At 32.4% G+C, this 72,089-nt stretch overlaps 3 protein-coding genes across 3 annotated transcripts; 1 reads left to right on the top strand and 2 right to left on the bottom strand.

Moving 5' to 3' along the window:
- Positions 1-14,681: 14,681 nt before the first annotated feature.
- On the bottom strand, positions 14,682-15,056 carry LOC131626264 (uncharacterized). Its single transcript, XM_058897095.1, has one exon. The coding sequence runs from the start codon at positions 15,054-15,056 to the stop codon at positions 14,682-14,684; it is 375 nt and encodes a 124-aa protein (XP_058753078.1).
- Positions 15,057-28,997: 13,941 nt separating this feature from the next.
- On the top strand, positions 28,998-34,316 carry LOC131626262 (uncharacterized). Its single transcript, XM_058897094.1, has one exon. It carries the CDS (start codon positions 28,998-29,000, stop codon positions 34,314-34,316), a length of 5,319 nt encoding a protein of 1,772 aa, XP_058753077.1.
- Positions 34,317-39,149: 4,833 nt separating this feature from the next.
- LOC131626261 (CBL-interacting serine/threonine-protein kinase 14-like) lies at positions 39,150-40,938 on the bottom strand. Its single transcript, XM_058897093.1, has one exon. The coding sequence runs from the start codon at positions 40,588-40,590 to the stop codon at positions 39,292-39,294; it is 1,299 nt and encodes a 432-aa protein (XP_058753076.1). The 5' UTR covers positions 40,591-40,938; the 3' UTR covers positions 39,150-39,291.
- Positions 40,939-72,089: the final 31,151 nt, after the last annotated feature.

The raw sequence follows: 72,089 nt of genomic DNA, 5'->3' as shown, positions 1-72,089 counted from the left end.
CTATGGAATTAAAACTATATTGAATGAGTTTTTTAAATGAGGTAAGTAAAATGAAACTGCTATATTAAATTAATTTTAATGATGAATATTAATGGTGGATTGAGGAATATAGTGAATTTATGTTATACTACTATAAAATACGTGGAGCATTAAAATTGCAATAAACTCTTTTCATTTAATTTGCTATACCAACTTCAAATAATCAAAAAATTAAAAGAATTAGGGATTTGCAATGAGTTTTATCATGAAAAATTAGTCATAATATTTTCAAAATATACATTAAAAATAATTACATGTTTAAAATAACTAACAATAATAAAAAATACAAAATATTTATATTTTATAAATATGAGAAAATATCACTATGTAATTATTATTTATATTTTATTTATTTAGAAATCAAGAGGTCATATTTATTGAGAAAAAAATATAAATTCTTTAAAAGAGTCAATATATACATGTGCTTATGCATATAACAATAATTAAAATTAAGAGAATTAGAATTTTGCCAAGAGTTGTTATCATAACCAATTAATTTTTTCATCACATTAATATTTTAATGTACATTAGATATATAGAGAGTTAAAGAGAGGGATAAAAAATAGAGAGATTTACTATGGTATTACAATATTAAATTATTATTTAAATATATATTTTATTACAATTTTTAACTTATATTTTAGAAACGATAAATACATATATTAAAATTTTATTTAGATTTTTTTATTTCTTCTTGATTATAAATTATTTAAATAAAATATTTATTTATATACTTTTTTATTAATTAATGTATATTAAAATTGTATTCATATTTTTTTATTTTCCACTATTGCAAAATAGATAAATAATTGTAATTTTTATAAATCATATTATTTATAATCGTGGTAGCTGAATATTATATTATATTATTACTAGTAGAAGACTCGTGCGTCCGTACGGGTAATTGAAATCTTAAGATGAATAATGTATTACAAACACATAAAAAGAAGTTTAGAAATTCGAATGAGAAATGTTAAATTAAGATTCATAAAACATAATATAGATGTAATGAAGCTATATATAATAGCTATTTTAAAAATAAAAAAAAGAAGTTGAAAATGCTATAGGCAAAAAAGTGTCTTCAAAAGAACTTCGATTGTATATGACATCTTAAATTGGAGTGTACCAAAGAAATCTTAAAAGAATAGAAAATAAAGAATTAGAAAAATTAATATTGAATGAAATTGTTATTGAGAAATTAAACATGGAGTAATAGATGTATGAAATAGTTCAAAGCAAAAACAATGTTTGGATTATTCAAAGGGTTAAAATTGTAGGCAACAATGTATATTTATTGGGATAAGCAAATATGAATATAGTGTGAATGAGAAAATATACCTTTATGATTTCATGGTTAATACTCAGAAGTGTTTGCTTAAAATAAAAAAGATATTATGGTAATAGCAACCTATAAAAGTAGTGAGTTTCAATGATAATTCACATAAGGTATTATAGTGGTAGTGACCCATAAAAATAGTGAATGTCCAAATAAAAATGAATTAATGTCCTAAAAAAGATATTATGGTGGTAGTGACCCGTGCAGATGCACGGGTAGACATTAGTAAGTTTAAACATTAGTTAGAAATCTAATGAGTAGTTTTTTAGTCTATTATATTATATGATACGGTTTCTTATATTAAGAAAATATTGAAACCTTAAAATATTGAAACCTTATAGATAGTTAAAGTACAAAATTGAAACTTTTTTATATTAAACAAACTATTGAATATAATGACATTAAACCATAATCTTGATGCATTTCTTATTCAAACCAAGACATTAAACCAAAATGAATTATGGTGTACACGAATACAACTACAAGAACTTATTCTTCTTAGAACTTGAATTGTCAATGGTGAAAACAACTTTCTCAGGTTTAACAATTTTGTAGCTGTTGTAGAGATCTGGTTCTTCGCATGAAATAACTTTTCTCTACCTTCCTTCTAAACTTGTAATAAACTATGGACCATAGTTTATGTCATCCAATTACTCTTATCTCCTAAGAGATTAAACAATTCTGCAAGTTCCCAATAACATATTTCAATGCATTATAATCAAAATAATGGAAATAAACAAAAGTGGAATCCATAAGCTCAAGTTCTCATCACTATATTAGTACACATACAATCCCTATTTAATGAAGACTCATTTGCCTTTTCTCATTGCCCCTTTTTCAAGTTAACTGCTGATCATTATACATATCCTCTTATAAACAAAATAAGAAATAATAAAACATACTTAACCAAACAATTTACTTAAGTACCCAGTTTCAAAACTCCTAGGGTAAATGGTACTAACAGCCCCACCAACTCAAATTTATTAAATACAGTGAAATGAAATCCAGAGTTAGAATTTGAATTCAAGAGAAAAATGAAAAATTAATGAAGATCCAGTTCAAATTTCACTCAAAAAAGAAAAATTAATGATAACTCATTTCAAACTGCAATAATAAACCAACCATGGAACCACTGAAAAATGGTAGTTTGTGACCTCTGAAAGTATGATGATTACAGACAAATTTATAAACAAATACCTTGGATAAAATAAATGTATGGATAGTAAAATAATAGCAGCTTTGCAAGAAAAGTGGAGGCAACAATGTCGAACACATTTGTCTTTTTATGCACAAATCAAGAAATCAGTTAATGAATATTTTTGTTAATTTCATCGTTGCATCTCAGCAATAGCAGTATAGAAGTGCAAATGACTTCACATGAATAGGATGAAAATCATAGATTTAGAGGGCATAAAATATCCAAAGGGCACAGAAATGACAACTGATATTAACTGATAAAATATCCACAAAAGTACTTGTTTCTTGTCTCAAATATGAAATTGCACTCATATTAGTTGTTGACACAAATGACAAAGACTGAATATTATTTGAATTATTAAAAGATAGCATACTTGCAACAACAACAACAAGAATATTTAAAACATCACCAATTTTCCTGAGCTTTTTTACACTCTGCTTATATAATTTGAATGGCTTGAGAGTTGCATCTTCTGCCAAGAGCTGCATCAAATAAAACAAATCACAAAAATGATATGAATATACTCAGACAAATTATGCATCTTAAGTGAAGCTCTTATTTGAATTCACAAAATTTCAAGAAAAGGAAATAGGTCCAAAATGCAAAAGAAAAGAGCTTAGAAGGAATTCTTTAAACAAAATCATCATTCCTTTTTCCCCTCTTATATAAACTCCCAAACCCGGTATAGAATGTAATGAGTTTAACACAAGCACATTCACAATAATGGCTACAACTTTCTGTAATGAGATTGCAAGCATTTCTTCTGCACTCAGCTGCAAGTTCTTCCATCACACCCTACTTCACCAACTCCTTTATCTTTTTTTCCAATCTAAATTGTATTTATAAATCTAAACCCTTTACCTCTCTCAGGTTACTCTTTAAATACCCCCGTTGATGAATACTTGTGTGCTCCATAAGCATACTCAAGACCATAATCTGAAAAACAAAGGTTTAAAAATAAAAAATATATATAAAATTCCACAAACTCATTACAAATCAACCATGACTGAAACAAACAAACAAACAACAAAAAACATTTAAAATTACTGGATTACTGAAAGATTCAAAGCAGAAAGACAAACAAAAGACCTGAAATAAATAAAATGACATTTGTAAGCAATTGTCAAGGGAATGTAACCTTAGTCAATTCATCATATCTTCCAATTGAGACCTGCAAATAACAATTTCTTTTTGAACCTCCTGAAATTAAGATAGATTTATCATTAGCCTAACACCAACACATAACATCATTTTTATAATATACTATGCTTGCTTATAAACATATACCTTGAGTTTTGTGTCTGCAATCATCGCGTTGCAATGCAACATGATTAAATTTTTTCGGAAACAAAAAAACAGTTACTTTACTTATGCGAAATACTAAACAACCATTAATAGACAAGAGCTATAGGAAATACCCAGGAGCATGACATATTTGATAGGTTTCGGCTTTCAACCTGCGAAGAAGCTTTTAAATATGCTGCACAAATAGTCAAATTTTGTAATTACAAACCAATATTCCCAACAACATTTGTAAATCAATGTTGACTTTGAATTAAAACAATACCATATGGTGTAACAAAGTCTAAGAGAACAAACAACTCACCTCATGATTATGCATCCTTCATAGTTGAACCATAACAAAAGTTGTCACAAATCAAACGTAGCACCAACATTATGATAAAATATAAAATATATCAACTATAAAGCATTGTAAGAGCATGAACATGCAGCTCTTACTTACCTTCCACGTTCACTCTCTGGAGGATTTATATATCGATCGAGAATTTCTTCAACGCTAACAATAAGAAGCGTACCATAACCCTGTTAACAATAATTTTAGTCTAAAGTTAGTCAATTATAGGACACAGAAGGACAATTTTTTTGGAAATTATAAATTTCTAAAGAATTTTTTATATACACCAATGGCTCTGCAGCTTCCATAAATCAAAAAGCAAAACTCAGTCATTCCATTCAAATAGTCTTATCCAAACAGTCTTCAACATTGCCAAATTTCTACAAATGAAAACAATTCAATAATTAGATCCAAAACATAACACACAATACTAATACCTAAAAGCTAGACAATTCAATAATTATCATCATCATCACCACCTCTTTCATGTGATAAAAACAACCTATACAATTTCCTAAAAGCTTCTGATGGGGAAAGGAGAAGATATATTGCCTTGTGAACAATATCAAACATAGCTTCTATGAAAATTTCCAGGGCTAAACGAATATCCTGACAAACATAAAAAGAAAATACCAAGAAAATTTCCAGCTTCTGTGAAAGTTTTCATTGTTTGCTTCAACTACAACTTCAATCTCCTCATTTCAATTTCCACTTCATCCTATAATTTCAACACACACATTTAAAATGCAGAGCTTGTTAATAGAAAAAAGAATCTAAGACCTTGTGAAAGTAAGAAACTTACTATTTTCTAAAACAACATTATCTGTAGCAAAAGCATGGATCTGTAACAATCAGTAAAGAGCATAAATAACCAACAATAATAAGCGGAAATAAAAATGTCTCAGTAGAAAGAAAAAAAGCCATGAAATCGAAATCATAAGAACCAGAAGAACCGAAGAAACCCTAACCTTAACAAACTCGGCATCCCACGCCTTGAGTTCATCTCCACATGGTTTTTCATCAGAACTCTCTTCCTTCAACGTGTAGCAAAAGCATGGATCTGTAATAATCAGTAAAGAGCAAAAATCAACAACAATAATAAGCAGAAATAAAAAATGTCTCAATAGAAAGAAAAAAGCCATGAAATCAAAATCACAAGAACCAGAAGAATTGAAGAAACCCTAACCTTAACAAACTCAGCATCCCACGCCTTGAATTTCGATGTCGGCACATTTAGGGTTTGAATCGGAGAAGGGGAGAAAGAGAGATGAGGGAGAAAGGGGATGACAACCAATTTTGTCTCCATTCATCGTTGATGAGAACTGATTTTCTCTCTATTCATCGTTGAAGGAAGAGAGAAAGCAGGTAAGAGGAGAAAGAAAGAGAGAGAACGACAGGGAGAGAGGGCAAGAAGTGTGGGAAATGAAAAAGATTTTTGGGTTTTGAAAGGTTTGAGGGAGAAATCCAATGGTTAATAGGTATATGAAAAGTATATGAAAAGAGAGTGTCATTTGGAGGAATGGAAGAATTTTATTGGTGGGAATAAAACTTTGATTTAGCAAATTACAATAAAGGGCTTTTGTAAGGGTAATTAATTTTTTCATTAAGGGTAATTTAGGGTGTTTGGTGGTATGTTTTATTCTTAGTTAGGTAGTTGACTATTATTGTTATTATTTTATTTTTTATTATTAGATGAATATTATATTATAATTTATTATTTATATTATTATTGTTAATAGTGATGGATGAATATTATATTATTATTATTAATATTATTTTAATTATTTTAATTAGAATCATAATTATTATGTTTATTATTATTATTATTATTATTATTATTATTTTAATTATTATTATTATTTTTATTATTATTATTATTTTGTTTATTATTATTATTGTTATTTTTTATTATTATTTATTTTTAATGTAGGGACAAATTATTATGTTATTATTATTATTATTTATTTTTAATATAGGGTCAATTTAATAAATAACACATTAGGGTTTTTGTTAAGAATAGCTATCATGGTGACACGTGGCTAAGGAATAGCAATCATGATGACACGTGGCTGGAGTTGTCATCATGACAACCTTCCATTTATATATACTAGAATACCGACCCGTGCTTCGCACGGGTATGTTAGAAATAATTATTTAATAATAGTTGATATTTATTTGTTATTTGCATAAAAATTATTTTATAGACCATATAGATTATATTTGCAATTATACTATTAATTATTTAGAATATACAAATTAGAAGAAAGAAAAATTAAATAACTAAAGAATATTATTAAATATTTCTTTGTAAACTACATTTGATGTTGTATCTATATCTTCAATTCATCATTAGTCACCAATATCTTCATCCTTTTTTTGAAGTAACCCGTGATATGGCAACATATAGTTGTCCATGAGAGAAAATTGGTTGTGGTAGATATACTCTAACATGTTTGAGTGACTGTCCTTAACTTTTAATGATAGTCATTGCAAATGAAACAGCTAAATGAAATTGGCGTCGTTGGAATTTAAAAGGAATTCTCTTATCAGAAGGAGTCAATGATAACCTTGGTATATAAACTTTTTGACCGATATTGCTTCCTGAAATGACCTTTGCTTCAACGACGTATTTTCCCATTTTTGTAATTATTAATCGTGTTTCATTACACAAACCTAAAGACTGTTCAATATTTCTCAATAACATTACTGGTACTCCAACTTTTAATCTTAACTTGTGATTTGGAAGTCTAGAAGAAATAATTGTGTTTAAAAATTCTGGAGTGTGTATATCATTTGGGATGTCAACATCTGAGTTTTTATAATACGAAGAATCAAAACTCAAATATATTATTTCTTTTCCACTTACTAAATCCAGCATGTAATCATTGATTGAGTCAACAATTGTATTCTTAGGAGCTAATATAGCCCTATCTTGAAAAAATGTCTCGTCACTCATATTTTACAAAAGATTTGGATATGTGTTTTGAACAATAGCGGCAAGTGGATCACCAAAACTTGGAATTAGAAAATTGTTTGGTATATTGATTGTGATATCTTCATCATTATGGATAAATTAATTTTATAATTTTAATAAATTAGTTTATTAATGATTTAAAACAATATAATTATTTATTAAAATTTTGGCAAATTGATAAATGATTAAAATGGAAGTTTGAACTTTATGCTTAAAATGGAATGCATTAATTTTTCAAATGGAATTATTAATTTAACGTGTTTATTTTATAAAAAATGTATATAAAAATTATTGTCATTTTAATGCATTGATTTTATAAAAATGATTATGATTTATTAAAAGTAGTAATTTATCTTCTAAATTTTTATTTTGAAAATTAAATATCACTTTGAAAAATAATATAAAATAAGTAAAAAATGTGAGTCTTTCAAATAATTATAAAAATGTGAGTCTTTTAAATAAAAAATATTTATTTAAAATATTTTTTAACAAAATATTAATATAGAAATTACTATTTAAAATTTAAGAAAAAAGTAAATAAATAATAAATATATTAAATAATTATTAAAAGATTAATTAGTTATTATCGTGGAGTTTTGATGTATAAAATTTATTTTTTTCATAAAATATAATCAATAAAATAGGTTGGACTCCCATATATAAAAATTCTCTATATAAATATTTGTAATGTAATTTCATCACAAATTCTCTCTATTAATTGATGTGACACAAAATGTTATAATGGATGAATAATAATGGCATCGATGAATATATCATAACTGTCATTTAAATATCATTTTTAATAATCGTAATTAATTTTATTTTATCATTGGTATTAAATTGAAATAACTAAAACTTTATATGTGTATAATTGTAAATTAATTAAAATAAAAAAAATTTATGTTAATTTTTATTATTATTAATTAATAAAAGTTTTGTGATGAACAAATGTGTCATGTTTTGCACTTATTACATATATTAAAAAGACGTAAAAACACATTAAATTAAAAAGACATTGAATCATTCAGATTCTTTAGTTTTCAAACATTGAAATTTTGGGTCTTCAGTGATTGATGTGTTGTCACCCTCAAGATCAATTGTGTCTAATGATTCCAAACTTCGATCATTTCTCTTTCCAAGTACCACCACTTCATCTTCGGTCTGTAAATTACCACTTTCAATAATCTCCTAAATTAAATTTTAAAAATAAGGGTGTTAATATCTATTGTTAGATAAAATAAAAATATGCAAATGATAATTGATATTTGTTATAATTATACCACTGGATTCTCATCAGCAAATCTAGTTACTTCTTCAACATGTTCAGCTTTCTCTTCATCATTAGTCATCTTTGATAAATCATAATTTAATTAGTTATAAATAATTATTGATAAATTAAATTACATAATTTTGTATTCATACCTTAATCCCATGAAGGGATATGAATTGTTTGATTATATCAGTGTCTTCGGTAAAATTTTAGACAGTATAGCTACGCCAATTTTGAAATAAGTTTTCATCACTAACTTCAACTTTAAATAATATTTGTTTGTCCAGGAATGTATCCAGGTCTGATGGATAGGCATTAGCATTACTCCCATGTAGGCACATCAATGACATAAAAGATTGTTTCATTTGTAGTGAATTCATATATATATATATATATATATATATATATATATATATATATATATATATATATATATATATATATATATATATATATATATATTCCAATTAACCAACTTGACCCATAGAATCAAGTAGATCTTGTACATTTTTGCCCAACACTTGAGACACAATGCAATCAAACAAAATAAAAGTTGTTGATCCGGTCTTATCTATGAAAAATAAATTTACCTCAACTTATAGTCGTTAATAGCAGGTATATCAGCATTCAACAACATTTTTGTTCCAAAAAATGAGTTAGACACACCCATTGTGCCTATGTTAAAATAAGAATATCAGTTATTAATTATTCATTTATATATAAAGTTGAAATGTAATAAATAGTAAATATATATTTGTAGTCGAACCATAATATTTCTTCAACTTGCAGATTTGAAGTATGATGATGACACTATGTGAAGAGTCATGTTTTTCCAAAAATTGTTCCATCATTTCAGCAAATTCACTCCACAAAGTACAATGAATTCTATTGTTACTGCATTATATATGAATGGAATTATATTATTTTACAGGGTTATAATACATAATAAAAAAAAATAATTAGTTATTCTCCATATAAAAAACTCACTCTAAATCTTCAAGTATAATATCCATAACTTTTTCCCATTTTTTTCGATTTCTTTGATATTGTTTTTCTCTACGACATGACCCATAATATCTAATAAACAAATTTTAAAAAAATTAATATAAATTATAATTTAAAGATATGAAAATATTATATCACACAAACCATAATAAATCTCACCGAGTAACTTATCCTCTTTTGTTGAAAATAGGATATTAAGAAATGACATAAATTCAAAATGATGAATAGGTATCTCCGGAGCATTCACTTTGAATAAGTTTGTAGATCCCATAAAATTGAGCTTATACTTATGGTTTGTTGTTCTGAATTAAACATCATTCAGATCAACCAAAAAAATTTCAAAAACATACGTAGAACCTTTTAAAATTTTATCCTTAAATTGTGGCATGAGATTTTTTCGAATTGTTGCATGAATTTTTCCACACTATTGATAAATAAAAGGAAAAATAAACATGTTAGTATCTATATATATATATATATATATATATATATATATAGGGATAGGATCAAATGACACCAAGGTGTCAAAGTTTAATTTGACACCAAATCTCAACCATTAAAAGAATTGATCTAACGGTGATACTAAATAGCCTATTTTTTAGGAGAAAAATATGCTATGTATTTTTTTATTATTTTTTATTTCATTTAGTATCACCGTTAGATCAATTCTTTTAACGGTTGAGATTTTGGTGTCAAATTAAACTTTGACACCTTGGTGTCATTTGATTCTATCTCATATATATATATATATATATATATATATATATATATATATATATATATATATATATATATATATTTATATATATATATATATATATATATATATATATATATATATATAATTAAAGAATTTTTTAGATCATATAGAGTAATTCAAATAATACCTTCTCATCCAATAAAAGTATATGGAGACTTCCATTCTCTGTTGAATTTATGCGATCCAGTATAATCCAAAGATGAATTACTCTAACCTTCCAATTAATTTCAATTTTGCCACCACAAATTTGAGCTACAGGAGTTATCATGGAAGGGATATCTACAAACAAAAAACATAAATTTAATCAGGTAAAAAATTACAAAATATAGTAAAGTGACTATATTTTTAATACTAACTATTGGTGATCATTTTGAGTAATTCAGAGAGATACGCATGTGATAAGATGATGAAAATAAGATAATAAAATATATGTATATATATGGATCAATATAGTTGAGAGTTACAAAATATTATTAAATACTAAAATATTATAATTATTATTATCATTAGATGTATAATTTTCGGTGACAGAGAGAATAGTAATTGGAATATATTTGAGAGTTACAAAGCATTAAATATTATTGAAGAATTCAAATTAATGTCATTATGGTGCATAAACTAAAAAGTTTTTAGAAATATTTTATATTTTATCATAATATTGTAGTCATATTTTTTTTTAATTGATTTCATGTATTAATATTTGGTCAATCGGTTGCAATACCTAAATAAAAATATTATTCAAATTATTTAAAACACAAAAAATTAGAAAATTAGTGTAGTCATAATAAAAAAAAAAATTGAAAACAGTAACGATCTTCCTGCAAGCAAGTTTTTCACTATTTTTTGTTCATACACTATTTTCTCATACATTTTTATTCAATCAGATTTCTACTTTGAAAGTTGATTTTGGGTACACAAAGGGCTGTTCGGAAGATATCACCAACGTGTTGAAACAACTCAGGGGTATGTTTGATGTTTTTCTATAATCATTTTTCTTAGTAGCTGATTTTTTTTATGGTTTAGTATTTTTTTTTTAATATTTAATTTCATTGAAGTGTGAATTTTTTGAAATCAGGAGTGAAATCTATTTTCATTGATCCAAATCAAGGGAAGGGAATAGTTGTTGGTACTGTGAATCCTATGAAACTAATTAAACTTCTTCAGAAGCTGGGAAAAAAGGCACAACTTTGGTTTTTTGACAAAGAACAAAGAATAAGAAAGAATGTTCTCATATTTTATCATAATATTGTAGTCATATTTTTTTAATTGATTTTATGTATTAATATAAACGATTTTTTAATTGATTTCATTAATTTTATATATTATTATTGTTATTATTTTATTAATATTATTATTGTTATTATTAGTATTTTATTATTATTATTATTATTATTATTATTATTATTATATTTGTATAATTAAGGTTTTATTCTCATGATGACATGTGATTTAGATTGTTTTAAGGATGACATGTGACTAGGGTTGTCATCCTGACTTCTTTACATTTATAGTAAGTAGATAAAGATTATAAATTAAACGTTATAAATTTTCCTCAAATGAATAATAAATGAATAATAGAAGTTTTAGAAAGTTAGAGGAGTGTTATTTGAACATCCAATATATGACATTATATCTGACACCATAGATTAATTGTATACAAATGTTTCAACTTTAAATTATGCTATTTATACACTATTTTTTATACATTGTATCATACACCATTAATATTAACAAAGGAAAATATCATTGCACAGAAATCAAGACAGAAAAAATTATTTAAAATGAAAAATTTATGTATTGTGTGTATAGACATATGGTATAGGTGTACAAAAAAGATGTAAGCTTATCATTTCCCTTCAACTTTTTCATTTTATACACTTACACGAATTTCAATAATACACTAATACATCTAAAAATTACACTTATCATTTTTTACACCTAAATTTAAGTGTCAAAATATTATTTTCTAAAATTTTTTAGGTTGTTATACTATTCTAAAAATTAAATATTTAGTAATAATAATTACTCTTTTATCATTCTAAACAAAATTATTTTTAAAAAAAATATTAAATATTTTTCTATAATTTTTTAAAATTTTATTTTCGGAAGCCTTCTTCCCTCCTCCCCTCAAAACTTGCAAACATAGCCTAAATGTTATGTCTTAAAAAGTGTCGCATAATATTTTTAATAATATGATAAGTAAGATAATGAATTATATAGTTTATGATTCTATTTTAATATATTATATTATAATAGATATTTATTTACTATTGATTAAAATTTATTAATCATTTAAGTTTAATTATTTGGTTTTAAAAATTCACTCACATGTACTACCATGTTTGTACTTGTTTTGGTTATATCGGAAAGAGAAATCTTAGAAGAAAGTACAGATTATTGATATTGATACAAGTTTAACTTTTATTTTGATGGATGAAACTCAAGCTTAACATTTTTAATATTTAAAGAAGTTTCCATTTCACTTTTTACTTCAATTTAATTTTTATTGGAGCACAAGGTTGAAGAAAAAGATGAAAAGATGATGATAGAAGAGAGGGAAAATAGAGAAATTGTAAGTAACTTTTACTCAAATTGAAAAACACTTACAATAAATAATTCTACTTTATCATTACAAAGCAAAAATGCAATATATAATAAATTTATATTGGGCCATCTAGCTAAAGCCCAACACACGACTTAAAACAAACTAATAGCAAACACTAAATGTGTAATTACACTTTAACACCATCCCTTAATTCACATTCAGAGTTAAAATCAACAACACTAATTCCATTTCTTAAATTGATGAAGTGTTCAGTCTTGACAACTTTAGTCAACACATCTATAAGTTGCCTTCGGATTCTACAGTGCACAACTTCTGACACTCCATTCTGAACTTGATTCCTCAGATAGTGAAACCTTAGGTTAATGTGCGTGCTTCTCCCATGCAGCACTCGATTCTTGGCAAGGCTTGTAACTGACTTTGTTATTTATCATCAACTTCACATGCTTGCTCACCTTAATCTTCAGATCCTACAGCAAATTCATCAGGCAAATAGCTTGACACACAAACAAAACACCTGCAATGTACTCAGCTTCATAAGTTGATAAGAAAACTATAGGTTGCTTTTTGGAGCACCAAGAAATGAGACTTCCTAGATATCTGAAAAAATATGCATAAGTACTTATTCTGTCAGCTCTATCACCACACCAGTTACAGTCGAAGTAGCTCATTATATCTGACTCACATTCAGCACCAGAAGGGAAATCAACTCCAACCTCATAGTCCTCTTAATATACCTCAGAATCTTAAATGCAGCTTGATAATGTGACTACTTTGCTTTGTTCATAAACCTACTAACCATTTCAATTGCATAGCAAATTTCAAGTATAGTATTACAGAGATATCTCAGCGAGCCAACCAATTGTTTAAAAGTTGTAGCATCTACATCATCACCCTCAGCACCACGATCCAACTTGTGATTCGTCTTAACAGTTGTGATTGCAGACTTGCAATTTGTTAACTCAAATCTCTTCATAAGCTCAAGTTTATACTTCAGGTGATGCAAAATGATACCCTTCTCAGAGTACAAAATCTCCATACCTAGAAAATATCAGCATTTTCCAAATCAGTCATCTCAAACTCATTCATTAGCACCTTCTTGAACTTGACTATCTCAACAGAACAACATCCAATCAGCAATATGTCATCAACATAGAGACATACCAAAATCACATTACCTTCAGAAGTATGTTAAACATAAACACCTTATTTCATCTCACATTTTTGAACCCCTGCTTCTTGAAAAACGAATCAGTCTTCAAATTCCAAGCTCTAGGAGCTTGCTTCAATCCATACAAGGCTTTATGCAACTTGTACATCATCCCTTCCTGATTCTTTTTCAAAAATCGAGAAGGTTGTGACACATAGATTTTTTATTATAAAGGACCCTTCAAAAATACAAATTTAACATCCAGATTTATCATAGGTAAATTATTATTAGCAGTTGTAGCAATCACCAACCTGATTATTTCATGTCTAGCTACAGCTACAAACACCTCAAACTAATCTATCCTAGGTTTTTGAAGAAAACCTCTAGCTACTAACCTTGATTTGTGTTTGCCAATTGATCCATCTGGCTTCAACTTCACCTTGAAAAGCCATTTGACGTTGATGGTTTTCTTCTCCTTTGGAAGCTCAGTCAACTCCCAAGTCTTGTTTATTTTTATAGCCTCAAGTTCTTCTTTCATGGCCTTTAGCTAGACTTTCTTCTTGATTGCTTATTTTGTATTCACAAGTTTATAGTCTACTAACATGGCGCACTGAATGACTTCTTCTTCAGAGTCTATTTCAGTATTGCGTAATATGTCAAACTCTGCCAACCTTCTGGGTATTTGTCTCATTCTTTGTTGTCTCTAAACTTGTTCTGAGTCTTCTATAGAACCTAGAATAGTATTAGCTTCTAGCCCTCCTCCAGAAACACTACCTTCAGATATTTGACCACCAGATTCTGGATCATCAGAGTCTGGATCACTTTCAGAGTCTCCGTTAGAGTCACCTCAGACTCAGATTCATCTTCAGATATTTGACCACCAGATTCTAGATCATCATCAGAACCTAGATCAGAATTAGATTCACCTTCAACATCATAATCATCATCTGATTCTGACTCATCTTCAAATTCTCCTTCAAAATCAGACTCGACTTCAACTTCAGAGTCATCTTTTGACTCTGAATCATCTTCAAAACCTACTTTAGAATCAGACTCGACTTCAGCTTCATAGTCATCTTCTGGTTCTGAATCATATTCAAAGTCTCCTTCTGAATTAGAAATCATCAATCACATAGGTTCATCATTAGATTCATAAGCCATCAATAGCATATATTCCTCATCAGAATCTCCTCTTGCTATATTTTCTTCTTCTAACTTCCTTTCCTTGTTTGACCAAAATTTCTTAGCAAAATGGCCAAACCTATTACAATAGTAACACTTAACCATTCTCTTGTCAAACTTCTCATTCCTCTTATGACGTTTCTTCTCATCAGAGTATGAGACTTCTGACTTCTGAGATCCACCATGTCTTTTCCTGGCTTTTAATCAAGATTTCTTCTAGTTCTTCTTGACAAAAGAACCTTTCAGAGCCTCCTCTACCTCTCTTTCAGAGGTTCTCTTAGTCAGACGCAACTCTTGTGCTTATAGACTTCTTAGAAGCTATTAAATTCTCATGGTGCTCAAATTATTAGAATGTTCAATAGCTACAACAATGTAATCAAACAGAGGAGTAAGTGATTTCTATACCTTCTCAATAACCACTTGTTCTGAGAGCGTTTTTTCATAAGCTTTCATCTCATTAGTGATCACGATCACTCTGGTGATGTACTCAGATACCTTTTCATTGTTCTTTATGTTGAGATTTTGATACTGCTTACATAGAGACTGAAGCTTCACCTTCTTTACTAATGTGTCATCGCCATAGCACCATACCAGTGTGTCCCACGCAGCCTTCATCATCATCATCGAATCAGAGATCTTCTCAAACACATTCACATCCACACACTGATGGATGTAGAACAACACTTTCTAATCCTTCTTCCTTGTTTCTCGGTGCATGTTTCTTTGCGCTTCCGCTGCATCTGTACTAACCAGCATGTAACCGTTGTTGATGAACTCGAACACATCTTGAGCTCTAAACAACACACACATTTGAATCATCCACCAATTCCAATTCTTTCTATAAAACACTGGAAGTTTCATATTCCAACTACTGTTTCAACCGTTCATCTTTGATATTGGGCGGGAAATCACTTAGATCTCACAAAACACTTGTATTTCCCGATCCCTTGAAATAAAGAAATGTGATTCTGATACGATTTTGATCTTCAATTCACTATGAATTGAATGAATCTAAAATCAAAACAATCACACACCTCACGTACACTCGTGTTTCCCTTTCCGTGGATCCGAACCAACTCTAGATACCAATTGTTGGAGAACAAGGTTGAAGATGAATATGAAGAAGATGATGATGGAAAAAAGAGAAAACAGAGACACTGTAACTAAGTTTTACTCAAATTGGAAAACAGTTACATTGAATGATTCTACTCTACAATTACAAAGCAAAATGCAATATATACTAAATCCATATTGGGTCAACTAACTAAAGCCCAACACATGGTCTAAAATAAACTAATAATTGACACTAACTATGCAATTACACTTCAATTCTTTTTACTCTTCTAAATTTTTCAAATGAAGTTTTTCATTTTTTTGTCAAAAAACTTTTTTTTTCTTCAAATTTTGCATTTCCTAAATTTCACCTCAGTTTATTTTCGATCATTTTCAATTATTTGACATATTAATAATAATGTTCATCATTTAACCAAGTTTGTAAAATGCTTTCGAATTACTTTCAAATCACTACCCACATCTTCAACTAATTATCTATACCTTATTTAGGATGCACGGACTATAAAGATTATAGATGATAATTATGTTGATGGTTTTGACAGTTGTAAAAATATTTTTTATAGGAGAATAATATTTAAGAATGGATAATCGTCTTTAATAACTAATGCATTACACAAAACTATATGTTGTGATAATGACAACGTTCAATTCAAATTAAATAATTTGATATGTAGAGAAAAAGAACAATGATAATCAATCAAATGACATATAGAAATAAAAATAATAGTATGAGAGAACACAAAAAAAATTATCCAGTTCGATTAAATGATCTATGTTTGGGTGATAGAGTAGCTCTCCAATTCACTATGCTCCAAAAGTTGTTACAAGAAATTACAAATGAGTTATAAGAAAATAACCTTCTAAGTTATCAAGAATAAACCTTATTTTCTACTCAAGTGTTTCTCAAACTATCCAACTCTCAATATAAGAATCACATAAACCCAAGGTGTTTAAAGTGTTTACCAATCCCTATGATAACCCCAAAAGACTGCCACATCCCTAAAATATAACTCTACGTGTAACACCCTTCTAAATCCCGCGGCAATTTAAATAAATAATCAGAGTAAAAACATAAACACTAGGGTGCCACAATTATTTAAAACAAATAAACCAACTATGGTCAAAGTCATGCTTCATTAGGAAACGATTTACCAAAACATAATCATGTTTATCACAGCGGAATAAGAAACATCGTCAATACAACTAAATGGAATTATAATCCAACACCAAATAAAATAGAGTAATCTCATAAAAATCTATAACTATCGTCCCCAGTGTTACAAGATCAGAGCATGACCGACACGACCCAACATAAACGGATAAACTCTACGAGTCATCCTCACCGAGCACTAATGTCGCTACTCCTCAATCTGAAAATGACAACGTGTAAGGGTGAGTCTCATTCTCAATTAGTAAATATTATGCAATTCATAAGCAACAAGCATCATAATATACCGTTCACCCGATCATACATATTCAGATTCACAACTATTATTCATCAATACGTGCAATAATAGATTACACCACATAACACAAAATTCATCCAATCATGATATAACAGAATGCATATGACACAACTGACACTATGCATGTGGTACCAATAAACCGTGGAATTAATCCACCTGACCGATCTACGCCTCATCGAGATACGACCCACCGACACAATTTCTGCACAATGGGAAATATTTCCACCATCGATCCAAACATCACCGAGATCCATCATCGAATGCATATGAATGAATGGACACACATATCATACTTAAAACATCACCGATCATGATGAATAACTCATCTCAACACCACATCACCAAATAAGTATGTACATATTTCCAACATCATTCAAATATCCACGCATTCATCACAATTATAATAATAATCGCAGCCAATTTATCACCACATCAATTACATTGTCACACACATTTCATATACACACAATATTCAATTCTCATCAAGTAATTAAATCGAGTTTTAAAGAAATAAAGTCGGCCACTGCCCATATTCATCATTCATCATATAAAACATTTAATTACTTTCACAACGCCCAAAACGGCACATAAAAAGAGTACACGGATCAAAAGATACGCTATTTAAAAGTTTAGAAAAATTCCCGCACAGCAAGGTTTGCTTAGCGGACCACTAGCGACACGAGGCAGAAGCGAACTTCCTTCTGACCTCCGCTCAGCGGACTTCTAGAGATGTTAGACAGAAGCTAACCAGTTTGGGTCCTCCGCTTAGTGGACCCCCCTCCGCTTAGCGGACCTGCGATTTTACCAATTCCCTGGTCTACAACAGACCCTGCGATTCCACCTATTCTCAGTTCAAAATCGAGTTTAAACAGCATATACAGGCATACAATCATCATACATTCAATCATACACCACCAAACATCATTTAAACTCATTATTAACCAATAGATCATACAAATTGCATCAATTCAATCCAAACTATAACACCCTAACCTAACAATCCCAATATCTAATTGAACCAAACCATACATCAATATACCTATCACTTAAGATCACATAAGAGATACTAAAAGGAAGAGTCCCCCCTTACCTCGATGGATATTCTTGAATCGATCCTTGAACTTTGGGATTTTCCTCCTTTCCTTTGCTCTTCTCACTTCTACGATAAACTCTTTTTCTCCCAAACCTTCTCTTGCTCCTTTCTTTTCTATTTTCCTCAATAATAAAACAATAAAATAATTAGGACTAAGTGTAGAGCTTTTTACTCCATACAGCCACTAATTACACCTCACACCCCCAAAAGTCCAATATTCTCTTCTTATTTATTTACTCCATTATTTTAAAAAATATTCATAAACTAAATTTTAATTAAATAATTAACCAAAATTCAATTTATCTAATAATTCAAAAATACGGGTGTTACACTACGAATTTTACCATTTGATTTCTCAATAGGATTTCTATCTTATGCAACTTGTTCCTAACAAATGAGAGAAAACCCATATTATAACTAACAAAATGTTAACTGGCCAAGATATGACCCATTAACAAACGGATCTACAAGCAAGCCTAAAACTATTAGTACCAAAATATGTCTCATTTCTTTCTCTTTTTCTCACGTGAGGTTTTAAGGCATATTTACAACAACTCTCTCCACCTTGACTTTAAACTGATGGTGATGTCAATTGAACCACCAAACACCTTGTCGATTTCTTCAAAGCTTGAATCACTCTTCAACAAATTTGATCAAGTCCAAGCAATGATTGAACCTTGAACTTGGCAATGATTTGGTGAACATATCAGTTGGATTTTCTTCCGAGGGCACTTTTTGAACCTGAATCTCCTTTGACTCTATCATGTCCCTTATAAAGTGTAAACGAATGTCAATGTATTTTGTCTTCTCATGATAAATTTGATGATTGGTCAGGTGAATGGCAATTTAATTGTCAAAATTTATCTTCACACATTCTTGAGTAATCTCTTACTCCCCAATCATGTCTTTCAACCATATGGTTTCCTTGACCCCTTCAACAAGGGCAATATATTGTGCTTGAGTACTAGATAATGCGGCCATTGATTTTCTATTTTCCTTCTAGCCTGTAGTTGTCCCAAACAATGAAAACACAAAACTTGATAAGGATTTTCTAGTGTCCACATTACATGCATAGTCAGAATCAACGAAACCTACAAATCTTCTTCCTCGTGAATTGACGTTGTGTACTTTAAACCACCCTTTAGCGAACCATTTTAGTACCTCAGCACCCACTTCAAAGCTTTCCAATGAACCTGACCAGGATTTTTCATAAACTGACTTACTATGCTGACTGCATATGATAAGTCTGGTTTACTACAAACCGTACCATACATAATGCTTTCAACCTCACTTGCATAAGGAGTACTCTCCATTATCTTCTTTTCTTCGTTAGTTTGAGGACATTGTTTAACCGAAAGCTTCGTGTGATAACCCAAATGAATGTTGACGGTTTTAGCATCTAGCATTCTAAGTTGCTTATTTCTCTGTTAACTTTCTTTTATATTATTTCGTTGTTTCATCTCTCTTTATTTCTATCAATTAACATAAATATTTATAAACCCGATTTTTAAAATTCAAATATCACAATTCACCAAATATCTCTTCTGTTTGGATATTCTAGGTCAATAAGAGTTACTTTTAAAGGTTTGCAAGGACGATATTTGGTGTATGAACTTTAAAAAAAAATGGTGAAGCATGTAACTAAATGTCGAGATAAGCGCTTCTAAAAAAAATCTCCTTTTAGAGAAGAAATTTCAATTAATCATGTTCCCAATATAAGATGTTATTTCATGGACTTTACGGCATTGTTGATGGCTATTTGAGTTTGAGGTTAGTGAGGTGTTTCAATGGAGTTTAAAATTCTTTCAAGAGTGAAGCATCTGGGATCTCCCAAGATAACACGTGATTATCATCTAGCTTAACCTCATTCTCATTTTTTTTCCTTGATCTTAGGGTGTATATGATTAATGAATGACTGTGTTGTTGAGGCTATACTGACAATTATTATGGAATATGTGGATTATTTAATTACATTAATTGTTCCCATGATAGATAGTTGGAGATAATTTTGACTGAAATATAATTAATATTTTTTAAAAAATTTAAAAATAATAAATAGAAAAACAAAATTAACTAAAAAAAAATGAATGGGGTAGTATATAATATAATGTTGACAAGATTCAATTGATTAAGATATTAAACGCTACACATGCATTAATTGCCTAAAATATATAGATAAATGATAATGATAAGCTAGTTAGCTGTCTTAGTGTCTTGTATGATACATGGATCCCCTTTTCATGTGTTTGAATACATAGTATATATCAGTACTAGTTGCCAATATTGATGCTTACATTTGCCAGCTAAACAAAAATATAAAACTCTCAAGTCATTTTTGGTACACTTTCAAAACAAGTTGGACTCTACTTACTTTTATTACATTAGGAAGTATAGGAACAATGAATTTGAAAATCCAGCTAATTTGTAGTTTTTGTGAGTATTCATAATATGATTTTTTGGAATATTAAACTTAATGCAATTATATCTAACCCAACCCTTTTGAAAGCCAAAAGCATAAACATCCTCTTATACGAGTATTTTTTGTGTTAGGAGAATCTATTAAATACAAAATAAAAATAAATATTTAAAAGTGTCTCTAAATTATATTCAGATTTTAAGTTAAGCTAAAATTATTTAGGCTTAAACTTTTTTTTTGTCATTTTATTTTAGTTTGGATAACGATAATTATGTTATAAAGACAAAAGTTAAACATATAAAAAAAACTCAAAAAATCTATTATTTATCATTCATCTTCATCACTTTCGATCCATATTATCATTCAAATTAAAAAAAATTCAATGACGGTCAATCTATATGTTCATTCAAACTCACACTACAACAAATAGCATTTTTTATGACGAAACTTTCACCACGTACCATACAAAATTGCGGGTACATACAAAATTGCGGGTACATGTGACCGAAACGCATTGTTTTATTTAAAAAATAAAAATAATAAATCAGTTACCTCGAATTTAAATAAAATCGACATAATTATATATGTTCAAGGTTTGAGGTTCGATTCTCAGCTCTTTTTATTTAATATTTTATATGGAATAAAAAATGTGCCTTTATTTTTTTTAGATTTTACGACGGATATGTTACCTCGGTTTTCTGTAAAAACCGAAATAAAAACTCCCTATTTTTTTTTCTGCAACTTAAAAGAGGCCTTTATTTTTTGTAGATTTTATAGGATGGTTTGTTATCTCAATTTTTTAGATTATCCGAGATAAATACTCTTTATCTTTTTAATTCCTTAATTGTCTACCTAAATCAATTTTCGAGCCCTAACGAAAGAACACTTCTTCTCCAAGGAGTCATAGAGAACGAAAAAAACTCACTCCACGTATGTTATTATTTTTCTTGTTGTTGTTGTTATTGTTGTTGTACTCCATTATTAATGTTCTTGTTGTTGTGGTTCTTTATTATTGTTGTTCTTGTTGTTGTTGTTCTCCATTATTGTTGTTCTTGTTGTTGTTTTTCTCCATTACTATTGTTCTTGCATGTTGTTATTGTTGTTGTTGAGAAGCATTACTTTGAATTGTTTTAGGTTTTGGATTTGGTGTTTTGGATGGTTAATGTACAAACTGCCTCAAGAATCAATGAATATGGGAAAGACTTGGACCTCTCCAAGATAATTTAGTGTAAGTTATCAAATATGAAGCATTTCCTTTATTTTTGTTTTAGCATTATTCAAAGTTAGTATAGGATGAATGGTGATAGATTAGTGTGTATGAAACCATAGAATGAAACCCCTAAATTAGTTGTAACCTTAAGCTGACATATAAGAAACCATAGAATAAAATTTCCATTAAGTAAAATTACAAAAAGTTTATTTTTTATTAATCATATCTAAATCTTCTAGATGATAGAAAGTTTGACCAAGTATAATATGTTTCATCATCATCATCATCAGAATCGATGATGATTGACCTTTTCACATTTCTTCTTCTTGAGAGATCTCTTGGGTCTCAAAGGCTCGGTAGCAGCACGGTCTCTTTCAACGACTTAGACCTCTACATCCACATCAGCTTCTGTTCTCTCAGCATTGGATGAAGTACTCGGTTTTTATTTTGGTTATTTCATGACTTGGACCTCTTCTTTGATTTCTTTGAATAAAGTTTCAGCAGAAGTACTCATTTTGATTCTTCCTCTTCTCTGATTTCTTTGGATAAAGTTCTTTCGCTTTTATATTGATTCTTCTGATTCTTCCTCTTCTCTGATCTTTGGAAGTCTGAAATCCAAAATATTCCATGCATGTCAACGACTAGTAATTCCTTCTAATTACTGCTTCTTTCATTCTCCATGTTTTCTTATCCTGGAAGTTGGAAAGATCTTCTGATAAACTAACTACCTTGAGCTATTGAATGATTACATCTCTTTGTCTTTTCAAATTTCTTTTTCCCTTCTTTGATATTACTTCCACTCCTTACGCATTATTTGATGTGATTACGTGTACATTGTAGGTTCCCAATTAATTATGTCATTGATGTTATTTTTGTTCTTGTTCTCCATTACTGTTCGTGTTGTTGTGGTTCTCCATCCACTTCTAAAAATAATAAAAATCTTGATGCTGGGAATCGAACCCACGTGCAGTTATCTTTACCCCTCGGTGTTTTAATAATCGAGGTGATAAGGGATAGCTTTTCATGATGACCTACGTTACCTCGCTTCTGTATCCGACGTCAAACGCATTTCACGTCCGACATTAGATGTGTTTTTTGTAGTAGTGTCAGAAAATTCAATCACCCCCACCACACAAAAAATCACTATAACTAGAAAAAACTCTTTCAAACTCTAAGATTATTCTGATTATTAATTTCAAAACAGAAAATGGTTTAAAAAATAGCCTAATAACTTACATGAGAAATTCACATATATTAAATTTTAGAATAGTGCATGTATGTGTATGATGATGTATTATGCATGACTATGTTAAACAATGTGTATGACCATGCTAGATTAGGTAGGTGAATAATTAACTTTGAGTAAGTTGCAACCATTTAAGTGTTCATAATGTATATAAGAGTGAAGACTCTTACAATAGAGATTAATACAAATGAATATACAAAGTAAGCAAAGCTTGCATGGTGTTGATGAAGCTCTCTCCTTTTTCTTCATGAGCAATGTATCATTCTAGCATGGTATCATACGCATACGAGAGACCTTATTCAGCTGAATCATCTCCAAACCTTGTGCGTTTCACCATTGTTGAAGGTTTTCACGCTTCAAATAAGATGAATTGTAATCATATTCCTGAGGTTTTAGAGAAAACATAATTGTTTTCTTGAGTCATTTGTGGCTTGTATAATGTTCGTGTTATCACTCAAGTTTTAAGCTTCAAAAAAGATAATAATCTTTTTCACGGTTTTATTCAAGCAGCACCTTGAGTTTCGGAGAAACATCAATGGCGGATCTTGTACAAACTCCAACAGAATCTCCACAAGGCATGCAAACTTCACAAGCTTCGATGAATCGACTCACTTTTTCAGGTACCTCAAACACCTTTGCACCAAAAATGTCCGTTAAGCTTCAAGAAAATAATGTCTTGCTTTGGAATAAAAAAGTTGAAAGAGTAATTCTCTCACACAAGCTCCACAAAGTAGTTGTTAATCCAGAAATCTCACCTATGTTCAAAATTGAAAATGATCGAGTTGCCAACATGATATCTGAAAACTTTGAAGCCTAGATTGTGCGAGATCAGGCTATATTCACACAATTTCTCTCGATAATTTCTGAAGTTATTCTACCATGCCTCTTATCTTGCAAACATGCCTATGAGATTTGGGACAAGGTGCATAAACACTTTAACTCTCAGATGAAAGCTTGATGCCACCAACTTCGCTCATAACGGAAAACTAGCAAGAAAGGTACCAAGACTATCTCTAAATATGTTTCGCATATTCATGCTATTGCATACTATTTTCTTGCCATCGATGATATTACAAGGGCTACTAGAGGAGTACAACCATTTAATTATGATAATCTATAGCAAAGCGGATCTAACATATATCTATGCTATTGGATTCCTCTTATATGTCAAAGTAGCTCAGCTGGACAAGAACAGTCAATAGTTGGCTTAACTTAGAAGTTACCAAACATAGTGTCTATAATGCTAATGGCCATTACTATTTTCGTGGTAGGAAGGAACACATGTGACCCAAGTCGAGGCCGGAAAACTTACACAATGGAAACAGGCTTGCATGTCAAGTGTGTAACAAGTATGGTCACTCTGTCCTTGAATGTTGGCACATGTTTGATGAGAATTTTGAACCTGCTCATCACAAGTCTCATTCCCATGGATCAACACGCGACAACTCAATTGTACGCAAAGCTCAAAGGCTTAAGAATTGCCTGCTCCACAAGCAACAACTTACTTAGCACATCATAACTCATTGGAAGTTCATCAGGATTTCAAGTCACATGCATGATTTGCATATTCGGGTGCTTCTTATTATATTACATCTAACATTAGGAATTTACACCATCTTTATTCTTGTGCAGGACCTAACAATGTTTTAATTGCTAATGGACATACTCTAGAGGTCAAAACAATTGGTCATTCTCAAGTTTCCTCTATTGTATCAAATTATGTGTTGAATCTAACTGATAAACTACATGTGCCATCCATTAGTAGGAAATTAATATATGTTTATAAGCTTTCCAGTGATTACAATGTATATTTTTAGTTTCATTCTAACAAGTGTTTCATTAAATCTTAGGCATATAATACAGTGTTACATGAAGGATTTCTATATGAAAGTGGCTTGTATTACTTCACCGGCCTTTCTTTGGAACCTTCAAGGAATTACTTGAGTCACAAGTCACAAAGTTCATGCCTGATTGTCAATCATACTTTATCTTCTCATGTTCATACTAAAACTCAATTTGTAAATACAGATGTTAGTCCCAATGTCTGGCCCATATGGAATGCTAGGTTAGGACATGCCAATCATAGAGCTCTAAAGAGCTTCTCTCAATTGTGTAATATCCCTATAAGCAATTAAAATGTTACTGATTTTTGCAATTCATGATGTGTTGGTAAATATCACAAGTTAATTTCATGATTTTTTTTATAACAAAAATATAAAGCACCATAGACATTTTTATTATAATAAACACATTTAAGCATATTACATTTAGAGGTCTTATCTCTATGGATATGTTACTAAAACCTTTAGCATTATTTTTAGGTTCACCTAGATTCCCTTTGATTCTGCGGATATTCTGCCTTTATGTGACTTTTTTTCTGCACTAGAAGCAAGTTGCAAAGACGGTTGATCCATGAGATCCATGTCTTCGTCAATTTCACTTTCCCAGTCTTTATCTTGTGGCTTCATGTCTTTGGCCTCTTGTTTACCATGAAAATTGGTAAACAACGCTAGTCTCTTATTGAAGTTTGCTTTGCGAAATCGACTAGTGAATTTCAAGACACCATGCTTAAAATGAATGATAAATATTTGTTTGATTTTGATAGTGATCGAAACCCCGTTGCTAGTTTTAGAAAAATTACAGTAAATAACTGGTTCAAAATGTAAAGACTTTGAAAAGAAACTGTAAAAAAAGATTAAAGAAAATGCAAATGAAAAACTTGACATTAATTGAAAGTTGGTGATTCAAACGTACATTGCACTCATCAGACTCATTTTATGCTTCGCTGGATACTTTGAGTTTTACGTGAGTTTTGGTATTAAGTTTGAACACCCCTAAATCTAATTACGAAACTTTTATTTACAGTACCAATTGGTAACTGATTTGTGGCAGACCTTCCTTCAGTAGGCGCCATGTATCCACTAACTTTAGTTAACCGCCTCTGCACGTATTTATACTTATGGATACCATGACGAACGATTACCACATTATGTTCGTCCGTAGTAACTGCTTCTGTCTAAGAAACTGCCTCTGTCGACTGATCCACCATCCTATAACGAAATATACTAAGTCCATGTCTTCCTTCGGCCAGTATTTCGACTTCTCTTCTGCACCTCTCTATATCAACTTTCTTATTCGTCTGGGAATGGCTTCCTACACCCCACATGATTTTAGCTGGGTTTTTGACTTTATCGAAAATCCCAGCTAACACCTCTATAACTTTTAGTGTTAGATTTTTTTTTCTTTTTGTCACCTTCTTTGTTCTTATCTACTCTTTTTAGTTCCATTTCATGTTTTCTGCAATTTCGAACAAGGTAGTCAATTCCATAGAAGACGAGCTCTTTGATTTAGATGTCGCATTAAATTTAGGTTAACAGCTGCAATTTAGGCATCTAAGGACTTTGATAACCAAATTCCCATTTCAAAAGTTTTTACCTAGAGCTCTCATATGATTCACAATGTGAATAAAACATGTTTCCATATCATGAATATTTTCCTCAAGTCTCATTCTAAAAAGCTCGTACTCATGGGTCAATATGTTCATCCTAGTCCTTTTTATCCCGATTGTACCTTCATGGGTAAGTTGAACGACATCTCATATTTCTTTAGCAGTCTCACAGTGAGAAACACGAAAAAAACTCATAAATATTGAGAGTGATAATGATAATGGTTTTAGATTTCAAATTGTGTTGCACTTTTTCCTTGATATATTTGGTCCATATTTCTCTATATATGTTCTCCACAACACAATCAACTAAATGTTTAGGAATAAAAGAACTCTTTTTAACAACAATCCATATTGCATTACACATCCCATATATAAAGATTTTCGTCTTCTCTTTTCAATAAGCATACCCCCTCTCCATTGAAGGATGGAGGTTTGTTTAGTAAATCGTTTGAAGTCACTTCTACCTCCTAAAATAATTTATCATATAAATGGAGTTAAACTCTGATGCCACTTGTTGAACAAGAAATTTCAAACACAAGAGGGATGGTAAACTTTTATATTATGATTTTATATGTGTTATCACAAGAACGACTGATTTAAAATGATTTATATTAAAAACAAAGATTAACAGAGAATAAACAACAAAAAAAGATAAATAACATGAAAAAAAATAAAAGACAGTAATATAGAGATAAAGTAAAAAAATCACACTAAAGACTATCTTAATTCGACCTTAAACTACACAACCAACTTTAATTCTTCAAAATTTTTACTTGAAATTTCTACTTGAGAGTTCTCATTTTTCTTTCATTTGTTTTCTATTAGAGCGAACTGTTTTTTTTTTTTTTTTCATAAACATTTTCCTTTTTTAAAATAATTGTAGAACATTACTTTTTATTAGCAAAAATGCACTTTTCTATTACTTAGAGTAATTTAAATACAAAATATTATCGATAAAAAAATAATCATTGAACATTACTTTTTTAATTAAAAAAATCTACGATGTTCTGTTAATTACTTTAATTATATAAATTATTATTAATTAAAAAATAATTGTTGGGCCAGCTGTAATTCTAACAAAGCATTATTGTTAGCATCTTCTTAATTGTTTTATTCTTCATCACACAACTAATCCATTTGATAATAATTGAGATAAAGAAACTAAATCAAACGCACTAAAACATTATAATATGGGTCATTATGAGCCACATACAAACGTTGTTGCCACTTGCCGCTATAATGATTGATGTCTAAAATCCCAATCATCCCCAGGTTGTAAATTTGGTTTTACTGTCTTTTGCTTTTTCAAGAGGCAAATATCGACAGGATCCAGACGTACATACTTTAGTATCAGAAATGCTGTAGACAAATTTTTAATGAACACTGAATTATCATAATTTCATCCCCCAAGAAGTATAGGATAAGAAAAAGTACTATACTCCTTATATAAAATACGATTCTTTAAAATGGTTTCCACATGCTTCTGAAATTGTCTCGACAAATTTTTTAGTTAATAAAGTTATATATATATATATATATATATATATATATATATATATATATATATATATATATATATATATATATATATATATATATATATATATATATATATATATAAAAGGCATATTGTTATGAAGAAATCAAAGCCCAAGAGAATTATGAAACAGCCCGTGTGGCTAAAAGACTTTATTTTAAAACAATAAGGTGCAACTAGTAATATTTTAGTTTATGTTTTGTTGTTTTTAGATTATGGCTGGCCCATGGCCCTTTTAGGAATATAAACCCTACTATTTATATTGTATTCTGCAGCAGCCATTAGTAAGAAGAAAAGTTGATTTTATCTTATTGTCTTTTAATGCTTTCTAGATCTAGGGTTATTGAACACATATCTATCATTGGTGCTTTCCTTTACCTTCTCAAGACCTCTCATGGCTCCTCCAAAACCTCCAAACCCCTCTTCTAAAGAGATTTTAGAAGAAGCTTTACAAATGTCCTCATTACACTTAAACAATGCTATGGCTGAAACACAAGAGCAAATGGATGTAAGATTTGCTCAAGTTCATGAAGATATTGCCAAACAAGTGGGTCAGCTGCATACAAGGTTAGAGAATGACAAAATTGAAGAAGAATCAAAATACCAAGCTCTTATGGCAGCTCTGCAGAAAATTTCCATTCAAAAAGAACCCCAAACTGCTGTCCATACCCATTCTGCACATGCTGGTGGCAGCACATCAGGTATACAACCCTCTTCTTTATCTTTTGGGTCACCTACTTTAACCCATGTGAGCACACCCACCCAATCACCCATTAATCACACTGCTACACCTAATCATTCTGCAGTTCGGCCAACCGCAGCCCACACATTCGCACCCACTCAGCCAACAATTTCTATACACCCCCATTCACACGTTTTACACCCCCCTTTCGTCCCTTATCCTCCATACACCCCCCAATCTGTTTTTGCCCCTTTTTCCCAACCAGATCCATATCATAACCTAGCCCACATACCACCCTTGCCACCTATTCGCTCACCCAAGCTGGACCTACCCCTTTTCGATGGATCTAACCCTTTAGAATGGTTATTTCAGGCTGATCAGTTTTTTAGCTTTTATAATCTACCACCCGAAAATCGTTTGTCTTTAATTTCTTTTTATATGAAGGGAGATGCATTAGGCTGGTTTAAGTGGATGCATCATAATCACTTGTTAACAGATTGGTTATCTTTCACAAGAGCTTTAGAATTACGTTTTGGTCCTTCTACTTTTGAGAACCATCAAGCTGAATTATTTAAATTAAAGCAAACAGGATCTGTTATGGAGTACCAAACGAAATTTGAACAGCTTGGCAATCAAGTGGTGGGACTGCCACCTTTGGCAATTCTAAATTGTTTTATCTCAGGTTTAAACATAGATATTCAGCATGAATTAGCTATCCTAAAACCCACATCTATATCCCAAGCCATTGGACTTGCCAAATTAATCGAGTCTAAACTCAAAGAAACCAAACAAAAGTTCATTAAACCCTTCTCATCAAACTACCAAAAACCAACACCTACCAACCCAAACACCCAGAATTTTAAACCACAAACACCTTCAACCCAACCCAACCCTAACCTTCAAAATAACTCCAACTCACAACAGCCCAGATTTCCTATACGCAAACTAACCCAAGCCCAACTACAAGAACGACGAGCCCAAGGCCTTTGTTTTAATTGTGATGAGAAATTCATCACGGGTCATAAATGCTCTACAAACAGATTTTTCATACTCTTGGCTGAGGAAGAGGGAGTGATGGTTGAACCAGAAAATGAAAACATGGAAGAACATTCAATGGAGGCAGAATTTAAGGATACTTATTTTCAGCTATCCCCCCAAGCTTTAACCGGTCACTATCACCCACAAACACTAAAATTCAAAGGCAAAATCCAAGGGTTATCGGTGATGGTTTTGGTTGACACGGGTAGCACTCATAACATTATGCAGCCTAGAATTGCTCATCACCTAAATTTACATACAACCCCAATCAACCAATTTTCTGTTATGGTGGGAAACGGATCTCATCTCCAATGTGAGGGAATTTGCAACAATGTTCAAATCTTCCTTCAAAACAAACCTTTTACCCTTCCATTCTATTTGTTACCTATTGAGGGTGCGGATATCGTTCTAGGTATGGCTTGGCTTCGAACCCTTGGACCCATTCAAGCTGATTTTTCAATTCCCTCCCTCACCTTTCAACATCAGAATACCCCACTAACCCTCACCGGCGACCCCAGCTCAACACCCACAAATACAACTTTCCACCAACTCCGCCAACTTATTCACACCGATGCCATTGCCTCTTTTCACCTATTACTCATGGAACCCATCCAACAACCCCCCCAAACAAACGAACCCAATATTTCAACTCCATCTAACCAAAACCCTTTACCACTCCCACTCACCACCCTTTTGACAAAATTTCAATCTATTTTCCAACAACCAAAAGGCTTACCACCATCTAGACCGCATGACCATCATATAACCCTTCTCCCAAATACACCACCCATCAATGTGAAACCTTACCGTTACCCACACACAAAAAAAGACACCATGACCAAAATGATTCAAGAAATGCTCCAAGAAGGTACCATCAGACCTAGCACTAGCCCCTTCTCATCCCCTGTTTTATTAGTCAAAAAGAAAGACGGGACTTGGCGATTTTGTGTTGATTATAGAGCATTGAATGCTGTGACTGTAAAGGACAGATTTCCCATACCCACTATTGATGAGCTTTTAGACGAACTTAATTCAGCCACAATTTTTTCCAAGATAGATTTGTGTTCAGGATACCATCAGATCAGATTAGCATCAGAAGACACGTATAAAACAGCTTTTCGAACTTTTGATGGGCATTATGAATTTCTTGTAATGCCCTTTGGCCTAACAAATGGGCCTTCTACTTTCCAATCGGCTATGAATGACTTACTCCGCCCCTACTTAAGAAAATTTGTACTTGTTTTCTTTGATGATATTTTAATTTACAGTCCTAATTTTGAAGATCATCTAACACATTTGCAGGTTATTTTTGAGTTATTGGCTAAGCAAGCTTTTTTTGTGAAGTTATCTAAGTGTGTTTTTGCCGCAGTTCAAATTGAGTACCTAGGACACATCATTTCAGCCGGCGGTGTTGCACCGGATTCAAACAAAATTAAAGCCATTGTTGATTGGCCAGCACCACGTTCACTCTCGACACTCCGCGGCTTTTTAGGTCTCACCGGTTTTTATCGACGATTTGTCAAAAATTACGCCACACTCGCCGCTCCCCTCACCGACTTGTTACGTTCCACTAAATTTACATGGAGTACAGAGGCTGCTCAGGCCTTTACAGAGCTAAAACAGAAAATGACAACCATGCCGGTATTAACACTGCCGGACTTTACAAAGGAATTTACAATAGAGACTGATGCTTCTGGCGTCGCCATTGGCGCTGTTCTATCCCAGGAAGGCCATCCAATTGCGTATTTCAGCAAGAAACTTTGCCCACGCATGCAAGCTTCATCGGTCTATGTAAGGGAAATGTTCGCCATCACGGAGTCAGTCAAGAAGTGGCGGCAGTATCTCTTAGGTCAACGGTTTCACATCTACACGGATCAAAAGAGTTTAAGAGATATGTTATTACAACGCATACAAACTCCAGAACAAGAAAAATGGACGGCTAAGTTACAAGGATTTGATTTTGAGATTTCATACAAACCTGGAAGATCGAATCTTGTTGCAGATGCCTTAAGTCGTAAACTGGAACCAGCAACACCAGTCCTACTTGTCCTGTCTTCACCTTTGCCAGATTTACTCCAGACCTTGAAACAGTTTTATACACAAGACAGTGTGGGTCAGAATTTGATGCAGTTAGCAATAGCAGAGAAAAAGAACCCAGCATTCAAGGTGAACCAAGGATTATTGTATTACAATAACAGAATTTTCATACCGGAAATAGATGATTTAAGACTTCAGCTCATGAAGGAATACCACCAGACACCAACTGCAGGTCATTCAGGCGTGAAGGCTACGTTGGCCAGATTAAGGGCATCATTTTGTTGGCCAGGTGTGTACCTCAATGTGAAAGAAATGGTTAAAAACTGTTCAACATGTCAACATAATAAATATGATACTCAGAAAAAGAAGGGTTTGCTCCAACCATTACCAATTCCGAAACAAGTTTGGGAAGAAATAACTATGGACTTTATAACAAACTTACCTAGTTCATGTGGCCACACAACGATCTGGGTAATTTGTGACCGTTTGACGAAGTACGTTCATTTTCTCCCACTGCCAACTCACTTCTCCGCAAAAGATCTGGCAAATAGATTCACAGTGGAAGTCTTTCGCCTCCATGGCAGCCCAAAGACTATAGTTTCAGATCGTGATCCCCTGTTCCTAAGTAAATTTTGGAAGGAGTTTTTCAGGAACCATGGAACGACTCTGCAATACAGTACCTCATATCATCCAGAGACCGACGGACAAACGGAAGTAGTAAATCGTTCATTAGAAACGTACCTACGCTGTTTTGTGGGAGATCACCCTCGCACTTGGCATAAATTTCTTCATTTGGCAGAATATTGGTTCAACACTTCAGTTCATTCAGCTATCAACATGACTCCTTTTAAGGCCCTTTACGGTAGAGATCCTCCGGGCATCATGGACTATGTTCAGAGTTCTGTTTCAGACTCCACACTTGACGAAGCTCTACATCAACAACAGCAGATTTTAACGCAGTTAAAAGACCATTTACGGAAGAGCAGAGCAACGATGGAGAAACAGGCTAATAAAAAGAGACAGGATGTTACCTTTACGGAAGGAGATTTCGTTTTGATGAAGCTTCAACCGTATCGGCAGCAAACAGTCCACCGCCGTCAGTCTCAGAAGTTATCTCAAAGGTACTTTGGCCCTTTTCGTATCATCAAACGCACCGGGAATGTTACATATTTACTCGATCTACCGTCATCTTCCCGGATTCATCCCATCGTCCACGTGTCACTACTGAAAGCATATCACGGAAAACCACCGTCAATGGGTTTTCAACCAAGTTCTCCGCCGGATCTCATCACTTTCGAAGCAGAAGGTTCACCTGTTTCACGAACCGGAACCACTTCTGGGCTTAGAGAGAAAGAAAAAGGACCTAGTTTGACTGAAGAAAATAAGAAGAGTTTGTGTGATGGAACTAGTTTGAACTCGGTGGAAAAATATCAAATGCAGGAGCAAATGGGTTTAAGTGGTAAACAAAGGGTACTTATCACTTCAGATACTTTGGCAAGTACAAATTCCGGTTATGACAAATCTACCCTTGGAAGTCCCAACGTCTCTCTCCCTTTGTCCAATACAGCCAGCTGTTTGGTACCTGCACCCAGCTGTAACGCGCATGCGCGTGTTCCCCAAGGTTGTCCCACTGCTCGAGATAGTCCCACTTTTTCCAACAAGCAATCTCAGCCCTTGCTTCAGATTCGCCCTTATCCCTTGGAGATTTCCCACGCCCCAATGTTATCTCCTCATGTGACCACCGATTTTCCCTTCAGTAGATGCCCAATTCAAAATTCTGGGCCCACGGTTGTTCGTTCCAGCCCACACACAAATGTTGTGTATCCTAACCAAACATCTTTGAACCTTGAGGACAAGGTTCCTTATGGGCCCCAGAGTAATGTTATGAAGAAATCAAAGCCCAAGAGAATTATGAAACAGCCCGTGTGGCTAAAAGACTTTATTTTAAAACAATAAGGTGCAACTAGTAATATTTTAGTTTATGTTTTGTTGTTTTTAGATTATGGCTGGCCCATGGCCCTTTTAGGAATATAAACCCTACTATTTATATTGTATTCTGCAGCAGCCATTAGTAAGAAGAAAAGTTGATTTTATCTTATTGTCTTTTAATGCTTTCTAGATCTAGGGTTATTGAACACATATCTATCACATATCATATGAGAATGTCTTTTTTATATGAGAATGTGAAAATGAATCTGAACCATTAGATTTTAAAATAAATGGTGGAGATTATGTGAGAATTTTTTTTTCTTTCTCTTCGATTATTAAAATAAATGATGTAGGAGAGAGAAAAAAAGATTCTCACATAATCTCCACTATTTATTTTAAAATTTGATGGTTCAGAATCATTCTCACATTCTCATATAAAAAAAGTATTCTCGTATGATATACCATATATATATATATATGAAAAATAAATTGATCACTAAAGTGATATTTTTATTTTATATTTTTTATGAATGTTTTAAAAACCAAAACGAACCGGTTAGTTGGATTAGTCAAACTGGAATCAGATGAGTCATCAATTTGATCTTATTATTGAACTCGGTAAGTTATTGAAAATAATGTGAATTGGCTAGAACGGTTAAAAACCAATAAATTATTTGTTGTGTGATAACAATATTTAAAATTTGAATTTAAAGAATAAACTTGTGAAATTATAATATTTTGAAATTTTGAAGGTGTCGAGATATTTTTTAGAGACCGAATCAACCAGTCCGGCCGGTTTAATAATTATATAATTTTATTATAGAGATCGATTTATTCAATCGAGTTATCTGATTTAGTCATGTGATTCGACCAGTGACTCAATGATTCGACCAATAAATTACTGACTCAATATTTCCATTGTTGACCGGTCCGATTTTAAAATATTATTTTTTATATTTATTTATGTTAAACAATATTTCCAACAATTTGACTCTAATAATTATAACAATTCTATGTTAATAATTTCATATTTTTCTTTTTCTAATGCAACTTAAAAATCTAATTACATCCAAAAAAATACTCTTTTGTATTTTTTTCCTTATTGTACTTAAGTTAATATGCTGATAAGGAAAGTATTAGAGAGTGGAAAAATTTGTGGGTACAAATTTGAGAATGGAGAAGAGAGATTCACTCATTTATTTACAATAGGTTGACGACATCCTAATTGTTAGAGAAAGAAAATAGTCAAATATATGGATAAGGCAAGCTTGTTGCTTTTTGAAGTGATGTCAGATCTTAAGGTTAATTTTATCAAGAGCTCATTAGTTGGAATAAACATTCGGTGGTTTGAAGAGGCAACAAATATATTGAATTGTAAAATTGGAATAGTTCCCTCCAAGTTCCTTAGTCTTTCAATTGGGGTCAATCTAAATAGAAAAGAAATTTGAAAACCAATGATTGAGGCCGTGAGGAATAGATTGTACGTCTATATGAAAGAACTTTCAGTTATTCATTGGTGGTGGTGTGGTAATTTTAAAATTTGTCATGTATGTGCTTCTAGTCTACTTTCTTTCTGTCTTCAAAGCAGTATAATTGCTAAAGTTGAATCTCTCTTTAAGTAATTTATTTGGGGTGGAAATGAGAATGAGAGGAAAATAAATTGGGTCAAACGAAATAAGGTGTGTAGGCATGTTAAAGAAGGGGGACTAGGTATTAGAAACCTAATTGTAATTAATTTGGCACTTTTAGAAAAGTAGGAGTGGAAAATAAAATAAAAAAAGGAGTGGCTTGTGGTTTAATTATATGGTTAACAGATATGGTTGGAACGAGGGGTCAATTAGAATAGATATTACAGACGGTTCGAACTAATGGAAAGCTATTTACAATCTTGAGTTAGACGATTGTAAGTTATGAAGTACTACTTTGTTAGGGAGACTTACAAGGATCAAATGTCTAGTCTTCCATACTATTTTAATTCGTTATGGTCTAAAATTTGGCATAAATCTATACCTTTAAAAATATCATGTTTGGCTTGAAGATTGTTCCAAAATAGATTAACCAAAAAAGATAATCTTGTAAGAAGGGTCATACACTACTATGAAACACACATTTAAGCTCAGACATAAAATTGATTTAATTTCGGTTATAGAGGCGAGGTAACGAAGGGTGTCATAATTACTTACCACTTAATCCCTCGGTTTTTGAATAACCAAGGGGATAGTTGAAATAATTATAGATTTGATTCCCAACAAATGCATTTTTTGAGTTGTAATTCCTTAAGAGACTAGGTTGTCATTGAGTTTGTAATTAGGTTAATTATTGAATTAAGTCCTTATTGAGAAGGCAAAATCACTCAAGCAGGTGGACTGGAGGTAACTTAATTAACAACGAATCAGGATAAAAATACATGTCTTTATTTTTACTATAAGCTTTGTTGTTTATGTTCTTGGGTGGGAAAAATTTTAATCTTGAAACTCAATTCAAATCATCTATTTCTTATGTTTCTTTGAACCTTCACTTAGGGTTTGTTTGGCTGTAAGGAAAAATAGAGAAGAGAGAAAGAGGTGAGAAAGAGTGTGCGAAGAGAGAAATAGGTGAGAAATAGAATAAATTTAATGTAATGTTTAGTATAAATGAGAAAGAAGAGAAATAGGATAGAGAGAGTAATAATGATTTAAGGAATTGACAATAAAACTCTTATCTTAAAAAAATCATTCTAATTATAATTAATATTAATTGGGTCTTTCTAACCAGTGCCCTCAGGGTAATCGTTAAGCATTCCAAAAAAGAAAATATTTTATAAAAAATTTAATATTTCAATTTTTAATACATTAAATACGCAGATTACCGAGATAAATTTACTATTTTAAAATTTTTAACCATTGTCCTGAGGGCACTGGTTAGCATTTCCCATATTAATTTAATAAACTGCTTAGATTTTATTTTAAATCATTATTTATTTTATATTGAATTTTATAAGTAATTTTTTTATTAATTAATTAAATTTATTAGTTTAATACGTTCTTAAATTTAAACCGGCTACTTTAGACAAAATAATAGTAGTTCAATTTTTTTATTTGAACGTAGTTTACATAATTTTTCATTTTTAAATTAATTAAAAAATATATAAAAATATAACTTTTCACATTATAATTTTCAAATCTACTATCAAACAATTCAAAATATTATACTAGTCAGTCATTTAGCACAACATAATCACTTCGTTTTTTTGTCTTTTGTGATACAATAAAGGGTACAATTGAAATAGAGTAAAAGATGCAACTCTATCTTGTGTTTCTTCTCATATCTAGAAGATTATAAAAATGGTGGAGTCCATATACTTTACCTTTAATAGGAGCATCCTCCAGTTTTTTACATCACATCACTAGTTTCTCAAAATATTTTAAGAGAATAAAAAAAAATCTTCAATTACATTCATAAACTCTTTAGCATGATCACATTCATACATATTTTTTTCAAAATCAACAAACATAGTATGATATATCTACTAGAATTAGTGGATTTAAATTTTTCTTCACTATGGTATATCCATGTATAGCTTTTGTTAAGGCAAAACCATTACATATAGTATAAAAACAATTTAAATGAGAGCATATGATTTTTTAGACTTAGTTTTTTCTATATGAACAACAATTATCTTAATAACTCATCTGCTCAATCTTAATATTCTTTTGTCAATCGATAAAGGGATATCCCTTTCTGATGCATAACCTAATTATTCATTTATCTATTTTTGATCCGTAAAAAATAAAAAAAAATAAAACAATGACAAGTGTAAATTTTTTCTACCGCTTATTTGATATTAAAAATTTTGATTTACTCAAAATCTAAAAAACTATCAATAATCATATGAATAAACTAAGTATTATATCAATATAAGTATTATATCAATATAGTAAATAATATGTATAAGGATCATGCTAACATGTGCCTTTAAGATACATGTTACATGTTAGCATTTTCTTATGTATAATGTTATGAACTACAATTTCACTTATTTTTCACCATGTATCATGGGCTCTAAACTTAATCTAAACAATATATGTATATATTTTTAGGGTGTGACTATATAGAATATATTTATAAAAAATAGTGGTATGAAGTTAGTTTTATAACATAAGATATAAAGTTTAAATTTTTATCATATATAGTTGTAAAACAAAAATTAATTTATTTTATTATAAAATATTATCTTGTTCATTTTTAAAGTTTTTAGTTAATTAAAAAATATATTTGAAATATTAGGTTATTAAATTCTCTCTTCAAACTTAAATAAAATATAAGTCACATATCAACAATATAAATAATATAAGTGATACATTATTAAAAAATGAAAATATAAAAATTCAATTCATTTAAATTTTAAAAAATAAAAATATAAAAATTAAATTCATTTAAGTTTAAAATAGAGAATTGATTTAGTCAAATAAAAATACAAATACATCTATAATTAAACCTAAAATATAACATCAAGTCATGAAAAATGTATTATGTATATATTTTATCTAAATTTAAGCTGAATAAATTAAACTTCATTGTTTAATTCTTTTTTATATTAAAAACCGAAAACAATATTTATCCAATTATACTCACCAAATACATTTCATTCAATTTCAGTCCTAATAAACTTTTCTTCTACATTTGGTAACGTACGTATTCGTCTCTTTTGGAACTGGTCCTTCCATTTATTCTAGTCATTATCATATGGACTTTTAAAAAGGCACCACATAATAAATTTCTAGAGTATTTAAAAGAACAACCTATTTTAGTAAACATTAAATTAGAAACTAAACTTGAATTTAAATGGAAATTAAAGATACATCTACTCCTTATAAAATATAAAAATAAATTAATTTTAAACTATTTATTTTATTTAACGGAAGTTCCAATGCAAAGATCTTGGTACTTGGTACCGTAGATTAAAAACAATAGATATACCAAATAACACTTATTAAACAAATTTAATAAATCACACCAGAAGTCACCGGGAAACCGGCTCTTCCGGTTTCTTAGCCAACTCAACAAGCAAAGGTCGCAATTTATTTTTCCACAATTTCGCCTCAGATTCCTCCCCCTTTCCACGTTTCTTCATTTCAACTACCACAAATTCATCCGTTAACCGGTAAACCATAACAACACCAATCAAATTACCTTCTTGTCCCTCCAATTTTGCTCCACCACAATTTTCCATTTTTGTTACAACTACCGTCGTTCCCTTAACCACCTCCTCCACCCTTTCAATAATTTTCTCCGGTTTGTCCCTTGAAACAACCCATTCAGCTAAACCCGACCCGTTTTGATCCTCAAACAAACCAGACATATCTAACCCAGTTGAAAACGATATCAAATCAAACGCGTTCATCGACTTAAACCCGGTTTGACTTTCCTCCAACTCCGGTTCCTTAACTAAAACCCGGTCCACCTTATATCCACCCGAGTTGAACCACGGGTCTTGAAGAATTTCATCAACGCTAATCCTCGTCTCAGGGTTCGTATCCAACAACCTCGATAAGAGATTCTTCAGATCACAGGAAAACCATTTCGGGAACCGAAATTGACCGCGGTAAATCTTCCTATACAGCACGGTAATATTATAATCATTGAACGGTAAATATCCCGCGGTAATAGCAAACAAAACGACGCCGCATGACCATACATCAGCTTTCGCACCGTTATACCCTTTCTTCGCTAGGATCTCCGGTGCCACGTAGGACGGTGTACCGCAAACGGTGTGAAGTAAACCGTCAGGACGGATCTGGTTTTTCACCGCGCTTAAACCGAAATCAGTTACCTTGAGATTATCATTCTCGTCTAGTAAGAGATTATCGAGTTTGAGATCGCGGTGGTAAACACCGTGAGAGTGACAGTGTTTCACGGCGGAGATAAGTTGCCGGAAGTATTTTCTAGCGTGTTCTTCGGTGAGTTTGTCTCTTTTAGCTACCTCTTCGAAGAGTTCGCCGGCGGAGGCTAATTCTATGATGAAGTAAATTTTCGTCTTCGACGCGAGCACTTCAAAGAGGTTTACGATGTTAGGATGATGGAGGCGGCTGAGAATTGAGATCTCACGCTCAATGTTTGGTGAGAAACCTCCATTAACGAGTTTCTTCTTGTTCATGACTTTCACCGCTACGCTCTTCCCGGTTTCGACATTCGTCGCGTGGTGCACCTTCGCCGACGCGCCAACTCCGAGCAGTTTACCAATTTCGTACTTCTCAAACAAAACGACGCCGTTTGTTGACTTGTTAGTCGCTTGTATTTGAATTTGTGATTCTTCTGCCATGACGGTGTCGTTTTGTACCTGATATCCAACTGGTTTGAGATGGATACGGATTTGGTAGGATTTAGAGTTGCCGTGGTTATTGATTATTGGTAACGTAGAAGTGCTTTTGAAAATTAATGAACGATCTTAAAAAGCACTTCTGAAAAATTATAGCGGCTTGAAGTTGAAGTGTTTTTGGGAGAAAGAAAAGGAAGTATTAAGCGATGTTTTGCGTGTGTGTAGTTATGAGTGGTATACGGATGCTATTTAAAGATAATCGATTCTACTTTGGATGTTGCTTTTGAATGTACTAGGATAATTTGTTATTTATTTTTTTAAGGGGAAACAAAGAGGAATGGTGTTGTGACGTGGTACAGTAAAAATCGCTTTTGTATACAGTAAGAGAGTGTTAGAGTGTTAAATCACTTAAATGAGTGGCTTGTGGCTTGTATATAGGAATATGCGGTTAGAGGCTAAGGTACCGCGTTGGAGAATTATAAGAGACCAAAACTCGTTGAAATGAATGAGTGCCGTACAGAGATAGGGTATAATAGTCAATGGATTATAGTAGTACTAGGAGCCAAACAAAGCTTTATTTTGATGATGTGAAAGGGAATGCGTGAAACTGAGTGGTGACCACATTATCAATGGTGAATATACCATTGTACCCCTCTATTACATATCAATACCCCTCTATTAGATACTGCCTCCGTTCCTTTTTATAAGAGGCAACTCACTTTTTAGGTTCGTTGAATAATCAATGTATCTAGTCTATAAACAAACCAAATACATTGATTATTCAATGAACCTAAAAAGTGACTTTTCTCTTATAAAAAGGAACGGAGGTAGTATCAATACTTCGTTGCGTTTTTTCTTTTACGGGGGTTGTTACTCGTTATCCCCAAAAAATTGATTTTCTTCGTATAGAAGATATCCACTCGTAACAAATTATAAACAAAATCAATTATTTTAAACTTTTTATAAGTTTGTTATTTTCATTTATATTTAACTAGAATGCTGTTTGTTATTTTTATTTATACTTTTGTTATTTTTTTTTTTTGACAAATTTTGATTTTTTAGGTTCATTGAATAAATGATGTATCTGAATTATATATTGGTTAGATACATTATTTATTCAATGAATCTAAAAAAATTAAATTTACTTATAAATAGGAATGAAGGCAGTATTTTCTAACACAAAAAAAAAAAAAACTTTTTCTAGTTACGGCTTCCTATTATTTAATACTACTAACTTCTTTATTATAAGATAATTTTTTTTTTAAAATTATAAAATGATAAATGTATTTGGCTTATATTTGAATCAAATACATTAATTATTGAATAAATAATTTTTTTTTCTTGTAAGAAGGATCGGAAAGAATAATGAGGACCATAAAGAATAATACTCCTTCTGATCCTAGTTATAAGGGAAAGTTGACTTTTTATATTCATTGAATAATTATTGTATCTGATCCATAATACAATCTAGATACATTGATTATTCAATGAATCTAAAAATTAGATTTTCTCTTATAAATAGGACGGGAGATAGTAGTAGAATTATTTAAATTTAAATCATATAAAAGTGAGTGGAATTGAGTTTTAACTAATCATTTAAAATTGAACGGAACTAAAAACAGTTTTATATTTAAATCAAATGAATTTATGTATTGAAATTGTTCTAGATCCTACCGTGAACACCTTTATTATCTAGTTAAAGCTTCTTATTATAAGAAAAAAAATTAATTTTTATGGTAATTTAGTAACTGATTTTTACACTTCAATATGAATATTAATGATATAAAAATTTATTTCCATCAATATAATTAAATTAAACGTATTTTTAAAATTTATTATTAAATATAATATCAAAAGTCAACATTTACATATACTTTCTCTTACTATTATAAACAAATTTATTTTTTATTCATCTAATAATTAATATATCTAATATATCTAGTCTATTTACATGTTAAAATATATTTATTATTTCATAAATTTAAATTTTAGTTTTTTAATTTATAATATTGACTAAGAACACATTTAATCAAATTTTCATTAAAATTCATCACTATCTTTGTTATAGTGTTTCACGATGAAGATTGTGTAGGTGGCTTTACTATCATTAAACTTAATGGTATCAGTGTCCATATGGTTTGGGTCGAAGTCTTTCCCAGTTGGTCGAAGCGCCGTGATAGCGGCCATGTCGAAGAGAGTATGGCTAACTATTCTACAAGGGAGATGGAAGGTGTTGTGGGTTGCGTCCCATAAGTACATTGACGCAACCAGCATAGTCTGGTTATACTCTAACCCAGTTTTCGACAACTGGATCAAGTCGTAAATTCCCAATTCTTTCCAGAGTGAAGCTTTCTTCGACTCAATCTTAGCCAACCAGGCGAAGTAGGGTTCAGGATCTTTAGCTAAAGGGGTAGCCCTAAATACCTTAAGGGTATTAGTCATATACTCTAGCTTAATGGTCTCTTGGGCTATAGCAGTCTTGGTCGAAGAACTAGCATCATCTTCTGTTTCAACAAACAACAGTTTTCCTTGTTCATCTAACTTATTCTTGCTAACTAAAGGCCTAGTCTTATAATAAGCAGGAAAAAGTTATTTTGTAAATGAGCATTAGGACCCGGTAGAGGACCCATGAAAGCATGGGTCCTCTAGATACGGTTCTGGTATATATTGTTGATTCCCAACCAAGGTAGGATGTTGAAGTTGATGGACAGGTTGAGAAGCTTCTGTGTTTTGCATTTGTTGATCTTGTTCAGTTGATGAAGCCATGGATGAAGTTCTTTGAGAGAGATGAAGGAATGTTAAAAAAGGCTTTGTCTCCGTTTCTTTTCAAGAGAGAAGATGAAGAACGTGATTGCAAAAGAAGTGGAAAAGTGTTACAAATGGTTAGACCCACTATTTAAAGGGTTAGGAAAAACCCTTCAAATTTCTAATTAAATTAGTTAATTGAGTTAGTGGGGAACGTGTCAAAATGTGATTCATCCGTCTGGCGGTTTCGCAATTAATGGCATCACTCCTAGAACCTAGGAGCAATGATCAAACATAATGGCACATGTTTTTGAGAAGACGTTTTGAAAGAAAGGTCATGATGACTCTGACATCATTCAGAATCTTGGAAACCAAGAGTTTTTGAAGGTCGAAATCTGGAAGGTTCAAGAAATGCCTATTTCTGTTTGTCCCTTAGAAATAGTCATTTATTGGGGGCAATTTGTTAGCCGAAGATTTCGACACAATATTGATGTTCTTCGAGGTCATCTGTTTCGAAGAAAGAATGGCCTTTAAATGGCTATTTCTAGAGTTACTATGTGTCAGGAGATTTTTTAAGTATAAGTAAGTTTTAAGTAATTTCTCTTCAGAGCCTAAGGAATAAAAACTTAGGATATTCTGACATATTTCAGTCACACGTTGCTTCGCGTCGAAGCGTTTCGAGCGGGAAGATTTGAATTTTAAAAGCGTTTCATTTGAAATCAAAAAGACACGTGGAACTCCAGGAATTCGAAGCGCATGCAAACGAGCAACGTGGCATCTCGTTAGAGTAAGACCGTTAGGGTCGAATTAGTATTAATAAGGGTCTTAGTGGTAGGATCCAGGGGTGTTCATTTGGTACAAATCACTCAAGTATCAAGCGTTAAGAGAAAGAGTTTTCACTAAGAAATGTACATGTAACACCACTGTATTTCTAATATTTATCTTCCATTTATAAATATAAAGCCTTTTAAACACATTTATATTGCCTGTCGAATCATTTACATTTCACAGTCTAGTCTTTCGATTTACTTCATGCAATTTCTTTCATTGTATTGTATTTTACATTGCTTTTACATCAAGTCATAGATTAGGATATTCTCTCTAAAAGTAAAGAACCCAAGAGTATGAATTCAATTATCATTAAAAGACATTTTTTGATACATGTCCTAGGATCAATCTAGTCGATCCTGCGAGTAACCAAAGTATATTTGATAGTTTGGAGGACTAGCGGTTGTTTATCGGAAATCACCATAAACACAACCATGGACGTTTGAAGATCAAAATCATGAATATATGTTTATTGAAGTCATTTGATCAAGAAAAATCAAGAAAATCAATCAAGAATAAAAAAGTCAACGATTAGGGTTTTGACTTTTTCATGAAGAAATGCATGATTTTTACTCTACTTTGAAGGGTCATAACTTTCTCATCCCTTGGCCAATTTATTTTGTTCCAAAGCTCATTTTGAAGAAAATGTTAAGATATACAACTTTGTCACTCTGTACAAATTCTCAAAAGATGAATGGCTTTTAAGTTATGGAGCTTAGAAGTTAACTACTTTTTAAAAAACACTTAGAAAAATTTTCAAAGTGTTTTGTAACCTATTTTTCTCCCAACTTTGTGGGCACTTTACACCAAGATGCAAGTTAAATTTGAGGAAACACCAAACATGAAAGTTATAGAGCATGTTTAGGGATTTCCAAAAAATACTAGAACACCTCCATAGCATTTGTGAGCTAGGAGTTTCTAAGGCTTGAAGTTGGGCTCCCATTCTTAAATTTCAAGTCATTTCCATGAAGAACCAAGTTGAAACTTTGAATCAAATCTGCATGATCTTGCTTTGTTGACCTCTAAATCTCCAAATTTATCCAGAATCATAAGTTTATACGAAGATTTGATGAATTGTCCAAGTGTTTTGATCATTAACCAAAGAGTTATTCCACTTATGGCTTAAAGATCACACTTCCATTCTTGAAAAGCTACTTTAATCACCAATAACTCTTGCTTGGAGCTTCTAACTTATTTGCTTTGCACCAAAAGTGTTTCAAATCCAACAAGCAACCATCTAAGCTGCAGAGAAGCCATCCTAGGTTCATGTGTAAAGCATTGCAAGTACTATGGGAACCATAACTTCAAGATTCCTTCACCATGAAGCAAAGTCATTCCCTCATCCAAAAGCTTCAAAATTGTCACTTATACGTTTTTTATTTCTAGGTCATTTCTGTAACACCCCAAATCTACCCAATAAATTATACGGAAAATCAGAGTATAAATTCCAAAAAAATTCATTTGAGGTATCACATATTCGTCATTTCAAAAACAGTTACGGCTTATTTGCCTTCACATAGATACATAGCACATAAATTTAAAACGATAATCAAATCATTACTAAAAATCACTTTGTTTAAATTCAACAATTAACTCGCAGCGGAATCAACAAACTTCATAAATATTCAATTCAAGTCGTAGCATCATTGCACGGTAACTTTAAGTTACAATTTAAACCAAAACCATATAAAAATTCAGCAAAAGAAATAATAATTAAAACAATCGTTTTATCCCCCCGAGTGCTACGTATCAGAGCAAGACACCATTTCGAATAACAGCAATTAAAGACTTCATAAAATCACTTCAAATTTCCATCGCTATCTTGAGTACCTGTCAATTTCCCATGGTAGGGAAACATCATTCAGAAGGGGTGAGATATCGAAAAATTATAAACAAAATTATGATAATTAATATGTTAGAATTAAATCATACAAAATTATCACTTTACAACTTTTAGACGACAGCTATAACAATAATTTAAAATTGTACAGATATAATAACAAAATCAACAACAACATAATAATAGTTATAACAACTATTTTTCATCTTCCAGACGGTACCTGTCACAACAAGTCATTGGCATAACAACTTATAATTACAACTTCACATTGTCACAATTCACTTCACATCGTCATATTCAACAACAACTCAAGTCACATCACGTCACAATTAAATCACACTTATGCCACAAATAATGAGACTCTACAATTGCACATGCATGTGGTACCCAGGGCTTCAGCCCCCATCGCCAATTGCCAGTTAACAGAGGCATCAAGGCATAAGCCTTCGTCACTAATTTGCCAATCCAGGCCGTCACCAAAAATGCATATGTATATGAATGCAACAAACACACACAACAAACAACATCATCGTCACAAAGGCATAAGCCTATATCGTCGCTATACCAATAAATAGAGGTATACATCGTCACTGAAACATCCTGCAACTTCGCATAAAACAACAACAATATACACGTCCCTAAGAAATCACAAAGAAATAACAACACAACGTACTCATCATAATTCACAAAACAAGCCGATCACAATCACCTACTAGCATATACGAACTACCTCTACAATTTTCAATTAATTCCGGATAACTAAATACACCCTAATCCCACACACAATTATCATATTCCTGGTTATATAATTCGAACCCCACCCTTACCTTGGTAAATATGGACTCTTTCACCATAGCTCTAAGCTTTTCTCCAAAAGAAATCCTTTCTAACATCAATTGGAGACACGCCTAAAAACCAGTTCGGGAATCAGCTTATCAGACAAACTTAAAACCCATTAAAATCAAAATCGCTCCGGTCAGAACTTACCTCTATGAGTCAGGAACGTTGTGTCCAAGTACCGCAATGATCCAACGGTTGGATTGAGAGATATGCCCGATTTTCCAAGGTGACTCTATGTTGAAACTTGCTGCGAAAATTAAGGCTTCCTCCATAATTTTCTTCTTCTCTCAAGTGCTACTCCCTTCTTTCCCTTCTCATTTCTATTTTTCCTTTCTCCCCAAAAATAAGTTATGAGACTCCAACTCTAAAACCCTAATTTTTTACTCTTACTATCTCTTTTCTCTTAATGGGCTTAACCCATAATCCATCTATTACGTTTCTACTACTAAGGCCCAATTAACTATATCTCTCATACAACTTAATCAACCCAAATAACACAAACACACATACAATTAAATATTTCAAATAATTATTATATCAAATAATAACTAAATAAATAAATAACTATTGAAAATACCAAATAGTATAATTACTAATATAATTAATAAAAAATATTAATCAAATCGGGATGTTACAAATAGTATAAAAAATATTAATCGACGATATAGGCTTATGCCTTTGTGACGATGATGTTGTTTGTTGTGTGTGTTTGTTGCATTCATATACATATGCATTTTTGGTGACGGCCTGGATTGGCAAATTAGTGACGAAGGCTTATGCCTTGATGCCTCTGTTAACTGGCAATTGGCGATGGGGGCTGAAGCCCTGGGTACCACATGCATGTGCAATTGTAGAGTCTCATTATTTGTGGCATGAGTGTGATTTAATTGTGACGTGATGTGACTTGAGTTGTTGTTGAATATGACGATGTGAAGTGAATTGTGACAATGTGAAGTTGTAATTATAAGTTGTTATGCCAATGACTTGTTGTGACAGGTACCGTCTGGAAGATGAAAAATAGTTGTTATAACTATTATTATGTTGTTGTTGATTTTGTTATTATATCTGTACAATTTTAAATTATTGTTATAGCTGTCGTCTAAAAGTTGTAAAGTGATAATTTTGTATGATTTAATTCTAACATATTAATTATCATAATTTTGTTTATAATTTTTCGATATCTCACCCCTTCTGAATGATGTTTCCCTACCATGGGAAATTGACAGGTACTCAAGATAGCGATGGAAATTTGAAGTGATTTTATGAAGTCTTTAATTGCTGTTATTCGAAATGGTGTCTTGCTCTGATACGTAGCACTCTGGGGGGGGATAAAGCGATTGTTTTATTTATTATTTTGTTTGCTGAATTTTTAAGTGAATTATTTTTTAAATTGTAACTTAAAGTTACCGTGCAATGATGCTACGACTTGATTTGAATATTTATGAAGTTTGATGATTCCGCTGCGAGTTAATTATTTAATTTGTAACAAAGTGATTTTTGAATATTGATTTAATTGTCCCTTTTAAGTTACGTGCTATGTATCTATATGAAGGCAAATAAGCAATAATTGTTTTTGAATGACGAATATGTGATACCTCAAATGAATGTTGTTTGGAATTTATACTCTGATTTTTATTATAATTACCAGGTAGATTTGGGGTGTTACAATTTCTGTGTCAAACCACACTCCAAACACTTCATATACACCTTATAGAAGCTGTTAGATCATTCACATTTCTTATGTAACACCTCAAACACAAACCTCCATTTTCACGTTTGTCATTTGCAAGTGAACTTGGGTAGATTAATTTAAAGCAGTTCAAGGTGAAGTAAGCATTCAAATAGCTTCACCTAGCGTTAGAAATGAGCCGATTCGAACTTGCCTCAGCTCAGTTCGACTCGTTAAGAATTGACCGAGTTCGAGTTCGAGTTCATGATGAACTTTTTTTTAGCTCAAACTCGACTCGTTAAGAATTGGCCGAGTTTGAGTTCGAGTTCGAGTTCATCACTAACTTGTTTTTCAGCTCAAACTCAACTTGTTAGAAGTTCATGAACATCTCGGTTCAACTTGTTAGGTTTATCTTGTTAGGTTCAAATCGCTTACTTCACGGACTTAAAAAATATAGAAATAAAATAAAAATTATAAGATTGGAATTTATACGATGTTAATTTTATTTGTATAATTATTTGTAGAAATATTTTGCTCACTTGAGAATATAAATTATCAATTAAAACCGTTAGATTAAAAGAAAATATGATACTAAGATTTAGAGAAAATCTTTAAACCTACTCTTAAAGACAATATAATATATCTGATATACAATCGAATTGACTCATGAACCAAACGAGTCGAACTATGTATAGTTCAAGTTCAGCTCAATTAGTTAACGAACTTAGTTTGTAGCTCATATTTAGCTTATTTGGTTCATGAACCTAGTTCAACGATCTAATTTTAGAATCGAATTATGAACTATTTTCGAGTTAGTTTAGTTCATTGCTAACCCTATCACCAAGGCCCAAAGAAGCTATCCAGGTCATTCATTTGCTTCTGGAACTCCATTAAAGCATACTTCAATCTCCACTTGCAGAGGTAACTTTTTAAAACTTGAACTCTATGATTTAAGTATCATTTTCAATAAAACTCGATTCTATTTTTTTCAGAATCATGTGAGAACCAAAAGCCCTATATATGTGTTTATTTATTTATTGTATAGATCATTTAATTTCATTTTGAAAACTTAGGGTTCATGCAGCTTTCTGAGAAATTCGTGGGCTACAAACTAAATAAATTAATTAATGAATGATACATGTCTAGAATCCTGATTAAATTCTGAAAAAATTTCATGTTTACACTTTACAAAATGATTGAGTTTTGAGTATGTTGAATTTCTGAAAATCCACGGGCTAGAGGTTGAAGATGAAGTTCTAACTGAGTTTAGAACACTTATTTTATTATATATTTATGCGTTCATTTGGTTAACAGTCTTAGCGCGTTGGTTGAGTGCTATGCTTTTGGCTTGGTAACCCCAAGGGCGTGGGTTCAACACTCATTAGGGCCAAAGCTAATTTTTTATCGCTAGTTTATTTTGTTTATTTTAGCAACTTTAAGAATTTACTTAAAATACCAAATCAACTTATTTTTAATTGATTTTTTGTACACTCCTTGTTTAAAGGATATACTTAATATATTTTCAAAAGTCCAAAATATTTTATTTTGATTAATTCAAAATATGGTATTTTAATACCTTTTAAAAAATGCTTTCTTTCATAGATATTTTATTTTTGTCCATTGACTTGTATGTTTTTGTGAATCAAATAGAATTAGGGTAAGTTTACCTTGAGATCTTAACATGTTCCCCTAGTTAAAACACCTAGGATTTTGTTTAAAGCATCTTTAAAAAATGGTTAGGTTTAGGAACGCATAACTAAAAAAACCTAAAACCCTAATCCTTGATCTTTAATATTTTGGATTATTTAGCAAAATTATGTTGATATAACTTGTTGCTATGATATCTCCTAACTCATATACTTGTACAAATACTTGTTGATTTTCATCCTTGAACATTATACTGGGTTTATGGTTTTATCCTTGTATGTATATATATATATATATATATATATATATATATATATATATATATATATATATATATATATATATATATATATATTTTTAAACTAACCCCGCATGGATGAGACACTTATCCATCATCACATCATATTCATTCATACATGAAATGATCTTGAGGTATGTCATCCATTTATTCATTCAAATTTTATCTTTGAATCTAAACCTTGATATATTGTTAAACTCACCCTTGATAGTATCCATGATACACATGTTATCACACACATCACTTGAGATATTCAACATGATTGATTGCTTAAGATGTTGCTAAATTTCAAAGGAATTAGAAATGTATTGACTAAAATTGTCAAGGTATTCAATCTCTTTTCCAAACTCTTTTATTTTGTGCTTAGTATTGTTAAAGCTTTGCACCCCACTTGTTTTAAAAATGGTTTTGTATCTTTAAAGCTTAACCTTTTTAAATCAACTCTTGGTTTTGTATTGGTAAATCTCAACCAACCTCTTTATTTAAATCCTAGCCTTGTATTGTTAAAGCTTGGAACCTTTTAAAAACTTATTAACTATTGTTAAAGCTTAACATTTTAAAAACCCGTTGAGTATTGTTAAAGCTCAACACCCAAAAAGATTTTTCCACTCGGCCTTTTATTTTCCTTTTAAGGGGAACTACAAAAGCTCCAACTTCCCTATTGCACTTAAGGGGAATGTAGGCCTAAGATACGATGTCTTATCGAGCTCACTTTTAAAATCTTCTTTTTGCGTCCTCCCACTCCATTTAAACAAAACCCAAAAAAGCAGTTTTTAACAATAACAACAATAATATACATTTCAAAGAGGTTCCTACGGAGTACCGTAGATGTGAGGGGTGCTAATACATTCCCCTTGCATAACAAATCCTTCGTACCTAAATCTCTGATAAGTTTATTAGTTTTGATTTTAGAAACTTCAGTGGGTTTTATTTCGCTCTTTCTCCCATTTCCTTTGGAAATAATAAAGCGCGGTGGCGACTCTGTTAAAATATCCGACCTAAGTCAATCAATAGCTTTAGTCTCACAAATTTCACTGTTACATCATGATTAATTCACACTTAACATTTCATTAAACAATTAGCTATTATAGAAACTTTATTATTTTGGAAAAACAAACATAAAAAATAAATGCCTTTTAATTATTAGTAAATAACTCTATAGAAGTACCAAAACTATTGGTCTCTAGGGCTTACACCAACAGTTTTCACAAGTTGAGAACATTTCAAATAATTATTTTTGTACAACTTGTAAACTAGAGGATATTTGGTAATTATAATTTATAATAATCTATTTCATCTTTAACGCTAGCCATGGAGGAAATTGTTTTCATAAAAAATGTGGCAGCCAAAAAATGGCGGCACTTAGAGGGTCTTCAGGCGATGAAAATCTAGGGTTTGGCAGATTTTTTCAAGATCTTTAAAATGATGTGTGTGGTGAGTTTGAAAAAATGACGGAGATAACTACAGCTTCATGAATGGTGAACACAGGTGAATAATACCTAGGGTTTGTTAAAGGGGAATGCAGTGAAGGCAATAACAAGTCTGTAATTAAAGCGGCTAGGATTTTGAAAAAAGAATCACAATTAAGGCGGCTAGGATTTTGAAAAAAGAAACCACAATTAAGGAGACTAAAGGGTTTGTTATGCTGAAGTGAAACCCTCTCAAACGAGAGCTCGTGATACCATGTTTAAATATGAATATTATTGATGATAATGAATAGAAAAACACTAATCTCTTTAAATAAAGTATTCTGACCTAATGGGCCTTACTAAATGCCCAAACATGAATTACTTATACTATTAAAATAACAATAATAAACAATACTAAAATAACAATAATAAAATTATTACTTAAAATCGGATAAATTTTTTTAATTGAAATAGTTTATTTCTGTAAACTCATAATATAGCCTGAATTCTAAAAATATTAGAAATAATAAATTAAAGGCTAAATATCATTTGTAGTCTCTTATCTTGTACTCGGAGTTCAATTTGCTTCTTTAACTTTTAAAAATACAATTTTGATCTCTCAACTTTTCAGAATGTAGCAAGTCAGTACTTTATGTCCAAATGATAGCAACGACGTTAATTTGCGCTTATGTGGAAGATTATGTGTAACATTGACATATAATGACCGATTTAGCGATGTTAAAATGGTCACTAAACTAAATGTTTTAATCTCATGAAACACTGTTGATCTCGGTCAGGTATATGAGCTTTTCATTGAGCATCACATCCACTTATGCATTAATCTCATAAGGTATCTCTCTCTTTTCATCTCGTTGCACTTCTTTTTCCAACTTTTCTTTTTAAGTTGTATTGCTTTGTTAATGTTATTTTTCTTTTTAGTTTTGATTTATGGGTTTTTGTTTTCTTTGAGTAAGAAATGAGGATGATTCATGGGTGATTTGAAAGTTTGAACTTTAGGTGAAGTGTTTTGATTGGATAATCAGTTTTTTTATGGGAGGATAGTCAATTTAGTTAAGTGCTTATAACTAACCTAATTAATTTTTTTGTGTTATGTTATTGATTATTTATGCATATTTGATTTTTCAAATGAAATATTGAACTGAAAGGTATGAAGTTTGTGATAAATTGTAGTTGTTTTTGTATTTATTGTTTATTATGCCGAATATTTATAAAGTTCTTGAATCTAATGAGATGTTGTTTTATGTTCGTGTGTGCAAAATATTGACAAAATTCCACACTAGTTAATTGTCCTGAATATTGATAAACTTTCACTATAGTGTTTTTTTTTTTTTTTGGAAATGATGCAATGTTTGATTGTTAAATTATTTGGTTTTGTTTTATTATGTTTCTCATCCTTGAAAATAGTTTAAAATTGATGTCTTGGTGCAACACCGCAATGTTTGATGTATGTGGTTCATCACTGGCGCTATGTACTCCAGTTCTTATAGTTCATAATATTGTTTTGTTATTATTTCACCTGCCTTCAATATTCAAGGGAATTTGATAATGTTGTGGATAATGAGAAATGTTGTTGTGTTGGTTATGAAATATTATGGATAGGGAGTTTCTAATTGCAGGAAGAAATATAAAGTGTGGATTTATCCATAAAAATACAATGCTAGAAAGGTTTTTGATGAAATGTCCCCAAAAAATTGGTTTTTAGAGACCAGAAAAATTAGTCACTAAAAGTGACGTTCCATACACGATGGTAATCACATCATCTCCACATAGGCTATGTCGTTGACTTTGACTAACAGATTTGACAGAAAGGACAAACGTGATATCTTTTAAAAAATTGAGGGACTCAAACGGTTTTTAAAAAAATTATAGGACCAAACTGGACCCCGAATACAAGATAAGGGACAAAAAAAGGTATTTAACCTACATTAAAACAATCTTAAAGTTTTTCATTATATACTTCAAGTATTTTAAATAATAAATTATAAATCAAATATTAATATATTAACCAAACAAATAATATTCTAAATCATCAAGTTAATAGCAGGGTGGGTTTGGGGATGAGTCCGGAACGGGTATTAGTGTTCCCGTTACCTAACTCATACCCATTTTTAAAATCGGTATAAACTCAAACCTAGTCGAAACAAGTTTTCCATGTGAAGCTCGGGGTAGGGTCGGGTAGGTACCCGAAGGTACGAGGATTGTTGCCATGTCTAGTTGAACGCTTGCAAGTATGACCCTTCATACGGCCACAAATTTTCTTTCTTGAGGCTCATTTTTTCAAGTAGCTCTGAATACATTATATCACATGAGTTGTCGTGATCAATAAGTATTCACAGCACATCGAAGTAATTGACCGTGGCAATTATGACTAGAGAGAAGATATCAAATCCTCGATGGCGTCCTTCAACAGGATGCAATTATTGGTGATGTGATCATAGCCTTTGTGTAAGCGGCATTATTTTGTCTTGTCAATTCGAGGATATTCTCTAACAAGGAATGGGTTTTTAATCACGGCTTTTCAGAAATCTGTGTTATACAAATCGATATCCACTCTTAACAAATTATAAGCAAAATCAATTATTTTAAAATTTTTAGAAGTTTGTCATTTTCGTTTATTATTAGCTATCATACTTTCTTTACTTAAATCTTCCTATTTTTTAAGAGGGGTGTTCAAATTTAAACTGATCTAAAATAAAATAGTAGATGGATTCAAAAAACTGAAAATAGCAAAAAAAAATTGAATATTATTATATGTGTTTGAATGGGAGTGTTTAGTTTATATACATACTGAATATATCAAGTATTTATTAAATATAAAATTATTTTTTAAATTTATAATATTGACCGAGAAAAGAAATTAATCAATTTTTTTATAATTAATAATATTAATATTATCATTATTAATTATTTTAGGTCACACTTTACAAAAAATGATTTTAGGTTAAATAGTATAAATTTTAGAGGATTTCTTAACTCACCCCATGGCGTTCTTACGCACCATCGAATTGACAAAACTGTCCTTGTACTTCCGTAGATGCATCTCCGGAAGCACCATTTTTTTAAAAGAATTTGGTTTTCTCCGTAGATGCATCAGAATGTTCTGTAGATACATCTACGGAAGATTTCATGAACTTAATTAATTTGAGATTTTTTCAATTAATTGAGAAATTAATTTGGGATTTTCTCAATTAATTAGGAAAATTCCAAATTTCACTATGTTTTAACGATTGCGTAAAGTGTATGATTTGCCTTGTAATAACCTTGAATCTAGATTTCTTCAACAAGTTCATAATCATTAATTACCGCCCTTTAGATTATTTTCCCCTAATTCCTTAGCTGGAAAACTTTTGAACATTCATCCTAAATCCTAATTCCTTAGCGAATTAAGATGAAATCCAGCATTTCTTTTATCAAGAGTTAACCGGTAACTATAGGGTATCCATATTTCTATGTGATATCTACTATAGTCTAATCGTACAAAAACCTTAACAATCTGCGGTCCCACTGGTTGTTAACCGTAAATCATTCTTTTTAGTCCGACAAAGAAAGCATAAAAACCTTGTATAGTTAAATTGAATAGGAAAACAAATCTATTGATGAACTCAGGAATTCAAAATCATTACATAATCAAATCAGGGACACCCCTAACATTGGGGGGTTTAGCTACTCATATCGTTCAAAGAAAACAAAATATAAAATAGAGACATTACAAGAATTGAGATGAAAGTTGATCTTCAATCGCTTCCGTTCATGAAAAACTTCTTCTCTCCTAAACCCTTACTTTATCCAATCTTCAATCGTGTCTTCATCTCTCCACCAAAAAGTCCTTTCATTCTTCTTCAAAACTCAATTAAATAGCAAACATTCACTTAGGTCGGTTGGAAGTACCCAAAACACCCCCGCAGCTTAACTCATAGACAAAATATGAAAAAAAAATCATGAAATCATCGTCACATGTTGACATGGGCCGTGTCAGCCAACACGGGCACCCATGTCAGACTTCTGTCATCTTAAAAGTTGATTTTTTGTCCCAGGCCTCTTGACACGGCCTGTGTCAAGTAACACGGCCCGTGTGAGCTCTTAAATTCAGAATTTGGCTTTGTTGTCTTCTTCAAAGTTGTAGCCCTTTTTGTTAGCAAATATTTGCCGCCGGAACCACGTCATTCCGAGTTACGAAGCTCTAGTTATGATCAAAATACTACACGCCTGTCACGATGAGAAACATGCTAAAAATTTCCAGATCTCACACTTGCTAACACGGGTCGTGTCTGCCCACTAACTTTCATCTCTTTTGCATTTTCTTGGCCACGCTTCATCCTGACACGGTCGGTGTCAGGTGACACGGGTGGTCCCGTCAGGCCTCCTGTAGCATATTTTTCACTTCCTTAAAAACTCTGCATTTTGTACTTTTTCGCATTGATTTGTCTCAATTTATTCCTTTGAGCTTGCAAACAGTACAATACACAACCACAGCATAAAATGTAGAAGAATGAAGTAAAACGCTTGACAATATAAAGCAAAGACGACTAAAATCAACGGTAAATAAACGTGTTAAAACCACTTATCGGTGGCTTATAGATAACTTCATGCCCCTGAACACTCGCCGAGAGCATATCTAGCATGAAGTTCTCCACACCTACCGACATCCCGCCTCCTCCAACTCCTAAGTCGAAGACCATGTGGCCCAAGTTCAACAGGTTGTGCAAAGACCACAAGGTGAAGGGTAACCACACTAAAAACTACTACCACAACCTATTAGCAAGAAAGAGGCAGACATAGAAATCTAGGTCAATATTGACATATAAGCCCATAATTCAAAAAATACAAAGAGCCGGAGAGAAGGGAGGAGAACATGCTAGTCCGCCACACTTTTTATACCCTAGTGAGAAGGTTTTCCTAGGGCAGAGAATCTAGCGCCTCCTGTAGAAGACATGCATGCTAAGTCATGGCGGTATAAAATTTGTCCACTAGACCTTGAGATCAAATTCTACCACAAAGGCCCCCTCGCCCCCCATGAAAATGACCCTATGGCCATAAAGTTGAATTGTGATTACTAAGAGATCAAGCGAGCATCGATAACTCTAGGAAGTTCAATTGACATCCTATATTAGGACGTCATTGAAAGGCTATGTATTAGTATCAATGAAGAAGTTAAGGCACACCCATACGTATAATTGAATTTTTGTGTGTAAAGAGAGTGAAGTAGGGCTTAAGCACACATTTGATATGCTCAACAAGGCCATAGAGTTCGCAGCCAAGTAGAGAACCATAGAGAGAGAGAGAGAGAGAGATCCAAAGTGGTTCAAGGGATACAATGAAGGCGATCTCGTGCTTAGACAAGAGGTTTCTCCTACTCAGATTGAAAAATTACTCCAAAATTGCAAAGTCGCGTACATATTGCATCAAAAGTTATTGCATGGTGTATATAAACCATATCATGTAAGCTACAATTTTTAAGAATATAATCAAATAGGGGTAACAAATATTAAATACGTGTAACAAACATCAATAAGAAGTTATCACACAAGTAGGATTGTTCCTGGTATAATTCAGTCAGAAAACCAAACTGAACATAACCGAACCATAGTACCAGGTCATCTGAATCGAATCAAACTGTTTTAATTTATCCATAATTGAACCGAACCAAAATTATTGGTTTGGTATACTGGTTCAGAATTCCAAATTGTATCAAACTGTTAAAAGACAACTTTTCTCAAACCGAACCACTTGTTAAAGAATCGAAATACATGTAACAAACATTAATAAGAAGTTGTCGCAAGTAGGATTGTTCCTGGTACAGTTCAGTCTAAAATCAAACTGAACTTAATCGAACCATAGTAAAAGGTCATCTGAATCAAATCAAACAATTTCAATTTATCCATAACTGAATCTAACTAAAACTATTGGTTTGGTATACTGGTTCAGAATTCCAAACCATATCAAACTGTTAGAAATTAGTTTTTCTCAAACCGAACCGCTTATTAAAGAATCGAAATAAAAAAATTTAAACCTGTTTTTAACATTTTATTTTTAAGTTTTGATTCAGTTAATTTGTCATTTAATTCCCTTCTAAAACTATTTATGCAATACATATGCGATAATAATTTGGTTGTTTTAATTTCAGTTTGATTTTGTTCCGTCTTTTTTTAGCAGTAATAATTACAAGGCATTAAAGAATAGCAATGGACACACAATGTAATACCATGACTTATATAATCTAGACACCAATGTTGATCAATGATCATAGAAGAGAATCTAGTCGATATTTAGATACCAATATACAACGGAAATGTCCGACCAAGTAATGGCCTACCTTTCTATAAGATATTTCTACTCACTTCTCCAAATCTTTTCTAATTCTATCGCAACATAAACTTCGGATATTCCATAAGTATAAGTAGGAATAAATGGTAAGAAGTTAAGCTACCGCGTTATAAGGTAGAAAACACGTTGAAGTAAATGAGTGCCGTACACATTTGGATAATATGGAAAATGGAAGTAGTAGTAGCCAAACAAGATTTATATTGGTGATGCAAAGAGAACGTGTGAGACAGATTGGTGACCACATGACTAATGGTGAATGAACATGTACACACAATTGTACCACTCTTTGTCAATAAATGTACATTAAAGCCTATACCAAAGTCAGAGGTATCCCAACCATCCCATACCTTTTCGTTTAGCACTTATCAATAAGTTGATCCTCTTACACAAAAAGTGCCGACAAGGTATTTTGATAAGTATGGATACGGTGTTTCATTTTTGATAGGAGTATCATAATAACATGGTTTTTTATCAGTTACTATTACTCTTCAATTATTGTTCTTTTAAACTTGTATTTATTCAGTAAATTACAATAGTGATTTATAACTCTTTGTAAATGATAATATAAATTAATCTGACTGTTGAATAATTTTATGCAATTTAAAAATCATTTGATATTCTATCACGTTAACGTATTTTAATATAATTATTCAAAAATATATAAGTATAATCATTTAAATATATAATTGTATGTTTAAATTATTTAAAATTTTATATATTTTATCATTATGTTAATATTAGATAATTTAAGGGTCGAATTAATTTAATTTAATTCATACAAAGGATTATTGATGGTATAAGTATCTTAAATTTGACATTTAGTATCAATCCGTTCTTACTATTTTAAAAGTGTTATAATAAGTTTATTTTATGTTTAGAATTAAATATTATAATAACTATGTTAAAATTGAAATCTAATTATTCTATGTAGAAATTTTACATTAATTAGTTTATAGTTAGTTTATTAGTTATCAATATAACTAATTTTAAGGGGTGATAAAATTAATTCGGCATGGTGATAAAATATGCATTTATTTGTTAATAAAATATGCATTTATTTGTTAATAAAATATGTATTTACATAGGAATGGATGGCAAGCAGACAATAAGTTGTGTCACGAACCCCTTATAGATAACTAAATCAATCCTCTTAAAAATAACATTCATTGACTTTGGAGATACAACATTGTTTATACATGACCTTTTGAACTCTATAAAAGATTCACACTCTCTAGTGCTACGAAAAATAAAAGTGTTAAACATAAATGATATAAAAGCATGTTGATAATTTTGACATGCTTTCTAATGTTTAAACACTTTACTTGAAGCATATTTGAGGGATGCATGTCCCACAATAAAACCACCAGTCCTCAAATTCATAAGTGGGAAAATCCAAGTCAAGTCCACACATACACTTTTTCCACCTATCCGGCCAACATTATACCATAACATTCTCACTTAGATGTCAATCTTCACTCTTGTGGATCAGTCAAAAAGTTTACAAACACCCCTTTCTTCACAGATACTCATGCCCATCTAAATATATAAATAAGGATATCCTAACAATATCATGTTGGTATTTAGAACTTGAAATCTCTTTACAATGAACTATGTGCTCCCAAAGCTATCCAGGAACGTCTTACGGTAAATAGGGCACATCTCATCAATAGGGAATAATGGAATCATGAGCTGATACCTAATCAAAGCGAGGTATTATATTGATCACAAATGTTGGCCTAGCCCATTAATGGGAATAACTCGAAGAAAATCTTAAGCACATGTTGCTTGCAAACAGTTAACAATTGCTTTATATTTTGTGGTATATATATGTAAAACTTAACTTCATGTCCTTAACACTTTTACTAAAAGTGCACTCACCAAAACATGTTTAGCTTTAGGGGGCGTGTACTTTCTAGTAAAACTAATAAGGTCAAAAGTCAGAATCATTCACGAAGAAGATCGAAGAAGAAAAATTTCTCCTTTTCTAAATATTTCACGAAGATCTTTCAAAACTCCAAAGTCAAGTCGAAACAAATCTTAATTTGAGCAATGTGAGAAATGCAAGATAAGAGTGTTTGATTGATCCATGAGATGGCCATATTTTTATATTGATCCTTATCTCGAAATTAGAGTTAGTTAAAATGGTGTTTTGAGACCGATCCATTGATGAACTAGATTTTGTTTTTAAATGACAATGCGCAAAGCGTGGATATACTCGAGTTTTAATAGTTGTGATTATCCAGTGGTGGTGCCACGAGTGTGACACTAAAATTTTCTCTATGGTGGAGGTAGAAGGGGATTGGTGAGTTGAGTGTCATACATTTAATAATGATGGTGGTTGTGGATGAATCGTATTCATTGACATAATGATTATCAAAATCTTCAAAAGTCATGGATGAATCTTTAAAGTGTTGAGACAAGGAAAGATGACTAAAAGGCTCAAATTGATATTTAACTATACCATATTACATATTACAAAAATAATATGTGAAATAATATCGTGATACATCATAAACAACTAATTGAATAATATTTTGATATACTCATTAAATGAAAATTATTAAAAGGTATATTACAAGAAGTGAGGATCTTGACCCCTCTAGTAAGTGTACCAACTAAAGTATAACAACTATAACCATTTGCTAACTAACAAAAGCCTTAAAAACTAATGTTCTAATAACTTCGCTAGGATACTGTTTACCAGTGATTTCTGACAAACAACTGCTAGTCCTCCAAAGTGTTTAAACAATTTGGTTACTCGCAGGATCGACTAGATTGATCCTAGGACATTATCGAATAGTGTTTTCGTAATTTGATTCATGTTCAATAATCTTTCTAGTTTGCAGAAACATAGAACTTTCTAATGTAAAGTGCAATAAATAAATGACTTTGAAATAAAATAAAGCAACAATACAAACAAAGAACTTTTACGTATAACTTTGCATTGAACAAATAACATAGAAATATGTAAACATGATGTTCTTCACACATACATTGTTTCAGCAAAGACTCTTTTCTCTCGCGCCGGTACTTCGAGTAATTTTGTGAATTTTCTGTATATTGATTCGAACATATCAAACTAAACAATAGTACTCCTATTTATACTACTTCGACCCTAACGGTCTCTACATAGATCTTTGCCACGTTCGGTATTTCAAACGCTCACTTCGTTTCAGATGCTCCCACGCGTCCGCTAAGCAAAACCGTTCCATTTGAAATTCAAATCTTCCCGCTTTGGCATTTTGATCATGCTAGCGCTTCCGTCGAAGGACACTTGTAAATGTGACGAAAACTACTCTTGGTCGAATAATACTTCTTCCAAGGAGAAAAATCTTTAACTATCTCTATGAGAGATATTTCTCCATCATAATCCAACACTTTAAGGTATCACGGTCTGCTAGTCGAAATCTCCAGCTAACAAATTGCCCCCAATAAATGGTTATTTCGAATTCATGCAGAAATAAGCATTTCTTGTAACTCTAGATTTCGAATGCTCTTCAGTTCCACAGTAGTAACTGTCAATCAATCGTGGTTTGCTTTTTCAAAACGTCTCATCAAGACGTGCGTGCAGTTATTATTCATCATAACTTCCCACTCCCGAGAAATTTAAACAGTAAGTTCACAGCTGTCCTTTAAATCAGATGGCACGTGACCCAAGACTTCTGACAAATGTAACCTACTCTTTGTAAGCTGACTCTATAAAGACCCATCATTACCTCAAATTTCTCTTTTGCACGCAACTCTATCTTCAACCTTCCCTCTTTCTCACAACCTTCCCTCAAATTTCTCTTTTGCCAACCTCTGTTGTTATCTAGCCTGTATTATTGGGATAACACATATAACACTTTCCACCTCCCATGTGGAATGATAACTCACACACTTTTCGACATAGGTGCTATTTCTGGACTTCCCCCAACAGGAGAAACTTTTGACCCTTATCAAGATAGTGAAAACTTAATCGGTTTTACTGTCAAGAATGCTGCTTTCAGTTCCTACATCAGTCTGTACCATACTCAAGAAGAAATTGTCTCTGATACAAAACCTATAGTATTCTTAGGTCTATGGTTATCTAAGTTCGTCTTCTGTTGTAAATCCTTGCAAGTTGCAAAGAGGTTTCTGACACTTGCTAACCAATTGCATGCTGGTCGAAAAATATGTTTAAGTGAACTTCTCTTAGCAGGCTTATATGAGAGTTTAGGGTCTGCCAGTGATAAATTACAAAACTATAAACCTGGAACCAACTTGCTTCTATCTAGACCTTACTGGCTCCTTCAACTGTGGCTTAATGCTACTTTCGAACCTTCTTTATCAACACGCAGACAAGTTAATGAAAACAGTCCAGATATAAAAAATAGAACAATCGAAGGTACCAGACTCCTTCGGTTAACTCCTGCCGATGAGGATACAAATTTACAAGCCTCTCTCACCCAATATACCTTAATGTTTTCGTCGTGTCACGCCTTTACTCCTTCGATGGCTCCATTCGCCAACCGAATTCATGGTCCATCATAGTTTACTGCTTCACTTGAAGATGCCGTCAAAGAAAGTGACACCACAATTGAGAATATATGGCGTGCGTTCTTGTTTCCTCGATTGCTGGTCTTTAGAATCCTGCCAATAAAAAGCCATGTATGATTGTTGGCCTATCAACCTAACTTCTTCTCCAGACAATTTGGGTTATGCCAACTTAACCCTGTTTCCCTTTTTCAAAGAAAACGTGATTTATGTGTTGGAGCACTATTTGGGCAGCTCGAGACATTGCAGCAAACCAACAACGTTATGCAGATTTTGCTGACTTCCAATTGATAGCGTACCAGCCAACATTTTATTCCACAACAGGGTTCGACCAATGGTGGACGGACTTCTACTTTTGGAATATGTTCACCACTGAAGAAATTGAAGCCAATCTAACGAAAGCTTTTTCATCTTTGCAGGACCAATCTTACAAAGGTAAAATCACACATTGCGAAGAAATCCAAGCATTTCAGAAGTACTTTGGAACTGTCTATAGTCCTACTCAGATTCTTCGAACAGTTTGTGATGCAGCCCCTATTCTCAAAGAAAAGTTTGAAAAACAAATTTCTAAAAGAAAGACTCTCCAAGTTGTGAAACCCGAATTTAGATATGACTTGGCTTTTGAATTTGAGCCACCTAGATTTCCAAACCTGCCTAGTGCTTCGAAACCTAGCAGATGTAGTTTACTTTTTTGTAAATAAATCATCTAATCCCTTGGTTTTTCTAATAATCGAGGTAATATATAATCAAATTTTACTATAAAAGAACTCGTTAATAAATTTTTATCATAAACCTTACTTATATGTAGTCGCTCCAAAATCATACACATCATTCTCTTGGATGGATTGCAAGACAAAACAAAACTTCAATGTTCTTATTTCTATCTTGAACAAAATATTTTTCTGCCCTTGCATTCCATCCCACATAATGATGTTGATGTTGTTGTTTTAGAATAACCTTCCTGTGTTATTATTCAAAGGGTATACACCAAAATCAACTCAAGACATTGCCAACACTATATATCTTGTTTTCTTTCTTGTGAAATTATTGCCATGAAAACATTTTCTCTAGAAATGCTCAAGAACTTGGGGAACAGATATCTAGGATGGATTGCAAGTACACAATAAAATTCTCATATTTGGAACAGATAACTTATAATAAGTTGGATAAGTTATTGAGTGTTTGTGGGGTACAAAGGGTATGCAACTAAATCTGGATAACATCAAATACTTGTTGTTCTCCAGGAATAAGAGCAAAGATTTGTCAATACCTGAATTTGTTGTAAATAATGTATTTTAATATTCTATGTAAATAATGTAATTTAATAAAAAAATAAAAAATAAAAGCTTATTCACCTCAGTTTTCAACTGCAACAGAGGGTATGTGGAAAGAAATACTTTTTACCTCGGTTTTTGTCATAACCAAGTGGATATTTAAGCGTGTTTAATGAGGATATTCATCGTCCTTAAACAAATCTTTGTCATCCATTTAATGAGTATCAACGTTCTAGACACTGCCATTAGTGATTCGAGTGAAATCTATAAGACATCCATTATAATAGCATTATGAATATCAAAAATTGATAATGAAACACTTGACATGAAAATTTTGAAGCGTAAATAAGATTGGTAAAGTTCATTAGAGAAAAAAATTATTTGGGTTTAAGGTTTGTGTTCTTCAATAATCATATAACTAAATATTTATTTTATTTATCGAATCCTTTTTTTTTTGTTTTATATCAAAAACAAATAAATGAAAAAGCCATTGAAAATATATGGCACCCAACATTTGATTTTCCCCAAGATTTCAATGAAACGAGGCTCCATTGTTTGTTCTTCACTAACAATGATGACGATGAATCCGATTCAAAATTTATTATATATTTTCACTTTAATATTCTGTGTAAAGAATGTAGCTTCTAAACAAATTGATTTATTGATATTATGTGTAAATAATGTAATAAGTATTTAAAAATAAGTATTTATTTTCCCCTCGGAGGTCATAAACCGAGAGGTAAGTGGCACTAGTTTTGAAAATATAAAATAGCTTTTGCTGAGGATCAAACATTTGCAGATAACTTTACCCCTTGATTTTTAATAATTGAGGGGTAAAGTGGCAGCTTTTCATGACGCCCTTCGTTACCTTGCTTCTCTAGCCAAGGTTAAATACATTTTGCGTCCGAGGTTAAATGTGTTTTTTGTAGTAGTGAATGCCTTCACAAGGTTGTAGTTGGCCATTTCACAATGAGTGTAAAAGTGTTCGGGTTATCCAGGGTGGATCCCTATAATGGACATATAATGAAGGCTTTGGAGGCTAAGCACTCGTATAAACCACCTCCCTCCATGCCGACTACCATGTTTTCCAAAGCTCCCCTAGTGGTCGATGTTAATATTATCTTCAAGTGCGTTAAATCATTTCTCATTGGGACGTCATATGGTATAGATGGTTTACATTCTTAACATATATTAAATGCATTATGTGTATAAGGCTATGTTATAGAAAGAGATATTTTATATGCAATCACTCTAGTTATAAACTTATGTCTAAGAGGAAGATGTCTCATGACGTTGTTGCGTCAGCACCGTTGACGTTGTTATTAAAGCTTAATGGTGGGATATAACCAATTTCCTTGGGTTTTTATTTAATTAGGAGGCGGCTAGTATCCAAAATTGCTATGAAAGGGGTCAGTAAATATGTGAAATGTTATCTCAATGACTTTCAGTTTGGGGTTGGGGTATCGGATGGTGTTGAGACTATTTTGAACGGTCCCAACAGGATGTTAAGAAAGCAACACATAGATGGTTCTTTGGCTATGCTTACAATATATTTTTCTAATATTTTTAACATGCTAGATCGACTATACATATTGAGTGAGGTGAGAGTGATATGCCCATCTATTTCTTTATGGGATGAATTTCATTATGGTCAGGTAGCAAGGTAGTACCTTGGGTATAAACATATTATGTCAACAGTTGGAGTGCAACAAGGTGACCCGTTAGGGTCACTCCTTTTTGCTCTTGTGTTACACCTACTCATTCATCGGGTTAGAGACAATTATAAGCTTCTTCTTCATGCATGATATCTTGATGATGAGACCATCATAGGGGATTCAAGGGAGGTGGCTAAAGCCCTTGACATCATTCAAGAGACAAGACCAGGTTTAGGTCTCAAATTAAATATTCTCAATACTAGGATCTTTTGGCCTTCATGTGATGGTAGTAAAATTTGTGAAGATTTATTCATGTCGGACATTAAGAGACCAATGTTGGGGAGAAGTTGCTTGGAGGGGCTATTAGTCGAGATGACGCCTTTATCAAGGGATTTTCCAAGAAGATAGCTTCCAAGGTTGTTGAGTTAATGTATCTTCTACCACAACTAGAGATCCTCAAAATGAGCTTCTTCTACTTCAATCCTAAATGGGTATTGCCAAATTGTTTATTTGGCCTAAGAGCATGCCAACCTTGTTATATGGAGGAAGCACCTATTTGGTTTGATAAAGAGTTGCAAAAGGTTGTTGAGTACATCGTGGTTGGTGGAGGTCCTTTAGAGACCTTCAATGGAAGTTGACTTCTTTACCTATTAGAGTTAGGGGACTGTGTTTTTACTCTGCAGAAGAGACTACCTCATACTCTTTTGTGGTTTTGCTTATAGTGATTTCTGGTAAACAACCGCTAGTCTTCCAAATTATTAAATCTATTTTGGTAACTTGCAGGATCGACTAAATTGATCCTAGGACATGTGTCTGAAAGTTTCTATTTTAATGACCGAATTCATATTCTAAAAGGCTATTCAAATGCATAATTACTTTATAGACAATACAATATGTAAAGATGAAATTCGAAGAAAAGATTTAAAAGGTTTCGACAATAAATGTAAAAGACATGACTTGAAAAAAGTGTATGTAAATTACTTGAATTTGTAAAACTGAGAGCAATATAAAAATACAAATGGTGTTACACATACATTCTCAGTGAAACTCTTTCTCTTTCACTTGATACTTGAGTGATTTTTTGAGTAATTTGTACAAAACGAACACCCCAAATCCTAATATTAAGATCCCTATTTATACTAATTCGACCCTAACGGTCTTACTCTAATGAAATGCCACGTTTCCCCTTTTGCATGTGTTTCGATTCCCTGATTCTTCCACGTGTCCTTCTGACTAAAATGAATCACTTTGAAATTCAAAGTATTCCCGCTCGAAGTTCTGAAGTGCAAAACAACGTGACTTTGTCAAAACATATCTTCGAAATATCCTAAGTCTTTTATTCCTTCGACTTTGAAGACGTTGCAACTTATGCTTAACTTCGACCTAGAGAAAATCATCAACATGAAGAATCTTAAAAATAACCTTACAAAGCTATTCTCCCCATATTCTCCTTCGAAGCAAAAAATTTTAGAATACCTCGTTTCTATTTGTCGAAATCTCCACCTAACAGGTTTCTAGGGCTCAATCTTGGATGTTAGATGATCATATATTGAGAGACACTGGAGTATGTGGTATGAAATCTAATTTGACAGAGCTTTGGATGATCTCAGTGTTGCGATTCTAGATTTTGACCTTAACAGTTTTACTAGCAAGGATACCGTCACATCTAAAGCACAACGTGTTTTGGCGAGTTTCCTCTTTAATAAAAGTGCTTAGGATATGGATGTAAAGTTTGACATGACCACCAGACATAAAGCAATTTTTGGTTGTTTGCGAACCGCACATGCTCAGGACTTTCTCCTTGCTATTTCTATTGATGGGTTATGCCAACATATGTCACTGGTGGAGTACCATAGTATCCCAAGACACCATCTTATGATTCCTGTATTTCTGTTTATGGTGATTTCCGGTAAACAACCGCTAGTCTTCCAAACTATAATAAATATGATTTGGTTACTCGCAGGATCGACTAGATTGATCCTAGGATATAGTCAAAAAGGTTGTTATTCATGATAGTTCGAATTATGTCTATGATTGGTGTGTCTCGAAATAAGAAATACTTAATCAAAGAAATAAAGATTAGCAATCACCTTGTTATACACGTAAATATAACATCAACGAAGGGTCAGTTAAAAATAAAACATAAGACAAAACTGCAAAAGTGCAAGAATCTTAAAGTGTAGAGAAGTTAAATGCTTCGAAAATTAAATGACATGAAAGTAACAAGTGCAGGAATATAAATGACATAAAATAAATGAAAGGCAGTAATATCGAAAGATACTTGAATAAAGAGAAAAATACACATGTATTTAAATTGGTGTTGGTGTCATACGTACATTTCTCAGCGAACTCTTTCTCTTAACACTTGATACTTGAGTAATATGTGAGTGATTTGTACAAAATGAACACACGGAATCCTAACATTAAGACCCTTATTTATACTAGTTTCGACCCTAACGGTCCTACACTAATCTAATGCCACGTTGCCCACAGAAAATCCAGGGATGCCATTTGTCTTCGTGCGGTTACATAAACTATTTCGAAATTCAAATCATCCCGCCAAAATCTCCCTGCGACGCGTGGCAACATAATCAGAATCGATAATGCCACGAAAACACGCTAAGCTTCAGTACTTCACATATTTCGCAAAAAACGTTTAAGTCCCAAAGACTATTCTTTTCAAATTTAGCTTCGGCGCTCACTATCTTTGTTCCAACTTAAACATCATTCGCGAAGCATGGCCATCAATAGCCATTTTTATCTTCAAAGATGATCATCAGTAACCATTTTCCTTTAAATTCCAAATCTTCGAAGGACATTCTTCTCAAACGAAATCTTCAGCTAACAAATTGCCTCCAATAAATGCTTGTTTCGAAAAACAAGAGAAATAGGCGTTTCTTGCTATAACAAGATTTCGTTTTTTAGAGTTCCGAGACCATTGACTGACGTCATAATCATTTATGACTCTGTTTCCAAAACGTCTTGTCATTTTCAAAGATGTCTACTCATAACTTACATTCCCACGTTCTGGTCTTACTTCATTATCATTACTCCTATATACTAGGAGAGAGGCTAACGACTATTCGACCGCCGTTGGATTAAATCAACGCCTGCCGCGTGTCTCTTGGCTTTTACCCAAAAGATTTTAAAGGGTTTCCGTTAAACCTTTAAATACCTGAACCCTTACCTTCATATAACTTTCACCTCTATTTCCTCATTCTTTCCACAGAAAAGAACGCCTCTGGTTATATTCAAACCCATTTCCAAAATCAAACTTACTCATGGCGTCTTCCTCAAACGTTCTTCAACCCGCTCTGAAACTTCAGAAATCTACACAGATGGGGGATCAAGAGCACATACCAAACCCAAATATTGCAGAAGTGCGCGCCATTTATGCTTCTCAGGTAATCATTCCCTTTGAACTTTCTGGAAAAACTCATGCCTTCATGGGACCTTTACCAGGAGAAAATAATTCTGCTTTGAATAAATTCTTTCCTGCTTATTATAAAACTAGGCCCTTAGTTAGTAAGAACAAGATAGATGAAGATGGTCGTCCAGTCTTAGCAGATCCTAATGGTGCAGAAGATACTTCGAATGTAACCCCTTCAACCCTAGAAAAAATTAGGTTAAACTATGTAACCAATTTTGTGAAAGTTTTTAGGTCACTTCCCCTAGCAAAAGACCCTGAATTGTACTATGCCTGGTTAGCAAGAGTAGAGAAACACAAGGCTTCTTTCTGGAAGCAACTGGGCATTTATGACTTAATCCAATTATCCAAAACTGGTTTAGAATACAACCAAACCATGTTAGTAACATCAGTTCATTTCTTGGATGCTTCCCATAACACTTTCCATCTTCCATGTGGAATGGTCACCCCCACTCTTTTCGACATAGCTGCTATCACGGGGCTTCGACCAACCAGAGAAACCTTTGACCCCAATGTCATGGATACTGATACTATTAACTTTAACGAAGCAACAGTTACTTACACTGCGTTCATTCAACAATATCATGACGAAAACAATGAGGTAGTCTCGGACGAAGAGCATATTGCTTTCTTAGCCTTGTGGCTCTCGAGATGCGTTTTCTGTTCTAGGTCCATACAAGTAGCAAAGAGGTATCTTTGTATGGCCAATCAACTACATGCTGGAACCCAACTAAACCTGAGCCAGTTAATTCTAGGGTTTCTCTATGAAAATCTAGGTGAAGCAACATACCTTGTTAAGAATTACACAACAGGATCCCTGCTTTTCGCTGGTCCCTTCTGGCTGCTGCAACTGTGGCTCAATGCTACTTTCGAAGCTCACCTCCCATTTCGAGGTATTGTCAATGAAGAAGATCCCAACATAAAAAACCGAACTGTAGAAGGAACACGGTTGGCTCTGCTCACTCCAAAAGAAGAGACTGGGAAGCTTCGCGAACATTTTTTAGCATATACCATGATGTTCGCCCAACGTTATCAATTCAGCCCTTCGATGGCTCCATTCGTAAACAGGACAGTGGGTCCCGAATGGTTCACTCGAAAGTTTCCAGCAATGTCTCAGGATCAGGAGGTGGAATCCATGACCATTTGGGAAGCTTTTCTCACTCCAAGGCTATTCTATCACCGACTTCGACCCTCCAAGGGCCAATGTGTTCTTCTTGGCTACCAACTAAATCTTGTATCAAGACAGTTTGGATTAGTCCAGGTGAAACCCAAATGCTTATATGACAAAAGGAACCACATGTGTCTATACACTTTACATCTAACTGAAGAAGAATGCGAGTCCAAAATTGCCAGATACGCTGGTGTTGCCAATCTTTCCCCTATTCCTTTCGAACCTGTCTTTTATTCTACTCCAGATTTCCAACAATGGTGGACAGATTACTACACCATGCAAATCTTTGATGCTGAAAGCCTTACTCGAGAACTAACTGAAGCTTTTGCTGATGTGCAGGAAAACTTTCACAAAGGTACTTCGACTCATATTAAAGAAATACAAGCTTTTCAAAAATTCTTTGAAACTATTTACAGGCCTGATGATCTTAGTCGGAACGTTCGTGAAGCTGCAGTTATTTTACGTGAAAAGTTTTCTGCTAAACTGGATAAGTTGAAACTGCCCCCGTCTGTTCGACCAGAACTGCGTTATGAAGTGGCTTTCAAACTTAATCCTCCAAAATTCCCTCCACTGCCGAGCGCTGATTTTGGTGTGGCTTTGAGCCCTCCTTTCCCAGACTGGTTCGTGTGTGGGAATGCTTTTAAAATTCTTCAAGAACAAACTAAAAGACGCGCTGAACGAGTGGTCCCGACTAAGCATACCCTGGATACTTTCAAAGGACATCTCCATATAGATCTTGAACATGTTCGTGTCTTGACTCCAATACCTGAAGGTTTGGGTTTAGACATCCTTTCGACTGGCTTTTCTTTTCCTACTGAAACACTGATTCCAATTTTACTTGCAGCCGTTACTCGAAAGAGAAAGATCAAAGAAATCCCTGCGCAGAATGCTTCTAAAGTTTCGAAGAGCAACAAGCCAAGTGGGAGTGACTCTATCACCACTGATAAGAAACCCACGGTATATACATACTTTATATTCCGCTTGTATATCTTGTAAATCATACTTACTTTACTCAATCTCCATTTTCAGGGATCGAAGCCTCCGACACATCCGAAGTGAAAAGCTTCTCAAATAGTCGTTTTAGACGACGACGACAAATCTCCTCCTCGAACCAGACAAGCCCAAAAGAAAAAACAGAAGGCCGTCACTCCTTTAGGAAAAGAAAAGGGATCTGGGTATTCGAAAATTACGTCACCGGGTGAAAAGGTATCCTCTGAAGAGTCACCTTTAAAAGGTGGTAGTAACGTTCTTGTTGTAGAGAGCCACAACTCGAGTCCAGATAACATTCCAACCAAGGTATTTGGATTTCACAACATAATCACCTTTATAGACTTTAACTTAGACAATTAAGTTAACGTTTTACCTTATGATTGTAGGATGATGTTGGCACAACCACTTCTGATCTCAAAGCCTTCACCCTCACTATTGACCTTGATAATCTCCAAGGTACGTGCATGTTCTTTCTTATGGCAACGAGATTTCTTGCAACCTTCCCACCATAATATGTTCTAATTACTCCATGCAGACAAATCTCACATGCTTTCGCCAGTTGTCGAAGACGCTCAGCCTCTTGCGACTATCATTCCTACTGCAGCAGTCGAAGAAAGCCATTCAACTGATGATTCTCCACCTACCCACAAAAGTGAAAGTATGGGAGCAGATCGAAAATGTTCAGGTAGTAACAATGTAGCTGGTCACCCAACTGGTAGTGAGGATACTGTATCTGAACAAGATGCTATGGAGGAAACCTCCAAGTTAGCCACAGTTGGTCCTCACGAAACTTCACCCTTTGGGACCATAGTTTCTCCTGAAACTACTCCGACGCCTGCCCCAACAAAG

Source organism: Vicia villosa, unplaced genomic scaffold (genome assembly GCF_029867415.1).
Source record: "Vicia villosa cultivar HV-30 ecotype Madison, WI unplaced genomic scaffold, Vvil1.0 ctg.000279F_1_1_2_unsc, whole genome shotgun sequence".
Classification (NCBI taxonomy): domain Eukaryota; kingdom Viridiplantae; phylum Streptophyta; class Magnoliopsida; order Fabales; family Fabaceae; genus Vicia; species Vicia villosa.
This window is presented reverse-complemented; position numbering and strand designations above follow the sequence as displayed.

Excerpts from the sequence above, each read along its gene's own strand:
- LOC131626264 (XM_058897095.1), bottom strand. The coding sequence starts at position 15,056 with ATGATTTCTAATTCAGAAGGAGACTTTGAATATGATTCAGAACCAGAA.
- LOC131626261 (XM_058897093.1), bottom strand. The coding sequence starts at position 40,590 with ATGGCAGAAGAATCACAAATTCAAATACAAGCGACTAACAAGTCAACA.
- LOC131626262 (XM_058897094.1), top strand. The coding sequence starts at position 28,998 with ATGGCTCCTCCAAAACCTCCAAACCCCTCTTCTAAAGAGATTTTAGAA.